At 38.9% G+C, this 72,089-nt stretch overlaps 1 non-coding gene across 1 annotated transcript; it reads left to right on the forward strand.

Annotated features, from left to right (window-relative positions):
- Nucleotides 1–26,570: 26,570 nt before the first annotated feature.
- LOC112793155 (small nucleolar RNA R71) lies at nucleotides 26,571–26,678 on the forward strand. Its single transcript, XR_003197862.1, has one exon. It is a non-coding gene; the product is annotated as a small nucleolar RNA R71 (small nucleolar RNA).
- Nucleotides 26,679–72,089: the final 45,411 nt, after the last annotated feature.

Here is a 72,089-nt window from a genome sequence, read left to right on the forward strand (position 1 = left end):
GAATCTTTCAATCTGAGATCTTTTGATCATGTTTTTATGATTGAACCCTCTTTGGGAGGCTGGCCATTCGGCCATGCCTAGACCTTGTTCTTATGTATTTTCAACGGTGGAGTTTCTACACACCATAGATTAAGGTGTGGAGCTCTGTTGTACCTCGAGTATTAATGCAATTACTATTGTTCTTCTATTCAATTCAGCTTATTCTTGTTCTAAGATATCACTTGTTCCTCAACTTGATGAATGTGATGATCCGTGACACTCATCATCATTCTCACCTATGAACGTGTGCCTGACAACCACCTCCGTTCTACCTTAGATTGAGTGGATATCTCTTGGATCCCTTAATCGGAATCTTCGTGGTATAAGCTAGAATTGATGGCGGCAATCAAGAGAATCCAGAAGGTCTAAACCTTGTCTGTGGTATTCTGAGTAGGATTCAAGGATTGAATGACTGTGACGAGTTTCAAACTCGCGATTGTGGGGCGTTAGTGACAGACGCAAAAGAATCACTGGATTCTATTCCGACATGATCGAGAACCGACAGCTGAATAGCCGTGCTGTGACAGAGCGCGTTGAACATTTTCACTGAGAGGACGGGACTGTAGCCACTGACAATGGTGATGCCCAACATACAGCTTGCCATGGAAAGGAGTAAGAGGATTGGATGAAGACAGTAGGAAAGCAGAGAGATGAAAGGGACAAAGCATCTCCATACGCTTATCTGAAATTCTCCCCAATGAATTATATAAGTATCTCTATCTTTATTTTATGCTTTATTCATAAATCATCTATAACCATTTGAATCTGTCTGACTGAGATTTACAAGATGACCATAGCTTGCTTCATACCAACAATCTCCGTGGGATCGACCCTTACTCGCGTAAGGTTTATTACATGGACGACCCAGTGCACTTGCTGGTTAGTTGTGCGAAGTTGTGATAAAGAGTTGAGATTGCAATTGAGCGTACCATGTTGATGGCGCCATTGATGTTCACAATTTCGTGCACCAAGTTTTTGGCGCCGTTGCCGGGGATTGTTTGAGTTTGGATAACTGACGGTTCATCTTGTTGCTTAGATTAGGTATTTTTCAGAATTTTTAAGAATGAATTCTAGTGTTTCAGGGTGATGTTCTTATCATCACCAAAGCTGATTGATCTTCATCAATTTAACTCTTGAATGCAATGTCCTGCTGAAGCTTAGCTAGCCATGTCAATTCCTTTAGACTAAAGCTTTAGACTAACATTGCATGATTCTTGGAATTCTTATTAAAAATTTTGAATTTCTTTATTTTCTTTTCCATATAATTTTCGAAAAATCCAAAAAAATTACAAAATCATAAAAACCAAAAATATTCTATGTTTCTTGTTGAGTCTAGTGTCTCATTTTAAGTTTGGTGTCTTGCATGCATTGTTTATTTGATTTTTAGTTGCATTTTGATTATTCCTCATCATTAAAAATCCAAAAAAATTTTAATTCGTGTCTTTTCAAGTCAATAATACAGAGAATTGAAGATTCAGAACATACAGCAGAGGAATTACATAGAAAAAGCTGGGCGTTCAAAATGCCCAGTGAGGAAGGAAAACTGGCATTTAAACGCCAGCCAGGATGCCTGGCTGGGCGTTTAACGCCTAGAAGGGTAGCATTTTGGGCGTTAAACGCCACAATGGTATCCATTCTGGCGTTTAACGCCAGGATGGCACAAGAGGGAAGATTTTGTTTTTAATGCAAATTTTTTTCAAGTTTTCATAATTTTTCAAAATCAAATCTTTTTCAAATCATATATTTTCAATCATATATTTCCAAAATCAATTTCTTTCCTTTTTCAAAAATACTTGCTAACAATTAATGATTTGATTCAACATTTCAAGTATGTTGCCTTTTCTGTTGAGAAATGTTTAATGTTTGAATCATATCTTTTCTTGTTAGCCAAGTCATTGATTTTAAAAATCAAATCTTTTTAAATTGTTTTTCAATCATATCTTTTCAATCATATCTTTTTAAAACCATAACTTTTCAATCATATCTTTTTTTTAATCACATCTTTTTCAAAATAGTTTTCAAATCATATCTTTTTGATTTCTAATTTCAAAATCTTTTTCAAAAATCACTTTATTTCTTTTTCAACTTTAATTTCGAAAATCATTCTTCAATTTTTCAAAATTTTTTTCAAAATCTTTTAATTTATTTTCGAAAATTTCTTCCCCTCTTCTCACATCCTTCTACTTATGGACTAACACTCCTCCTCAATGCACAATTCGAACTCTATCCTTCTTGATAAGTTCGAATTCTTCTACCTCTTCCTTCTATTTTTCTTTTCCTCTGACACTTCAAGGAATCTCTATACTGTGACATAGAGGATTCAATATTTTCTTGTTCTCTTCTCTTTCATATGAGCAGGAACAAAGACAAAAGCATTCTTGTTGAGGCTGACCCTGAACCTGAAAGGACCTTGAAGCGAAAGCTAAGAGAAGCTAAAGCACAACTCTCTGGAGGGGACCTAACAGAAATCTTCAAACTAGAAGAAGATATGGCAGCCGAAAACAACAACAATGCCAACAATGCAAGGAAGGTGCTGGGTGACTTTACTGCACCTACTCCCGACTTCTATGGGAGAAGCATCTCTATCCCTGCCATTGGAGCAAACAACTTTGAGCTTAAGCCTCAATTAGTTTCTTTAATGCAACAGAATTGCAAGTTCCATGGACTTCCATTGGAAGATCCTCATCAGTTTTTAGCTGAATTCTTGCAAATCTATGACACTGTCAAGACCAATGGGGTTGACCCTGAGGTCTATAGACTTATGCTATTCCCTTTTGCTGTAAGAGACAGAGCTAGAATATGGTTGGACTCACAACCTAAAGAAAGCCTGAACTCTTGGGAAAAGCTAGTCAATGCCTTCTTGGCAAAGTTCTTTCCACCTCAAAAATTGAGTAAGCTTAGAGTGGAAGTCCAAACCTTCAGATAGAAGGAAGGTGAATCCCTATATGAAGCTTGGAAAAGATACAAATAATTAATCAGAAAGTATCCTTCTGACATGCTTTCTGAATGGAGCATCATAGGTATCTTCTATGATGGTCTATCTGAACTGTCCAAGATGTCATTGGACAGCTCTGCTGGAGGATCTTTTCATCTGAAGAAGACGCCTGCAGAAGCTCAAGAACTCATTGAAATGGTTGCAAATAACCAATTCATGTACACTTCTGAAAGGAATCCTGTGAACAATGGGACGAATCAGAAGAAAGGAGTTCTTGAGATTGATACTCTGAATGCCATATTGGCTCAAAACAAAATATTGACTCAGTAAGTCAATATGATTTCTCAAAGTCTGTCTGGAATGCAAGCTACACCAGGCAGTACTAAGGATGCTTCATCTGAAGAAGAAGCTTATGATCCTGAGAACCCTTCAATGGAAGAGGAGAATTACATGGGAGAACCCTATAGAAACACCTATAATCCTTCATGGAGAAATCATCCAAATATCTCATGGACGGATCAACAGAGACCTTAACAAGGTTTCAACAACAATAATGGTGGAAGAAACAGGTTTAGCAATGGCAAGCCTTTTCCATCATCTTCTCAGTAACAGACAGAGAATTCTAAGCAGAGCCACTCTGACTTAGCAACCATGGTCTCTGATCTAATCAAAACCACTCAAAGTTTCATGACTGAAACAAGGTCCTCCATTAGAAACTTGGAGGCACAAGTGGGTCAGCTGAGTAAGAAAGTTACTGAACTCCCTCCTAGTACTCTTCCAAGCAATACAGAGGAGAATCCAAAAGGAGAGTGCAAGGCCATCAACATGGCCGAATTTGGAGAGGAGGAAGAGGCAGTGATCGCTACTGAGGAAGACCTCAATGGACGTCCACTGGCCTCCAATGAGTTCCCTAATGAGGAACCATGGGAATCTGAGGCTCACACTGATACCATAGAGATTCCATTGGATTTACTTCTGCCATTCATGAGCTCTGATGAGTATTCTTCCTCTGAAGAGGACAAAAATGTCACTGAAGAGCAAGTTGCTAAGTACCTTGGAGCAATCATGAAGCTAAATGATAAGTTATTTGGTAATGAGACTTGGGAGGATGAACCCCGTTTGCTCACCAAAGAACTGGATGACTTGTCTAGGCAAAAATTACCTCAAAAGAGACAGGACCCTGGGAAGTTCTCAATACCTTGTATAGTAGGCACCATGACCTTCAAGAAGGCTCTGTGTGACCTAGGGTCAAGCATAAACCTCATGCCTCTCTCTGTAATGGAGAAGCTAGGGATCTTTGAGGTACAAGCTGCAAGAATCTCACTAGAGATGGCAGACAATTCAAGAAAACAAGCTTATGGACTTGTAGAGGATGTTCTGGTAAAGATTGAAGACCATTACATTCCTGCTGATTTCATAGTCCTAGAGACTGGGAAGTGCATGGATGAATCCATCATCCTTGGCAGACCCTTCCTAGCCACAGCAAAGGCTGTGATTGATGTTGACAGAAGGGAATTGATCATTCAAGTGAATGAAGAATCCCTTGTGTTTAAGGCTCAAGGATATCCCTCTGTAACCATGGAGAGGAAGCATGAAGAGCTTCTCTCAAAACAGAGTCAAACAGAGCCCCCACAGTCAAACTCTAAGTTTGGTGTTGGGAGGCCACAACCAACTTCTAAGTTTGGTGTTGAACCCCCACATTCAAACTCTAAGTTTGGTGTTGGGAGGTTCCAACATTGCTCTGAGTATCTATGAGGCTCCATGAGAGCCCACTGTCAAGCTACTGACATTAAAGAAGTGCTTGTTGGGAGGCAACCCAATGTTATATTTATCTATTTTCCTTTGTTATTTTATGTTTTCTATAGGTTGATGATCATGGGAAGTCACAAAATCAATTGAAAAAGCAGAAACAGAATGAAAAATAGAAAGAAAAATAGCACACCCTGGAGGAAAACATGCTGGCATTTAAACGCCAGTAAGGGCAGCAAATGGGCGTTTAACGCCCAGTCTGGTACCATTCTGGGCATTTAACGCCAGAAAGGGGCACCAGACTGGCGTTAAACTTCAGGAAGGGGCAAGAAGCTGGCGTTAAACGCCAGAAATGGGCACCAGCCCGGCGTTTAACGCCAGAATTGGCAAAAAGAGCATTTTTTGCTCTCCTCTTGGTGCAGGGATGAATTTTCCTTGACATCTCAGGATCTGTGGACCCCACAGGATCCCCACCTACCCCACCACTCTCTCTCTTCTTCACCCATTCACCAATCACCTCAACACCTCTTCCCCAAAAACCCCTCACCTATCAAATCCAACTATTCTCTTCACCACTCACATCCATCCTTCATAAAACCACACCTACCTCACCATTCAAATTCAAACCACTTCCCCTCCCAAACCCACCCATAATGGCCGAACCATACACCCCCTTTCCACTCCTATATAAACACATCTTCACTCCTTCATTTTCACATAACCTAAACACTACTTCTCCCCCTTGGCCGAACCACAAAGCCACCTCCATCTCCTCTATTTCTTCTTCTTCTACTCTCTTCTTCCTTCTTTTGCTCGAGGACGAGCAAACCTTCTAAGTTTGGTGTGGTAAAAGCATTGCTTTTTGTTTTTCCATAACCATTTATGACATTTAAGGCCGAAGAAACCTCTAGAAAGAGGAAAGGGAAGGCAAAAGCTTCCACCTCCGAGTCATGGGAGATGGAGAGATTCATCTCAAGGGTGCATCAAGACCACTTCTATGAAGTCGTGGCCATGAAAAAGGTGATCCCCGAGGTCCCTTTCAAACTCAAAAAGAGTGAATATCCGGAGATCTGACATGAGATCCGAAGAAGAGGTTGGGAAGTTCTTACCAACCCCATTCAACAAGTCGGAATCTTAATGGTTCAAGAGTTCTATGCTAATGCATGGATCACCAAGAACCATGATCAAAGTGTGAAACCGGACCCAAAGAATTGGCTTACAATGGTTCGGGGGAAATGCTTAGATTTTAGTCCGGAAAATGTAAGGTTGGCATTCAACTTGCCCATGATGCAAGGAGATGAACACCCTTACACTAGAAGGGTCAACTTTGATCAAAGGTTAGACCGAGTCCTTATAGACATTTGTGAAGAGGGCACTCAATGGAAGAGAGATTCAAGAGGGAAGCCGGTTCAATTGAGAAGGCATGACCTCAAGCCCGTGGCTAGGGGATGGTTGGAGTTTATCCAACACTCAATCATTCCCACTAGCAACCGGTCCGAAGTTGCTATAGACCGGGCTATCATGATTCGTAGCATCATGAATGGAGAGGAAGTAGAAGTTCATGAGGTTATATCCCAAGAACTTTATAAGGTGGCGGACAAATCCTCTACCTTGGCAAGGTTAGCCTTCCCTCATCTCATTTGTCATCTCTGTTATTCAGTTGGAATTGACATAGAGGGAGACACCCTCATTGATGAGGACAAGCCCATCACTAAGAAAAGGATGGAGCAAACAAGAGATCCCACTCATCATGAAATCCCTGAGATGCCTCAAGGGATGCACTTTCCTCCTCAAAACTATTGGGAGCAAATCAACACCTCCCTAGGAGAATTGAGTTCCAACATGGGACAACTAAGGGTGGAGCATCAAGAACATTCCATCCTCCTTCATGAAATTAAAGAAGATCAAAGAATCATGAGAGAGGAGCAACAAAGGCAAGGAAGAGACATTGAGGAGCTCAAGCACTCCATAAAATCATCAAGAGGAAGAACAAGCCGCCATCACTAAGGTGGACCCGTTCTTTAATCTCCTTGTTCTTTATTTTTCTATTTTTTCAAATTTTTATGCTTATGTTTTATCTATGTTTGTGTCTTATGATCATTAGTATCTTAGTGTCTATGCCTTAAAGTTATGAATGTCCTATGAATCCATCACCTTTCTTAAATGAAAAATGTTCTTAATTGAAAAAGAAAAGAATTGCATGAATTTTGAATTTTATAACAGATTAATTATTTTGATGTGGTGGCAATACTTTGACTTCTGAATGTATGCTTGAACAGTGCATATGTCTTTTGAATTTGTTGTTCATAAGTGTTGGCTCTTGAAAGAATGATGAAAAAGGAGACATGTTACTGAGGATCTGAAAAATCATTAAAATGATTCTTGAAGCAAGAACAAGCAGTGAATACAAAAAAAATAAAAAAAAAAAGAAAGAAAGAAAAAAAAGAGAAAAAATAATAAAGTCATGATCCAAGGCAAAAAGAGTGTGCTTAAGAACCCTGGACACCTCTAATTGGGGACTCTAGCAAAGCTGAGTCACAATCTGAAAAGGTTCACCCAGTTATGTGTCTGTGGCATGTATGTATCTGGTGGTAATACTGGAAGACAGAGTGCTTTGGGCCACGGCCAAGACTCATAAAGTAGCTATGTTCAAGAATCATCATACCTAACTTGGAGAATCAATAACACTATCTGGATTCTGAATTCCTAGAGAAGCCAATCATTCTGAATTTTAAAGGATAAAGTGAGATGCCAAAACTGTTCAGAGGCAAAAAGCTAAAGCCCTGCTCATCTAATTAATACTGATCTTCATAGATGTTTTTGGAATTCATTGCATATTCTCTTCTTTTTATCTTATTTGATTTTCAGTTGCTTGGGGACAAGCAACAATTTAAGTTTGGTGTTGTGATGAGCGGATAATTTGTACGCTTTTTGGCATTATTTTTAGTATGTTTTTAGTATGTTTTAAGTTAGTTTTTATTATATTTTTATTAGTTTTTAGTTGAAATTCACTTTTCTGGACTTTACTATGAGTTTTTGTGTTTTTCTGGGATTTCAGGTTTTTTCTGGCTGAAATTGAGGGACCTGAGCAAAAATCTGATTCAGAGGCTGAAAAGGACTGCAGATGCTGTTGGATTCTGACCTCCCTGCACTCGAAGTAGATTTTCTGGAGCTACAGAAGCTCAATTGGCGTGCTCTTAAAGTCGTTGGAAAGTAGACATCCTGGGATTTCCAGGATTGTATAATAGTCCATACTTTGCCCGAGATTTGATGGCCCAAACAGGCGTTCCAAGTCAGCTCAAGAATTCTGGCGTTTAACGCCGGAACTGGCACAAGAATGAGAGTTAAACGCTCAAACTGGCACAAAAGCTGGCGTTTAACTCCAAGAAGAGTCTCTACACGAAAATGCTTCAATGCTCAGCCCAAGCACACACCAAGTGGGCCCGGAAGTGGATTTTTATGTCATTTACTCATCTTTGTAAACCCTAAGCTACTAGTTCTCTACAAATAGGACCTTTTGCTATTGTATTTGAATCTTTCAATCTGAGATCTTTTGATCATGTCTTTATGATTGAACCCTCTTTGGGAGGCTGGCCATTCGGCCATGCCTAGACCTTGTTCTTATGTATTTTCAACGGTGGAGTTTCTACACACCATAGATTAAGGTGTGGAGCTCTGTTGTACCTCGAGTATTAATGCAATTACTATTGTTCTTCTATTCAATTCAGCTTATTCTTGTTCTAAGATATCACTTGTTCCTCAACTTGATGAATGTGATGATCCGTGACACTCATCATCATTCTCACCTATGAACGTGTGCCTGACAACTACCTCCGTTCTACCTTAGATTGAGTGGATATCTCTTGGACCCCTTAATTGGAATCTTCGTGGTATAAGCTAGAATTGATGGCGGCATTCAAGAGAATCCAGAAGGTCTAAACCTTGTCTGTGGTATTCTGAGTAGGATTCAAGGATTGAATGACTGTGACGAGTTTCAAACTCGCGATTGTGGGGCGTTAGTGACAGACGCAAAAGAATCACTGGATTCTATTCCGACATGATCGAGAACCGACAGCTGAATAGCCGTGCTGTGACAGAGCGCGTTGAACATTTTCACTGAGAGGACGGGACTGTAGCCACTGACAATGGTGATGCCCAACATACAGCTTTCCATGGAAAGGAGTAAGAAGGATTGGATGAAGACAGTAGGAAAGCAGAGAGATGAAAGGGACAAAGCATCTCCATACGCTTATCTGAAATTCTCCCCAATGAATTATATAAGTATCTCTATCTTTATTTTATGCTTTATTCATAAATCATCTATAACCATTTGAATCTCCCTGACTGAGATTTACAAGATGACCATAGCTTGCTTCATACCAACAATCTCCGTGGGGTCGACCCTTACTCGCGTAAGGTTTATTACTTGGACGACCCAGTGCACTTGCTGGTTAGTTGTGCGAAGTTGTGATAAAGAGTTGAGATTGCAATTGAGCGTACCATGTTGATGGCGCCATTGATGTTCACAATTTCGTGCACCAAGTTTTTGGCACCGTTGCCGGGGATTGTTTGAGTTTGGATAACTGACGGTTCATCTTGTTGCTTAGATTAGGTATTTTTCAGAATTTTTAAGAATGAATTCTAGTGTTTCAGGGTGATGTTCTTATCATCACCAAAGCTGATTGATCTTCATCAATTTAACTCTTGAATGCAATGTCCTGCTGAAGCTTAGCTAGCCATGTCAATTCCTTTAGACTAAAGCTTTAGACTAACATTGCATGATATAGAACTACTTAAAGCAGATATAAAACTACTTAAAGGAATAGTTTCTAATTCATTAATTTTATCTTTATGTATGCATAAATCCTTTAGAAACTTTGCGTATTTAGGTACCTGTTGAATGACATCAAAAAGGAGAACAGTTACCTCAACCTTTTTGAAGATTTCTACCATTTTGGGATCAGGTTCCAACTGCTTCCTGGGCTTCCTTGCAAGTTGTGGAAATGGAATAGGAACGGCATCCTCTATAGTGTCTGCGCCCTTTGGTGCTTCTTTCTATGATTCGGCGTCTTCTCCTTCAGCCATGTCTTGCATGCTCTTCTCTTCTTCAACATCTTCTATTTCCACTACCTCTTCAGCTGAGGCATGTTCAGGTGGGTTTGGCTCTTCCTGATTCCTCTCTTGCAATGTGGTTTCGGACCTTAGGGTGATGGCATTAATGCCACCCTTTGGATTGGGTAATGGTTGAGAAGGGAGTCCACCAGAGCTTGAGGACTGGTTGTGGGAGTTGGTCAGTGATCCAACCTGTGAGACAAGGGCTTGCAAAGTAGAAGTCAAACCATTCAGAGTTGCATTAAAGTTATTTTCCATAGCCTGTTGTCTCCGATCAATGGCTTGTAGTAACTCATCATTAGGGGATGAAAATGGATAAGTGATTTGAGAGGTTTGCTGAGAATTTTGAGGCTTTCTGAGATGAGGTACTCTGTAGGCCTGATTCTGATTCTGCTGCCTGAAGTTGTTATTGTTATTCCACCTCTGATTTCCATTGTTATCTCTGTCTCCTCTATTATGATTGTCCCTCCAACCCTGGTTAGAATTGTCTCTCCAGCCTTGGTTAGAGTTATCCTGCCATCCTTGGTTATAGCCACCACCTTGATTGTACCCTTGATTGGGGCGGTCATGAAAGTTATGAGTGGCTGCTACAGTGTTGTCTTCCGGTTGGAGTTGCGGACACTCGTCGGTATAGTGACTGTAATCTGCACAAATTCCGCATACTCTTTGTGGAACCAACTGCTGGTTGTGCTGTGGTGTAGATGGCTGAACTTGCTGTGGTTGTTGTTGATTTAGCTGCATCTGCTTCAGCAAGTTAGTCATTTCATATAAGCTCTGAGCTATAGCAGCAGTCTCTTTACTAGTGGATACCTCTGCAATAGCTCTCGACCGGCCTTATTTCTGTCTGTGATTTCTGGTAGATTCGGCTAAGTCGCTGATCAATTGCCATGCCTCTTCTGTAGTCTTGTACTTTTTCATAGACCCATTGCTAGCACCTTCCAATGTGGTTCTATCTTGAGATCTCAAGCCTTATGTAAAGTAACCGAGCAACACTATCTTGTCAATCATATGGTGCGGACATGCTTCTAGAAGATTATTGAAGCGTTCCAAGTATTCATAGAGAGTTTCAGATTCATCCTGAACGATCATGGACATGTCTTTCCTTAGTTTATCGGCAACTTCAGCTGGAAAGGATTTCTCCAAAAATTCTCTTCTAGGTGTATCCCAGTTGGATACAGTTGTTCCAGGTTGAGTGTAGTACCACTCTCTTGCCTTTCCCTCAAGAGAGAACGGGAAGGCTTTTAACAGAATAGAGATTTCATCAGTGCCATTACGCTTGACAGTATAACAAGCAGACTGAAAATCCCTCAAGTGTTTGATAGGCTCTTGAGCAGGTAAGCCATGAAACTTGGGCATCAAGTTGAGTAGTGAAGACTTTATTTCGAAATCTATAGCTACTGCTGGGTGGTGTGCCTGCAATGGTTGAAGCGTAAAATCAGGGGCTCCTTCCTCCTGGATAGTGACTCTCCTAGGCGCTGCCATGTCGCCTGCATATAAATCAACTGGATCAGTAGAAAGGGAGCTTGTTTCTTCTTTAGATGACGGTTCAAGTTCGTCCTCAAAGAGGACTCGCCGACACCGAGCTTGCCTTATACGCAAAATAGTTCTCTCAATCTCAGGGTCAAATGCTGGCAAGCTTGGATCAGGAAGTGAACGCGTCATTTAACGAGAGAAACGTACAGCTCATGGTAACAAAATAAAAAGAAAAAAATTGCAATAAAATAAATACCAATCAATAAATTAGCACACTATTGCAACTCCCCGGCAACGGTGCCAAAAATTGACGTGGCGGAAATTGGCGAGTTAAGAATTTATTAATGTGGATACGTTGCAAGTACAGTCCTTAACCAGCCGAAAATTCACTTATAAATTTGAAAGGGGTTGTCACAATATTGAAAATTAAAATACTGGGAGTATGAATCCCAGGTCGTCTCCCAACGAGTTGCAAAGAGATGTGCTATTTTATCAATCGGGTGTTTTCAAAAATGGTTTAGTTGATAAGCAGGGAATTAATCTAGAGAATTTAACTAATTTTAAATAAAAGCCTTGACTGGGGATAGATTAGTTGGAAGCCCTATTCTTGATAAAATACTCTCAAGATTAATTAATAATTGGAAGTCGCTCTGCTTAGTTAACCCTTACTAGGTAAAGGAAAGTCAAGCAAGTTGAAAATCTGTTTCTAGTCATAAGTCCTAATCCTCTCCCTTGGGAAGGACTAGAGTTAATGATTAGAGGGTGATTCAACAATAAATCCAATTATAATTTCTCTCTTGAGTAATTCAACTCAAGGGTTCCTTTCAATCATCCCCCAATCAAGTCATGGAACTAATCACTCATCATAATTATAAATTTCATAAAATTAATGGTGAAAATAAAAAAAGACATGATAAATAATAATAAAAGGATTAATTAAAAATAAAAATAGTCTATATTAATAACTTGTAGAAATAATCCAATGTCAACTCTAGAGGGATTAAGAATATGGAAGAATAATTATAAAAAGTAAATAACAAAATAAGATGACTAGTACCGGAGGTAGACTCTTCTCAAAAGCTAAAGCCAAAATCTTCCAATCCTAATTATGAATGCTCAAGTGAGTGAAAAACCTAGGGGAGGAGTAAATCCAGATCTAAAACTAAAAATTATGCAGAATGAATTGTGTCTCTCGTTTCTGCATGTTCCCTGGCTCTAATCTATGATTCCGGGCCAAAAACTGGGTTGAAATCCAGCCCAGAAACTCTGCCAGCGACTTCTGAAATTCTGCAGATCGCGCACGTCATGCGGCCGCGTCATTCACGCGGATGCGTCACTCAGCATTTTGCTTTCCCACGCGGGTGCGTCGTCTATGCCTCCGCATTACTTATGCTTTTCCAATCCGCGCGGTCGCGTGAGCCATGCGGCCGCGTCACTTCTAGCTGGTCATCTCCTTAATTTCTTGTATTCCTTCCATTTTTGCAAACTTCCTTTCCAATCTCCAATTCATTCATGCCCTATAAAGGCTGAAACACTAAACACACATATCACGACATCAAATGGGATAAAAGAAAGAATTAAAATACCTAATTAAAAGTCTCTAGGAAGTAAGTTTTCAATCATGTAATAATTTTAGGAAGGAAATATAAATGCATGCTAATTATATGAATAAGTGGGCAAAGATCATGATAAAACCACACAATTAAACACATTATAAACCATAAAATAGTGGTTTATCAGTGTTGCCGATCTGAACTTCTTCAATCTTGCCCTCAGGTTGCGGATGAAGTTATTCCCGACCTCGAACTCCCCTGAGCTCAATAGTGTGGATTTCTTCTCCTTTGCCCCTGAGGTTCAGACTTTCGTTGTAACATTGTCGCGCTATTTTCTGGTCTTATTTTATCGTAACGATCCCCTCTGAAGTTGGGAACTTCATGCATAGATGTGGAGTCGAAACTACTACAGCGAGCTGATTCAGCGTTGTCCGACCTATCAGGGCATTGTAGGCTAAGCTTACGTCGACTACGATGTAGTCTATGTTGAGGGTCCTTGATCGAGTTCCCTTTCCAAAGGTTGTGTGTAGTGAGATATATCCAAGTGGTTGGATTGGAGTGTCTCCTAGTCCAAACAAGCTGTTCAGATATGCTCTGAGCTCTTTTTTCTTGTAGGCCAAATTTGTCGAATGAAGATTTAAACAAGATATCTGCCGAGCTTCCTTGGTCCACCAGTGTGTGATGGAGATTAGCGTTGGCCAATATGATAGTGATGACCATGGGATCATCATGTCCCGGAATGATGCATGCTGCATCTTCTTGGGTGAAAGTAATAGTAGGGAGGTCGGGCGATCCTTCTCCTCATCCTATGTGGTATACTTCCTTAAGGTGCCTTTTGCGAGATGATTTTGAGATCCCCCCCTCTTGCGAATCCTCCGTTTATCAAGTGGACGTGCCTCTCCGGGGTGTGAGGTGGTCGTTCAGTTCGTTCGACCTCTTCATCCCTTCTTCTTTTTCTAGGTTCATCTGCTTTGTTGGCTAAGTATCGATCTAGTCATCATTCTCTTACTAATTTTTCTATGACATTCTTTAGGTCAAAGCACTCGTTGGTGGGATGTCCATAGATTTGATGGTACTCACAGTATTCTGTCCGATTTCCCCCTCTTTTCTTACTTTTGAGTGGGCGAGGTGGCGGGATCTTCTCAATATGGCATACTTCTCGGTAAACATCCACAAGAGACACCCGAAAGGGGGTTCAGTTGTGGTATTTTTTAGGCTTCTCTCCGTGTTGATCTTCTTTTTTCTTGGATTCTTTATCCTTATCCCGGGAGGAGTAGGAAAATCCAAATTTTGAGGTCTCTCTTAGTCGAGAGTTTTTCTCTATGTTGATGTACTTTTCTGCTTGTTCTTGTACTTCATTCAGGGATGTGGGGTGTTTCTTTGATATAGAGTGACTCAAGGGTCCTTCTCGTAGGCCATTGATGAGACCCATGATAGCTGTTTTTGTTGGTAGGCTTTGTATATCTAGGCATGCTTTGTTAAATCTTTCCATATAGTTGTGAAGGCTCTTCTGATCTCCTTGATTGATCCCTAATAAGCTCAGGGCATGTTTGGCTTTGTCTCTTTGGATAGAGAAACTGGCAAAAAATTTCTTGGCTAAGTCGTCAAAGCTTGTGATGGATCTAGGAGGCAAACTGTCAAACCACTTAATTGCCATCTTTATTAGAGTAGTGGGGAAGGCTTTGCAACGAATGCCATCCGAGGCATCAGTGAGATACATTCTACTTCTGAAATTGCTGAGGTGATGACTTGGATTCGATGTGCCGTTGTACAGGGTCATCTCGGGAGCCTTGAAGTCCTTTGGGACTTTGGCTTTCATGATCTCTTTGGTGAATGGGTCTTGATCTTTGTGGGGGCTATCTTCATGATTGGACCGAGTAGTCTTGGTTTTGAGATCTACTTCGAGCTTTAAAAGCTTGTCCTCTAACTCTCGGCATCGCCTAGTTTCCCTTCGAAGGTCCTTCTCGGCTTTCCATTTATGTTCGGCTTTTTTTCGAGCTGTTTGAGGCGATCCTACTGAGCTTGTAGAGCCTCTAAAATTTCTGTACTTGGTAAATTTTTGTCTTTATTTGGTTGAGATGCATCTTTTGATGTGGTGTCTGCATTTTTATGCAGCGTCCTGTTCTCCAGATCCAAGTCATGGTCATTGTCAAGGTTGTCCGCCATGATGATGGGATGACTTCCAGGTCTCCATCAACGACGCCAATGTTTCGAGGGTTACTTGAAACTGTAGGTCGATCTCGGACGAGATCTACGGTGGTGGTCGGTACTGTTGTGTCTGACCTGTTTAGAGCTGGTGGTCGAAGCTGTCGTGTCTGACTTGTTGGATCTGGTGGAGCTGCTGATCCTTCGTCACCAGAGGGTGGTGGTACCTGCAAGAGACTCCGATGCTTAAGTTAGTACGTGATTTAGGCAGGTTTTTTGTAGAATCAAAGTATGAGTTATACATGGGTGCTTCAGTGTATTTATAATGGTGTAGACTGACCTTTCTGGAGATAAGATAGTTATCTTATCTTATCTTTGAGTGAAGTCATCATATCTTTTTAGGGGAACCGCATTATCTTTCTAGGCATTGGCGGCCTTTAGATTTAGGCCGTGTTCCTTTGTTTGGGCCTACTTGGGCCTTTGTAGCGATTTGGCCAAACTCTTTGGGAAGAAGTCGGGTGATCCTGACCTGAAGAGGTCGATTGACTTGCCGTCAATTAGCCCAAGTCATACAGCTCGACCCAGGGAATGAACAACAACCATACTAGATCTCTTGTGATTCTCATGGGTGACACTAAATGATCACAAAATTTTATGAAATCATCATCTAAACATGAATTTTGAATTCATATGAAATTCAAGAAATTTTCTCATAAGAGAATTTGATTATAGGAATTATGCCAGTTACAGGAATTTAATCAATAAGTTACATGAAATGTGCCAATATTACAAGACATTTTTCAGTCTCTTCAATTCCATAATGTTTAATAATCTAACTATACTAGATCCTTTGTGACACATCATGGGTGACACTAAATAGATGATACCAAATAGTCACAAACTTTATGAAATTTTCAGGTTGGTTTCGTTACTGAAATTATGCTAGAATTACATAGTCTTGATCAGAAGGTTATTAAAATTATGCTAGTATTACAAGACATTCTTCAAACTCTTCAATCTTACACTTTTCAATAATACAACTACATTAGATTCTTCATGAGGAATTCTAATTATAGGAATTATGCCATTGTAATTAATATCTTGATATGCATGCTATAGGAATTCGGATTGCATTATGCATATGGGACATTCTTCAGACCCTTTAATCTCATAATTTCTAATAATTCGACCATACTAGACCTTTATAGTTCATGTAAATGACACAAAATGGTCATAAAATTCCATAAAATTACTATACAAGTGTGAATTTTGAATTCATAAGAAACTCAAGAAATTTTCTCACAAATGTATCTAGTTATAGAAATTATGCTAAAGTTATAGAATCATGATTTGTAAATTACAAAAATTATGTAAAAGTTACAGAATATTTCCAAACTCTTCACTCTCACAATCTCCAACAATCTAACCACACTGGATCTCATGTGACTCATTATAGATGATACTAAATAGTCACAAACTTCCATAAAATCACCATTCAAGAATGAATTTTGAATTCATGAAAATTTAAAAATTTTCTCATAAGCAAATTTGTCAGGTTACAAAAATTATATCAGAATTACAGAATCTTGGTTGGAAGGATACAAAAATTATGTCAATATTACAAGACATTCTCCAAAACTTTGAATTTTACAATTTTCAATAATACAACCACACTAGATTTTTTATGACTCATCATGGATGACACCAAATGATCACAAAACTCCATAAAATCACTATCCAAGCATGAATTTTGAATTCATGTAAAATTCAAGTAATTTTCTTAGGAAAAATTTTTATTATAGGAATTATGTCACTATTGTGAGAAAATTCCTTGAATTTTTCATGAAATCAGAATCCATGTTTGGATTGTCATTTCATGGAGTTTGTAAATATTTGGTGTCATTTATGATGAGTCACAAGGAATATAATGAAGTATGATTGTTGAAAATTATGAGATTGAAAAGGTCAGAGAATGTCTTGTAATACAGATATAATTCTTGTAACCTGCTGATCAACATCCTATAACTCTAGCATAATTCCTGTAACGAATACTCTTGTAAAAAAATTTCTTAAATTTTTCTTGAAATCGAAAACTATGCTTGGATGGTGATTTCGTAGAGTTTTGTGACCATTTAATGACATTCATGACGAGTCACAAGGAATCTAGTATAGTTAGATTGTTAGAAATTGTGAGATTGTAGATATTGAAAAGTGTCTTTTAATACTAGGACAATTTTTGTAACATGTTGATCAAGATACTATAACTCTGGCATAATTTCTATAACCGGATTTACTTGAGATAATTCTTTAAATTTTTTATGAAATCACAATCCATGTTTGCATGATGATTTCATGGAGTTTTGTGAGTATTTAGTATCATCCATGATGAGTCTCAAGAGATCTTATAAGGTTGGATTGTTAAAAATTATGGAATTCAAGATGCTAAAAAATATATTGTAATGCTAACATAATTTCTATAACCTACTTATCAAGATCTTGTAACTGGCGTAATTCTTGTAATCGGATTCTCTTCTAAAAAAATTATTTGAATTTTTCATGAAATAAAAATCCATGCTTTGATTGTGATTTTATAGAGTTTTGTGACTATTTGGTGTCCTTCATAATGAGTCACAAAAAAATTTATATGATTGGTTTTTTGAAATTGTGATATTCAAGATGGTAAAAAATAATACTGGTAGAATTCTTATAACCTGATAGCAAGATTCTATAACTCTAGCATAATTTCTATAACTAGATTCTCATGTTAGGAAATTTCTTGAAATCACCATTTAAGCATTAATTTTTATTGCATTAATAATTCAAAAAATTTTCTCCCAAGAGAATTCGGTTGTAGAAATTATGCAAAAGTTATAGGATATTAGTCAGCTGGTTATAAGAATTATGCCAGTGTTACAAGCATTATTCAACCTCTTCAATCTAACGATTTCTAGCAATTTAATCATACTATATTCTTTGTAACTCATCATTGATGATACCAAATGGCTACAAAAATCATTGAAATCACCATCTACATAGGAATTTTGATATAAAACATTCAAGAAAATGCCTCATAAGAGAATTCAGTTACAAGAATTAGCTAGTGTTACAAAATCTTGATCTCCTAGTTATAAGAATTGTGCCAATATTACAAGATATTCTTCAACCTCTTCAATCTCAAAGTTATAGGATCTTGATCAGTATGTTACTTAAATTGTACTAGTATTACAAGACATTTTTCAGGTTTTTCAATCTCACAATTTTCAGCAATCCAACCACACTAGATCACTTATGATTCATCATCAATGATACCAAATGGTCACAAAACTTCATGAAATCACTATCCAAGTATGGATTTTGAATTCATGTCAAATTTATGTAATTTTCTTAGGAAGAATTCTAGTTATAGGAACTATGTCACTCTTACAAGATCTTGATCTGTAAGTTATAAGAATTTTTCCAGAATTATAGGACTTCTGCCAAAATTACAAGACATTCTCTAGACTTTTTAATCTCACAATTTTTAAAAGTCTAACCACATTATATTCCTTGTGACTTATCATGGACAACACCAAATGGTCACAAAATTCCATGAAATCCCATCTAAGCCTGGATTTCGGATTCAAGAAATTTTCTCATATGAAAATTCAGTTACAAGAATTATGTTAAAGTTATAGGATCTTGATCTGCTAATTATAAAAATTATGTCAGAGTTACAAGATATTTTTTAGTCTCTTTAATCCTATAATTCCCAGTACAAACCACACTGGATCTTTTATGGCTCATCTTGGATGACACCAAATGGTTATAAAACTCTATGAAATTATATCCAATGATAGATTTTTAATTCATAAGAAATTCAAGATTTTTTAAAATAAATAAAATAAATATTAAAATTACTGAAATACGTAATTTTCAGAGTTTTTACCATTTTGCGTAAAAACAAAACAAAACAAAGATGAAAAGAGAAATACTGACCACGGTTGGGTTACCTCCTAACAAGCACTTCTTTATCGTCACTAGCTTGACATTGATTTTCTTAGGTTGGGGTTCGGATTATTTCACAGTACTCCTTAGTGTTGTGTGGCTTAGCCAGTTCTTTATGGCTTTTCTTTCTCAGATTGTTGGTTGTAATCACTATTGCTACTAATACTTCTTCAGATGTCATCTTTGGTAATGAACCTGTTATTGATGAGTCAATTATTGTTCTCTCCCATACTTCATAGAATGATTCAATTTATTTTTTAGAAAAAAGAGGCGAGATCCTTCCTTAATTGGATTGCACTTTCATTATCAGCTGCATTCTGTCTAACACCAATAACAAGATTAAAACATATCTTGTGGAATAAAAAAATTACAGGAGAAGAAATTTAAGCTAACTAAAGAAATGCAAAGAACATAAACCAAGACTTTAGAAAAGGACTCGACAGGTGGTGCACGAAATTGTGATCAATACTTTTTCACAACACAAATAATCCCCGGTAATGAATCCAAAAACTTGGTGTTCAATACCATGGCATAAACACAACTTCGCACAACTAACCAGCAAGTGTACTGGGTCGTCCAAGTAATAAACCTTATGCGAGTAAGGGTCGATCCCACAGAGATTGTTGGTATGAAGCAAGCTATGGTCACCTTGTAAATCTTAGTCAGGCAAACTCAAATGGGTATGGTGATATACGAATAAAACATAAAGATAAAGATAGAGATACTTATGTAATTCATTGGTAGGAACTTCAGATAAGCGTATGAAGATGCCTTCCCTTCCGTCTCTCTGCTTTCCTACTGTCTTCATCCAATCCTTCTTACTCCTTTCCATGGCAAGCTTAAGCAAGGGTTTCACCGTTGTCAGTGGCTACCTCCCATCCTCTCAGTGAAAATGTTCAACGCACCCTGTCACGGCACGGCTATCCATCTGTCGGTTCTCGATCAGGCCGGAATAGAATCCAGTGATTCTTTTGCGTCTGTCACTAACGCCCCGCCCTCAGGAGTTTGAAGCACGTCACAGTCATTCAGTCATTGAATCCTACTCAGAATACCACAGACAAGGTTAGACCTTCCGGATTCTCTTGAATGCCGCCATCAGTTCTAGCCTATACCACGAAGACTCTGATCTCATGGAATGGCTGGCTCGGTTGTCAGGCGAGCGCTCGGTTGTCAGGCGATCAACCATGCATCGTGTATCAGGAATCCAAGAGATATTCACCCAATCGAAGGTAGAACGGAGGTGGTTGTCAGTCACACGTTCATAGGTGAGAATGATGATGAGTGTCACGGATCATCACATTCATCAAGTTGAAGAACAAGTGATATCTTAGAACAAGAACAAGCGAATTGAATAGAAGAACAATAGTAATTGCATTAATACTCGAGGTACAGCAGAGCTCCACACCTTCATCTATGGTGTGTAGAAACTCCACCGTTGAAATTACATAAGAATAAGGTCTAGGCATGGCCGAATGGCCAGCCTCCCAATGATCTAAGATAGCATCAGAACAAAGATAACTACCAAGATGAAAATACAATAGTAAAAGGTCCTACTTATAGAAAACTAGTAGCCTAAGGTTTACAGAGATGAGTAAATGACATAAAAATCCACTTCCGGGCCCACTTGGTGTGTGCTTGGGCTGAGCATTGAAGCATTTTCATGTAGAGACTCTTCTTGGAGTTAAACGCCAGCTTTTATGCCAGTTTGGGCGTTTAACTCCCATTTTGGTGCCAGTTCCGGCGTTTAACGCTGGAAATCTTGAGGGTGACTTTGAACGCCAGTTTGGGCCATCAAATCTTGGGCAAAGTATGGACTATCATATATTGCTGGAAAGCCCAGGATGTCTACTTTCCAACGCCGTTGAGAGCGCGCCAATTGGGCATCTGTAGCTCCAGAAAATCCACTTCGAGTGCAGGGAGGTCAGAATCCAACAGCATCTGCAGTCCTTTTCAGTCTCTGAATCAGATTTTTGCTCAGGTCCCTCAATTTCAGCCAGAAAATACCTGAAATCACAAAAAAACACACAAACTCATAGTAAAGTCTAGAAAAGTGAATTTTAACTAAAAACTAATAAAAATATACTAAAAACTAACTAAAACATACTAAAAACATATTAAAAACAATGCCAAAAAGCGATTCTTTTGTGTCTGTCACTAACGCCCCACAATCGCGAGTTTGAAGCTCGTCACATTCATTCAATCATTGAATCCTACTCAGAATACCACAGACAAGGTTTAGACCTTCCGGATTCTCTTGAATGCAGTCATCAATTCTAGCTTATACCACGAAGATTCCGGTTAAAGAATCCAAGAGATATCCACCCAATCTAAGGTAGAACGGAGGTGATTGACAGTCACACGTTCATAGGTGAGAATGATGATGAGTGTCACGGATCATCACATTCATCAAGTTGAAGAACAAGTGATATCTTAGAACAAGAACAAGTTGAATTGAATAGAAGAACAATAGTAATTGCATTAATACTCGAGGTACAGCAGAGCTCCACACCTTAATCTATGGTGTGTAGAAACTCCACCGTTGAAAATACATAAGAACAAGGTCTAGGCATGGCCGAATGGCCAGCCTCCCAATGATCTAAGATAGCATAAGAATAAACATAGCTACCCAGATGAAAATACAATAGTAAAAGGTCCTACTTATAGAGAACTAGTAGCCTAGGGTTTATAGAGATGAGTAAATGACATAAAAATCCACTTCCGGGCCCACTTGGTGTGTGCTTGGGCTGAGCATTGAAACATTTTCGTGTAGAGACTTTTCTTGGAGTTAAACACCAGCTTTTGTGCCAGTTTGGGCGTTTAACTCCCATTCTTGTGCCAGTTCCGGCGATTAACGCCGGGCAGTTTTTAGCTGATTTGGAACGCCGGTTTGGGCCAACAAATCTTGGGCAAAGTATGGACTATTATATATTGTTGGAAAGCCCAGGATGTCTACTTTCCAACGCCGTTGAGAGCGTGCCAATTGGGCTTCTGTAGCTCCAGAAAATCCACTTCGAGTGCAGGAAGGTCAGAATCCAACAGCATCTGCAGTCCTTTTCAGCCTCTGAATCAGATTTTTGCTCAAGTCCCTCAATTTCAGCCAGAAAATACCTGAAATCACAGAAAAACACACAAACTCATAGTAAAGTCCAGAAAAGTGAATTTTAACTAAAAACTAATAAAAATATACTAAAAACTAACTAGATCATACTAAAAACATACTAAAAACAATGCCAAAAAGCGTACAAATTATCCGCTCATCACAACACCAAACTTAAATTGTTGCTTGTCCTCAAGCAACTTAAGATCAAATAAGATAAAAAGAAGAGAATATGCAATGAATTCCAAAAACATCTATGAATATCAGTATTAATTAGATGAGCGGGGCTTTTAGCTTTTTGCCTCTGAATAGTTTTGGCATCTCACTCTATCCTTTGAAATTCAGAATGATTGGCTTCTTTAGGAACTCAGAATCCAGATAGTGTTATTGATTCTCCTAGTTAAGTATGATGATTCTTGAACACAGCTACTTATTGAGTCTTGGCTGTGGCCCAAAGCACTCTGTCTTCCAGTATTACCACCGGATACATACATGCCACAGACACATAATTGGGTGAACCTTTTCAGATTGTGACTCAGCTTTGCTAGAGTCCCCAATTAGAGGTGTCCAGGGTTCTTAAGCACACTCTTTTTGCCTTGGATCACAACTTTATTTCTTTCTTTTTCTTTCTTTTTCTTTTTCTCCCCTTTTTTTTCGTTTTTCTCCTTCTTTTTTTTGTATTCACTGCTTTTTCTTTTTTGCTTCAAGAATCATTTTAATGATTTTTCAAATCCTTAGTAACATGTCTCCTTTTTCATCATTCTTTCAAGAGCCAACATTCATGAACCACAAATTCAAAAGACATATGCACTGTTTAAGCATACATTCAGAAAACAAAAGTATTGCCACCACATCAAAATAATTAAACTGTTATAAAATTCAAAATTCATGCAATTCTTCTCTTTTTCAATTAAGAACATTTTTCATTTAAGAAAGGTGATGGATTCATAGGACATTCATAACTTTAAGGCATAGACACTAAGACACTAATGATCACAAGACACAAACATAGATAAACATAAGCACTAAATTTCGAAAAACAGAAAAATAAAGAACAAGGAAATTAAAGAACGGGTCCACCTTAGTGATGGCGGCTTGTTCTTCCTCTTGAAGACCCTATGGAGTGCTTGAGCTCCTCAATGTCTCTTCCTTGTCTTTGTTGCTCCTCTCTCATGATTCTTTGATCTTCTCTAATTTCATGGAGGAAAGTGCATCCCTTGAGGCATCTCAGGGATTTGATGATGAGAGGGGTCTCTTGTTTGCTCCATCCTCTTCTTAGTGATGGGCTTGTCCTCATCAATGGGAATGTCTCCCTCTATGTCAACTCCAACTGAATAACAGAGGTGACAAATGAGATGAGGAAAGGCTAACCTTGCCAAGGTAGAGGACTTGTCCGCCACCTTATAGAGTTCTTGAGCTATAACCTCATGAACTTCTATTTCTTCTCCAATCATGATGCTATGAATCATGATAGCCCGGTCTATAGTAACTTCGGACTGGTTGCTAGTGGGAATGATTGAGCGTTGTATAAACTCTAACCATCCTCTAGCCACGGGTTTGAGGTCATGCCTTCTCAATTGAACCGGCTTTCCTCTTGAATCTCTCTTCCATTGGGCGCCCTCTTCACAAATGACTGTGAGGACTTGGTCCAACCTTTGATCAAAGTTGACCCTTCTAGTGTAAGGATGTTCATCTCCTTGCATCATGGGCAAGTTGAATGCCAACCTTACATTTTCCGGACTAAAAACCAAGTATTTCCCCCGAACCATAGTAAGCCAATTCTTTGGATCCGGGTTCATACTTTGATCATGGTTCTTGGTGATCCATGCATTGGCATAGAACTCTTGAACCATTAAGATTCCGACTTGTTGAATGGGGTTGGTAAGAACTTCCCAACCTCTTCTTCGAATCTCATGTCGGATCTCCGGATATTCACTCTTTTTGAGTGAAAAAGGGACCTCGGGGATCACCTTCTTCAAGGCCACAACTTCATAGAAGTGGTCTTGATGCACCCTTGAGATGAATCTCTCCATCTCCCATGACTCGGAGATGGAAGCTTTTGCCTTCCCTTTCCTCTTTCTAGAGGTTTCTCCGGCCTTGGATGCCATAAATGGTTATGAAAAAACAAAAAGCAATGCTTTTGCCACACCAAACTTAAAAGGTTTGCTCGTCCTCGAGCAAAAGAAGAAAGAAAAGAGTAGAAGAAGAAGAAATGGAGGAGAAAGAGTGTTTATGTTGTGGGAAAATGAAGGAGTAAAGATGGGTTTATATAGGAGTGGGGGAGGGTGATGGTTCGGTCATGTATGGGAGGGTTTGGGTGAGAAAGTGGTTTGAATTTGAATGGTGAGGTAGGTGGGGATCCTGTGGGGTCCACAGATCCTGAGGTGTCAAGGAAAAGTCATCCCTGCACCAAATGGCATGCAAAAATGCGTTTTTAGCCAATTCTGGCATTAAACGCCGGGCTGGTGCCCAGCTTCTTGCCCTTTTCTGGCGTTTAACGCCAGTCTGGTGCCCCTTTCTGGCGTTAAACGCCCAGAATGGTGCCAGACTGGGCGTTAAACGCCCAACAGCTAGCCTTACTGGCGTTTAAACGCCAGCACGCTCTCCTCCAGGGTGTGCTGTTTTTCTTTCTGTTTTTCATTCTATTTTTGCTTTTTCAATTGATTTTGTGACTTCTCATGATCATCAACCTAAAAAAAAATAACAAAAGAAAATAGATAAAATATAACATTGGGTTGCCTCCCAACAAGCACTTCTTTAATGTCAGTAGCTTGAAAGTGGGCTCTCATGGAGCCTCAGAAATGCTCAGAGCAATGTTGGAACCTCCCAACACCAAACTTAGAGTTTGAATGTGGGGGTTCAACACCAAACTTAGAGTTTGGTTGTGGCTTCCCAACACCAAACTTAGAGTTTGACTGTGGGGGCTCTGTTTGACTCTGTTTTGAGAGAAGCTCTTCATGCTTCCTCTCCATGGTACAGAGGGATATCCTTGAGCCTTAAACACCAAGGATTCTTCATTCACTTGAATGATCAATTCTCCTCTATCAACATCAATCACAGCCTTTGCTGTGGCTAGGAAGGGTCTGCCAAGGATGATGGATTCATCCATGCACTTCTCAGTCTCTAGGACTATAAAATCAGTAGGGATGTAGTGGTCTTCAACTTTTACCAGAACATCCTCTACAAGTCCATAAGCTTGTTTTCTTGAGTTGTCTGCCATCTCTAGTGAGATTTTTACAGCTTGCACCTCAAAGATCCCTAACTTCTCCATTACAGAGAGAGGCATGAGGTTTACACTTGACCCTAGGTTACACAAAGCCTTCTTGAAGGTCATGGTGCCTATGGTACAAGGTAATGAAAACTTCCCAGGATCTTGTCTCTTTTGAGGCAGTTTCTGCCTAGACAAGTCATCCAGCTCTTTGGTGAGCAAAGGGGGTTCATCCTCCCAAGCCTCATTTCCAAATAACTTGTCATTTAGCTTCATGATTGCTCCAATGTATTTGGCAACTTGCTTTTCAGTGACATACTCATCCTCTTCAGAGGAAGAATACTCATCAGAGCTCATGAATGGCAGAAGTAAGTCCAATGGAATCTCTATGGTCTCATTTTGAGCCTCAGATTCCCATGGTTCCTCATGAGGGAACTCATTGGAGGCCAGTGGACATCCATTGAGGTCCTCCTCAGTGGCGTTCACTACCTCTCTTTCCTCCCAAAATTCGGCCATGTTGATGGCCTTGCACTCTTCTTTTGGATTTTCTTCTGTATTGCTTGGAAGAGTACTAGGAGGGAGTTCAGTAATTTTCTTGCTCAGCTGACCCACTTGTCCCTCCAAGTTTCTAATGGAGGATCTTGTTTCAGTCATGAAACTTTGAGTGGTTTTGATTAGATCAGAGACCATGGTTGCTAAATCAGAGTTGTTCTGCTTAGAACTTTCTGTCTGTTGCTGAGAAGATGATGGAAAAGGCTTGCTATTGCTAAACCTGTTTCTTCCACCATTATTATTGTTGAAACCTTGTTGAGGTCTCTGTTGATCCTTCAATGAGAGATTTGGATGATTTCTCCATGAAGGATTATAGGTGTTTCCATAGGGTTCTCCCATGTAATTCACCTCTTCTATTGAAGGGTTCTCAGGATCATAAGCTTCTTCTTCAGATGAAGCTTCCTTAGTACTGCTTGGTGCATTTTGCATTCCAGACAGACTTTGAGAAATCATATTGACTTGTTGAGTCAATATTTTGTTCTGAGCCAATATGGCATTCAGAGTGTCAATCTCAAGAACTCCTTTCTTCTGACTAGTCCCATTGTTCACAGGATTCCTTTCAGAAGTGTACATGAATTGGTTATTTGCAACCATTTTAATTAGTTCTTGAGCTTCTGTAGGCGTCTTCTTCAGATGAAGAGATCCTCCAGCAGAGCTATCCAAAGACATCTTGGATAGTTCAGAGAGACCATCATAGAAAATACCTATGATGCTCCATTCAGAAAGCATATCAGAGGGACACTTTCTGATTAATTGTTTGTATCTTTCCCAAGCTTCATAGAGGGATTCTCCTTCCTTCTGTCTGAAGGTTTGGACTTCCACTCTAAGCTTACTCAATTTTTGAGGTGGAAAGAACTTTGCCAAGAAGTTGACTAGCTTTTCCCAAGAGTTCAGGCTTTCTTTAGGTTGTGAGTCCAACCATGTCCTAGCTCTGTCTCTTACAGCAAAAGGGAATAGCATAAGTCTGTAGACCTCAGGGTCAACCCCATTGGTCTTGACAGTGTCACAGATTTGCAAGAATTCAGCTAAAAACTGATGAGGATCTTCCAGTGGAAGTCCATGAAACTTGCAATTCTGTTGCATTAGAGAAACTAATTGAGGCTTAAGCTCAAAGTTGTTTGCTCCAATGGCAGGGATAGAGATGCTTCTCCCATAGAAATCGGGAGTAGGTGCAGTAAAGTCACCCAGCACCTTCCTTGCATTGTTGTTGTTGTTGTTTTCGACTGCCATGTGTTCTTCTTCTTTGAAGAATTCGGTTAGGTCCTCTACAGAGAGTTATGCCTTAGCTTCTCTTAGCTTTTGCTTCAAGGTCCTTTCAGGTTCAGGATCAGCCTCAACAAGAATGCTTTTGTCCTTGCTCCTGCTCATAAGAAAGAGAAGAGAACAAGAAAATGTGGAATCCTCTATGTCACAGTATAGAGATTCCTTGAGGTGTCAGAGGAAAAGAAAAATAGAAGGCAGAAGTAGAAAGTTCGAACTTATCAAAGAAGATGGAGTTCGAATTTTGCATCAAGGAATAGTGTTAGTCCATAAATAGAAGGATGTGAGAAGAATGGAAGCAATTTTCGAAAATTAAGTAAAAGATTTTGAAAACATTTTGAAAAACACTAATTGATTTTCGAAAACCAAGAGTGGAAAAGAAATCAAGTGATTTTTGAAAAAGATTTTGAAATTAGAAATCAGAAAGATTTGATTGAAAACTATTTTGAAAAAGATGTGGTTAAGAAGATATGATTGATTTTAAAAAGATGTGATTGAGAAGATATGATTTGAAAAGCATTTTAAAAGATTTGATTTTGAAAATTAATGACTTGGCTATCAAGAAAAGATATGATTCAAACATTAAACCTTTCTCAACAGAAAAGGCAACATACTTGAAATGTTGAATCAAATCATTAATTGATAGCAAGTATCTTTGAAAAAGGAAAGAAATTGATTTTGAAAGCATATGATTGAAAAGATATGATTTGAAAAAGATTTGATTTTGAAAAACTTTGAAAACCTGAAAAAAATTGCATAAAAAAAAACAGAATCTTCCCTCTTGTGCCATCCTGGCGTTAAACGCCCAGAATGGTGCACATTTTGGCGTTTAACGCCCAAAAATCTACCCTTTTGGGCGTTAAACGCCCAACCAGGCACCCTGGCTGGCGTTTAAACGCCAGTCTGTCTTCCTTACTGGGCGTTTTGAACGCCCAGCTTTTTCTGTGTAATTCCTCTGCAGTATGTTCTGAATCCTCAATTCTCTATATTATTGACTTGAAAAGACACAAATTAAAAATATTTTTGGATTTTTAATAATGAGGAATAATCAAAATGCAACTAAAATCAAATAACAATGCATGCAAGACACCAAACTTAGCAGTTTGTATACTGCTGACACTAATGAGAATGCATATGAGACACATAAACACTCAAGTCAAAAGAATTCAAAGATCAGAGTAAGAAATCATCAAGAATTACTTGAAGATCCTTAAGACACATGAATGAATGTATGCAATTGACACCAAACTTAAAATGAAACACTAGACTCAAAAATATTTTTGGATTTTATGATTTTGTAAATTTTTTTGTGCTTTTTTCGAAAATAAAGTGGAAAAAGGTATCAAAATTCTTAATGAGAATTCCAGGAATCATGCAATGTTAGTCTAAAGCTTCAGTTTAAAGGAATTAGACATGGTCAGCCAAGCTTCAGCAGAACATTGCATTCAAGAGCTAAATTGATGAAGATCAATCAGCTTTGGTGATGATAAGAACATCACCTTGAAACACTAGAATTCATTCTTAAGAACTCTGAAGAAAAAAATACCTAATCTAAGCAACAAGATGAACTGTTAGTTGTCCAAACTCAACAATCCCCGGCAACGGCGCCAAAAACTTGGTGCTGTTGCCGGATCAGAAATTTGGCACTGATGTTACCGGACCAAAAGCTTGCCGAAAACTCGAACAATCCCCGGCAACGGCGCCAAAAACTTGGTGCACGAAATTGTGATCAATACTTTTTCACAACACAAATAATCCCCGGTAATGAATCCAAAAACTTGGTGTTCAATACCATGGCATAAACACAACTTCGCACAACTAACCAGCAAGTGTACTGGGTCGTCCAAGTAATAAACCTTACGCGAGTAAGGGTCGATCCCACAGAGATTGTTGGTATGAAGCAAGCTATGGTCACCTTGTAAATCTTAGTTAGGCAAACTCAAATGGGTATGGTGATATACGAATAAAACATAAAGATAAAGATAGAGATACTTATGTAATTCATTGGTAGGAACTTCAGATAAGCGTATGAAGATGCCTTCCCTTCCGTCTCTCTGCTTTCCTACTGTCTTCATCCAATCCTTCTTACTCCTTTCCATGGCAAGCTTAAGCAAGGGTTTCACCGTTGTCAGTGGCTACCTCCCATCCTCTCAGTGGAAATGTTCAACGCACCCTGTCACGGCACGGCTATCCATCTGTCGGTTCTCGATCAGGCCGGAATAGAATCCAGTGATTCTTTTGCGTCTGTCACTAACGCCCCGCCCTCAGGAGTTTGAAGCACGTCACAGTCATTTAGTCATTGAATCCTACTCAGAATACCACAGACAAGGTTAGACCTTCCGGATTCTCTTGAATGCCGCCATCAGTTCTAGCCTATACCACGAAGACTCTGATCTCACGGAATGGCTGGCTCGGTTGTCAGGCGAGCGCTCGGTTGTCAGGCGATCAACCATGCATCGTGTATCAGGAATCCAAGAGATATTCACCCAATCGAAGGTAGAACGGAGGTGGTTGTCAGTCACACGTTCATAGGTGAGAATGATGATGAGTGTCACGGATCATCACATTCATCAAGTTGAAGAACAAGTGATATCTTAGAACAAGAACAAGCGAATTGAATAGAAGAACAATAGTAATTGCATTAATACTCGAGGTACAGCAGAGCTCCACACCATAATCTATGGTGTGTAGAAACTCCACCGTTGAAAATACATAAGAATAAGGTCTAGGCATGGCCGAATGGCCAGCCTCCCAATGATCTAAGATAGCATCAGAACAAAGATAACTACCAAGATGAAAATACAATAGTAAAAGGTCCTACTTATAGAAAACTAGTAGCCTAAGGTTTACAGAGATGAGTAAATGACATAAAAATCCACTTCCGGGCCCACTTGGTGTGTGCTTGGGCTGAGCATTGAAGCATTTTCGTGTAGAGACTCTTCTTGGAGTTAAACGCCAGCTTTTATGCTAGTTTGGGCGTTTAACTCCCATTTTGGTGCCAGTTCCGTCGTTTAACGCTGGAAATCTTGAGGGTGACTTTGAAAACCGGTTTGGGCCATCAAATCTTGGACAAAGTATGGACTATCATATATTGCTGGAAAGCCCAGGATGTCTACTTTCCAACGCCGTTGAGAGCGCGCCAATTGGGCTTCTGTAGCTCCAGAAAATCTACTTCGAGTGCAGGGAGGTCAGAATCCAACAGCATCTGCAGTCCTTTTCAGTCTCTGAATCAGATTTTTGCTCAGGTCCCTCAATTTCAGCCAGAAAATACCTGAATTCACAGAAAAACACACAAACTCATAGTAAAGTCCAGAAAAGTGAATTTTAACTAAAAACTAATAAAAATATACTAAAAACTAACTAGATCATACTAAAAACATACTAAAAACAATGCCAAAAAGCGTACAAATTATCCGCTCATCAACAGGAAAAAGAAAATAAAAGGGAAGAAAAACTCAAAAAGAAGAAACAAGAATGTGGAATAGAATATTAAAGAAACTAATAAGGTAAACACATTTTTTAATATAAAATAAACATACGTAAAAAAATGAATGGAAGAAAGAAAAACAAAAAGATGTGAAAGAGAAAACAAGAATAAAGAAAATAAAGAGAAAGAAAAAGAACGTGAAAGAAAAAGAAAAGACAGAAAGAACATAGAAGAGAGATAAAAAAAAATTAAAACAAAATAAATGAAAAAAAGTAAACAAGATCTAAATTAGGATTTAATCGGACGTTATGTTGTCAATCTCAATTAATCCTCGGCAACAGCGCCAAAAATTTGATGAGCGAAAATCAAAGCTCATGGATACCAGCAAGTGCACCAGATAGCATAAGTAATACCACGGTGAGTGGATATCGTTCCCACGAGGATTAAAGAATTGAACAACCAAATATCTTATTAAAAATCCTAATTAGATTAATAAAATAAACCTGATTATGATTGATTATCGGAGAGAGCAAAAGGGTATCTTGCTGAGAGTCTTGAGAATCTTGAATGTTGAATGCTAGAATGCCACGGACAGTGAGTCTTGAATGATGAGAGTCAAAGGCTTTGGAGATGTTTATGCTCTTAAGATAACCAATCTTGCTTATTTATCTTGAAGTTTATAAAGATCATTCACGACAAAACCTTTAGTAACTGATTTCCAATTTCTTGGTTCCTCAGTTTCTCAAGCATCAATTAGGCATCACTTTAATTAATCAAGAGATTAAGCACAAAAAATGGTTTTAAATTCAAATAAGATTTAAAAGTAGTCTTTAGGTTGAGTTATATGTCACGTATTCAAGCTAGTCCTGTGCAGTAAAATCTTAAAAGAAACATAATTTTAAAAAGTTGTTCTAATCCTAATTATATTGCACTTATTCAAATTAGAGTAATTGAAAATCATGTGTATCGCATACTAATTGAACCACTATTCCTAGCTGGTGCACGAAATTGCAATCACACTTTTGCAATTCCGCACAACTAACCAACAAGTGCACTGGGTCGTCCAAGTAATACCTTACGTGAGTAAGGGTCGATCCCACGGAGATTGTCGGCTTGAAGCAAGCTATGGTTATCTTGTAACTCTTAGTCAGGATATCAATAATTATCAGGGTTGAGTGTGAAAAGTAAAAGAACATGAAATAAGTACTTGTTTTGCAGTAATAGAGAACAGGTTGAGGTTTTGGAGATGCTCTATCTTCTGAATCTCTGCTTTCCTACTGTCTTCTTCTTCAAGCACGCAAGGCTCCTTCCATGGCAAGCTGTATGCAGGGTTTCACCGTTGTCAATGGTACCTCCCATTCTCTCAGTGAAAATGTTCAACGCGCTCTGTCACAACACGGCTAATCATCTGTCGGTTCTCAATCAGGTTGGAATAGAATCCAGTGATTCTTTTGCGTTTGTCACTAACGCCTAGCCTTCAGGAGTTCGAAGCTCGTCACAGTCATTCAATCCTTGAATCCTACTCAGAATACCACAGACAAGGTTTAGACCTTCCGGATTCTCTTGAATGCCGCCATCAATTCTAGCTTATACCACGAAGATTCTGATTAAGGAATCTAAGAGATATCTACTCAATCTAAGGTAGAACGGAGGTGGTTGTCAGGCACACGTTCATAGTTGAGAATGATGATGAGTGTCACGGATCATCACATTCATCAGGTTTAAGAACAAGTGATATCTTAGAATAGAAGCAAGCATGATTGAATGAAAAACAGTAGTAATTGCATTAATCCATCAAGACACAGCAGAGCTCCTCACCCCCAACCATGGGGTTTAGAGACTCATGCCGTAGAAGATGCCATGAGAAACGTGTAAAGTGTCATGAGGTACAGATACAATGTCAAAAGGTCCTATTAATAGTGAACTAGTAACCTAGGGTATACAGAAATGAGTAAATGACGTAAAAATCCACTTCTGGGTCCACTTAGTGTGTGCTTGGGCTGAGCATTGAAGCTTTCATGTGTAGAGACTTTTTCTGGAGTAAAACGCCAGCTTTTATGCCAGTTTGGGCGTTTAACTCCAATTTTTATGCCAATTCCAGCGTTAAACGCTGGGAATTCTGAAGCTGATTTGCAACGCCGGTTTGGGCCATCAAATCTCGGGCAAAGTATAGACTATTATACATTGCTGAAAAGCCCAGGATGTCTACTTTCCAACGCCGTTAAGAACGCGCCAATTGGGCTTCTGTAGCTCCAGAAAATCCACTTCGAGTGCAGGGAGGTCAGAATCCAACAGCATCTGCAGTCCTTTTAAGCCTTTGCATCAGATTTTTGCTCAGGACCCTCAATTTCAGCCAGAAAATACCTGAAATCACAGAAAAACACACAAACTCATAGTAAAGTCCAAAAAAGTGAATTTTAACTAAAAACTAATAAAATTATACTAAAAAATAACTAAAATATACTAAAAACATACTAAAAACAATGCCAAAAAGCGTATAAATTATCCGCTCATCACAACACCAAACTTAAATTGTTGCTTGTCCCCAAGCAACTGAAAATCAAAATAGAATAAAAAGAAGAGAATATACTATAGACTCCAAAATATCAAAGAAACTTAGCCCCAATTAGATGAGTGGGACTAGTAGCTTTTTGCTTCTGAACAGTTTCGGCATCTCACTTTATCCTTTGAAGTCTAGAATGATTGGCATCCATAGGAACTCAGAATTCAGATAATGTTATTGATTCTCCTAGTTAAGAATTATGATTCTTGAACATAGCCACTTTATGAGTCTTGGCTGTGGCCCAAAGCACTCTGTTTTCCAGTATTACCACCGGATACATACATGCCACAGACACATAATTGGGTGAACCCTTTCAGATTGTGACTCAGCTTTGCTAGAGTCCCCAATCAGAGGTGTCCAGGGTTCTTAAGCACACTCTTTTTGCTTTGGATCACAACTTTATTTCTTTCTTTTTTTTAAATTTTTTTTTCATTTTTTTTGAATCACTGCTTTTTCTTGCTTCAAGAATCAATTTGATGATTTTTCATATCCTCAATAACAGTTCTCCTTTTCTCTCATTCTTTCAAGAGCCAACAATTTTAACATTCTTAAATCAACAAATTCAAAAGACATATGCACTGTTCAAGCATTCATTCAGAAAACAAAAAGTATTGTCACCACATCAAACTAATTCAACTAGTTTCAAAGATGAATTTGAAATCCTGTACTTCTTGTTCTTTTGTGATTAAAGCACTTTTCATTTAAGAGAGGTGATGGATTCATAGGACATTCATAGCTTTAAGACATGAACTTTAATTTTTATTAATCATGAATTAAGAACAATACTCAAAAATAGATATAAGATGAGACTAGTAAGAATAGAAAACAAAAATTTAAATAGGCTCCTAATGATAGAGGTTATCACAGAGTTAGGACTCAACAACCTTGATTTTGAGAAGTGGACGCTCCCTCAAATTGAGGGGAGAACTTTTGGCGTTTCAACTCTTGAAGTTCACACCCCTGCTTCTCTTGTTCCTTCAGCAATTTGTAGAGCATGCAGTTCTGATTCTGCTGTTCTTCCTTAAGTTGCTCCATAGTTTCTTGCAACTTGGTGATAGATGCTTCTAGGCTGGCCCAGTAGTCAATTTCAGGAAATTCAGGGAGGAACTCCTGTGCCCTCTTTTTGATAGAGTTGTCTTGCATTTGTCCTTCCATTGACTTCTTGGTGATTGGATGTTCAATGGGTATGAATTCATCTACTCCCATCTTTACCCCAGCCTCTTTACAGAGCAAAGAGATCAAGCTTGGGTAAGCCAGTTTGGCTTCAGTGGAATTCTTATTTGCAATTGTGTAGATCTCACAAGCAATCAGATAATGAACCTCCACTTCTTTTCCAAGCATAATGCAATGAATCATCACTGCTCTCTTGATAGTGACCTCAGAACGGTTGCTAGTGGGCAATATGGATTGCCCAATAAAGTCTAGCCAACCTCTTGCAATTGGTTTGAGGTCTCCCCTCTTGAGTTGGTTTGGGACACCTTTTGAATTGGTTATCCACTTAGTTCCAGGGAGGCATATGTCCTCTAGAACTTGATCCAACCCTTTATCTGCTCTCACCATTCTCCTATTAAAGGATTCAGGATCATCTTGCAGTTGAGGCAATTTGAAGATCTCTCTTATTTTATCCAGATGGAAGTAGATAACTTTCCCTCTGACCATGGTTCTGTAAGTATGGAAAGCAGTTCCAGTCATTCTCTGCTTATCTATCAGCCACAGATTTGAGTAGAATTCCTGAACCATATTTCTTCCAACCTTTATCTCAGGATTGGTTAGAACTTCCCATCCTCTGTTTCGAATTTGCTCTTGGATCCCCGGATATTCATCTTCTTTCAGATCGAATTTGACTTCCGGGATCACTGACCTCAGACCCATTATTTTGTGATAATGGTCTTCATGTTCTTTGGTTAAGAACTTCTCTTGATTCTAAAGATTCTTTGGATTATTCTCTTTCTTTCCTCTTAAATTGGTTTGTTTTCCCTTAGGAGCCATGATCTTGATGAATCTTGGCTTAGTGATCACGGAAAAGCACACCAAACTTAGAGGTTTGCTTGTCCTCAAGCAAAAGAAAGGAAAGAGGGGAGAGAAGAGGAGAGAAAATTCGAATGGTGTGGGGAGAGGGGGGTGGCCGAACGTGTTTAAATAGGGGAGGAGGAGAGATTTTTTGAAAATTGGAGGAAGATTTGAGAAGATACGGAAAAAAATTCAGGAGAGAATAGAGTTTTTGAAAGAGCCTAGGAAAGGATTTGAGATAGATTTGAAGAAGATTTGATTTTTGAAATTGGAAGGTGAATGATGAAAGTTTGTAATGTGTTTATGCAGAAAAATATGGATCAAAACAAGAAAGTTTGAAAAAATTTGAAGTGGGAAACAAAATCTCCTCCCCTTGCCTTTCTGGCGTTAAACGCCCAGAATGGTATCCATTCTGGCGTTTAACGCCCATTTGTTGGCCAATTTGGGCGTTTAACGCCCAGCCAGGTACCCTGGCTGGCGTTAAACGCCAGAAATCCCTTTATCACTGGGCGTTTTGCTAAACACCCAGGTTGCTGCACACCTGGCATTAAACGCCCAGAATGGTGCCCATTCTGGCGTTTAACGCCCAAAATGGCACCTTTACTGGCGTTAAACGCCCAGAATGGCGCCCATTCTGGCGTTTAACGCCCAAAGTACCCCTTACTGGCGTTTTTTCGCCAGTAAGCTCTTTTTCTCCGCTTTTTGCACTGAATCCTTCTGTAACTCTGTGAATTCCTTAAATTTTGATAATTGCCCTTGTAGAAACAAAACATATGACCTGCTAATGACTGGGTTGCCTCCCAGCAAGCGTTCTTTAATGTCTTTAGCTGGACCTTCATTGAGGATCATTCCAGCCTCAATTTTGAGCAGTCCTGCTCAAAGTTGCTTTCAAGATAATGCTTGATCCTCTGTCCATTAACAATGAACTTCTTGTCCGAATCAGTATCCTGAAGCTCAACATATCCATATGGTGATACTCCTGTAATCACATACGGACCCCTCCAGCGGGATTTTAGTTTTCCTGGGAACAATCTGAGCCTAGAGTTGAAGAGCAGAACTTTTTGACCTGGCTCAAAGACTCTGGATGACAACTTCTTGTCATGCCACTTCTTTGCCTTTTCCTTATAAATCTTTGCATTTTCAAAGGCACTGATTCTAAATTCATCTAGCTCATTTAGCTGGAGTAATCTCATTTCACCAGTTAACTTAGCATCCAGGTTTAGGAATCTGGTTGCCCAGTATGCTTTATGTTCCAGTTCCACGGGCAGATGACAGGACTTCCCATACACAAGTTGGTATGGTGAGGTTCCTATTGGAGTCTTGAATGCTGTTCTGTATGCCCACAGAGCATCATCCAAGCTCCTTGCCCAATCCTTCCTTCGGGCTATTACAGTCTGTTCTAGGATTCTTTTTAGCTCTCTGTTAGAGACTTCAGCTTGCCCATTTGTCTGTGGATGATACGGGGTAGCCACTTTGTGGCTAATTCCATATCGGACCATAGCGAAGTAAAGCTGTTTATTGGAGAAATGAGTACCCCCATCACTGATTATGACTCTGGGAACACCAAATCTGCTGAAGATGTGTTTCTGGAGGAATTTCAGCACGGTTTTAGTATCATTAGTGGGTGTAGCAATTGCTTCTACCCATTTAGATACATAGTCCACTGCCACCAGAATGTAAGTGTTTGAGTATGATGGTGGGAATGGACCCATAAAGTCAATTCCCCATACATCAAACAACTCAATCTCTAAGATCCCTTGTTGAGGCATGGCGTATCCATGAGGTAAGTTACCAGCTCTTTGGCAGCTGTCACAGTTACGCACAAACTCTCGGGCATCTCTATAGAGAGTAGGCCAGTAGAAGCCACATTGAAGGACCTTAGTGGCTGTTCGCTCACTTCCAAAATGTCCCCCATACTGTGATCCATGGCAATGCCACAGGATCCTCTGTGCTTCTTCTCTGGGTACACATCTGCGGATCATTCCGTCTGCACATCTCTTAAAGAGATATGGCTCATCCCATAGGTAGTACTTGGCATCTGAAATTAATTTCTTTCTTTGCACTCTGCTATACTCCTGTGGTATGAACCTCACAGCTTTATAATTTGCAATATCTGCAAACCATGTAGCTTCCTGGATGGCAAAGAGTTGCTCATCTGGGGAAGTCTCAGAAATCTCAGTAGAAGGGAGGGACGCCTCAGCTACTGGTTCTATTCGGGACAGATGATCAGCTACTTGGTTCTCTGTCCCTTTTCTGTCGCTTATTTCTATATCAAATTCTTGCAAAAGCAACACCCATCTTATAAGCCTGGGTTTTGAATCCTGCTTTGTGAGTAAGTATTTAAGAGCAGCATGGTCAGTGTACACAATCACCTTGGATCCCACTAGATAGGATCTAAACTTGTCAATGGCATAGACCACTGCAAGTAACTCTTTTTCTGTGGTTGTGTAATTCTTTTGTGCATCATTTAGAACGCGGCTGGCATAATAAATGATGTGCAGAAGCTTGTTATGCCTCTGTCCCAACACTGCACCAATGGCATGGTCACTGGCATCACACATTAGTTCAAATGGCAATGTCCAGTCTGGTGTCGAGATGACTAGTGCTGTTACCAGCTTGGCTTTCAGGGTCTCAAATGCCTGCAGACACTGTGTGTCAAACACAAATGGTGTGTTAGCAGCTAGTAGGTTGCTCAAAGGTTTTGCAATTTTCGAAAAATCTTTTATAAACCTCCGGTAGAATCCTGCATGCCCCAGAAAGCTTCTGATTGCCTTAACATTGGCATGTGGTGGTAATTTTTCAATTACCTCTACCTTTGCCTTATCCACCTCTATTCCCCTGCTTGAAATTTTGTGTCCAAGGACAATTCCTTCAGTCACCATAAAGTGACATTTCTCCCAGTTTAAAACCAGGTTAGTCTCTTGGCACCTTTTCAGGACAAGTGCTAGGTGGTCAAGACAGGAGCTGAATGAGTCTCCATATACTGAGAAGTCATCCATGAAGACTTCTAGGAATTTCTCCACCATATTAGAGAAGATGGATAGCATGCATCTCTGAAAGGTTGCAGGAGCATTACACAGACCAAAAGGCATCCTTCTGTAAGCAAACACGCCAGAAGGGCAAGTAAATGCTATTTTTTCTTGGTCTTGAGGATCTACTGCAATTTGGCTGTAACCTGAATTGCCATCCAAAAAGTAGTAATAATCATGACCAGCTAGTCTTTCTAGCATTTGGTCTATGAATGGTAAAGGAAAATGATCCTTTCTGGTGGCTGTATTGAGCCTTCTATAGTCAATACACATACGCCACCCTGTGACTGTTCTTGTAGGAACCAGTTCATTTTTTTCATTATGAACCACTATCATGCCTCCCTTTTTGGGGACAACTTGGACCGGGCTCACCCAGGGGCTATCAGAAATAGGATAAATAATCCCAGCCTCTAGTAATTTAGTGACCTCTTTCTGTACCACCTCCTTCATGGCTGGATTTAGCCTCCTTTGTGGTTGGACCACTAGTTTGGCATTATCCTCCAACAGGATCTTGTGCATGCATCTAGCTGGGCTAATGCCCTTAAGATCACTTATGGACCACCCAAGAGCTGTCTTGTGTGTCCTTAGCACTTGAATCAGTGCTTCCTCTTCCTGTGGATTTAAAGCAGAGCTTATAATCACTGGAAAAGTGTCACCCTCTCCCAGAAATGCATACTTCAGGGATGGTGGTAGTGGTTTGAGTTCAGGTTTGGGAGGCTTATCCTCCTCCTGAGCAATTTTCAAAAATTCCTTTGTTTCCTCTGGTTCTTCTTGATCAGGCTGAGCATCCTTGAAGATGTCCTCAAGCTCTAATTCTAGACTTTCAGTCATATTGATCTCTTCCACCAAAGAGTCAATAATGTCAGCGCCCATGCAGTCATTTGGTGTGTCTGGATGCTGCATAGCTTTTACAGCATTCAACTTGAACTAATCCTCATTGACTCTCAGGGTCACTTCCCCTTTTTGTACATCAATGAGAGTTCGTCCAGTTGCTAGGAAAGGTCTTCCTAGAATGAGAGTTGCACTCTTGTGCTCCTCTATTTCTAGCACCACAAAGTCAGTTGGAAAGGTGAATGGCCCAACCTTGACAATTATGTCCTCTATTATGCCTGATGGATATTTAATGGAGCCATCAGCAAGTTAGAGGCATATCCGGGTTGGATTGACTTCTTCAGTCAACCCAAGCTTTCTGATAGTGGATGCAGGTATTAGATTGATGCTTGCTCCAAGATCACACAAGGCTGTCTTGGTGCAAGCACCTTCTAATGTGCATGGTATCATAAAGCTTCCTGGATCTTGAAGCTTTTCTGGTAAGCTTTTTAGAATGACTGCACTGCATTCTTCAGTGAGAAATACTTTTTCAGTCTCTCTCCAATCCTTCTTATGGCTTAAGATCTCTTTCATGAACTTAGCATAAGAAGGTATTTGCTCAAGTGCCTCTGCAAACGGAATCTTTATTTCAAGAGTCCTTAGATAGTCTGCAAAGCGGGCAAATTGCTTATCTTGTTTCGCTTGGCGGAGTTTCTGAGGATAAGGCATCTTGGCTTTATATTCTTCAACCTTAGTTGCTGCAGGTTTATTCCTTACAGAAGTGGTTGAAGAAGCCTTTTTAGAGGGATTACTGTCAGCACTCTCAGGTGTCTGATCCTCCCTTGGCGTCTGAACGCCAGGATTGGGTGAAGATTGGGCGTTTAACGCCAACTTCTCTCCCTTTTCTGGCATTTGAATGCCAGAACTGGGCAGGGAATGGGCGTTTAACGCCAGCTTTCCCCCCTTTTCTGGCGTTTGAACGCCAAAAGTATTCCTCTCTGGGCTCTTACTGTCCTCAGAGGGGTTTTGGACAGTGGTTTGGTTATCCTCTGTCAATTGTTCCTTATTTGGCTTTTTGCTACTTTGAGCAGTGTTATTCAATGTCTTCCCACTCCTCAGTTGAACTGCTTGACATTCTTATGTTATCTGTTTAGATATCTGCTGTTTTGCCTGATTCAACTGCAGTTCTATGTTCTTGTTAGCAATTTTAGTTTCATGGAGCATCTCTTTAAATTCTGCTAACTGTTTTGTCATCAGGTGTAATTGTTGATTAAGCTCAATCATCTGTTCTTGAGGATTAGGATCAGTGGCTACTGCCATGACTTCCTCTTTTGTAGAGAACTCATTGCTAGAGTACAAATGTTGATTTCTAGCAACAGTGTCTATAAGCTCTTGAACCTCTTCAATTATCTTCCTCATGTGTATAGATCCACCAGCTGAGTGGTCTAAAGACATCTGAGCTTTTTCTGTAAGCCCATAGTAGAAGATGTCTAACTGTACCCACTCTGAAAACATTTCAGAGGGGCATTTTCTTAGCATACCTCTATACCTCTCCCAGGCATTATAAAGGGATTCATTATCCTCTTGTTTAAAGCCTTGGATGTCCAGCCTTAGCTGTGTCATCCTCTTTGGAGGGTAAAATTGATTCAAGAATTTGTTTGATAGCTGTTTCCATGTCTTTATGCTTGCTGTAGGTTGGTTATTCAACCACCTCTTAGCTTGATCTTTTACAGCAAATGGAAACAGTAATAGTCTGTAGACATCCTGATCCACCTCTTTATCACGTACTGTGTCAGCAATTTGTAAGAACTGTGCCAGAAACTCAGTAGGTTCTTCCTGTGGAAGACCGGAATACTGGCAATTTTGCTGCACCATGATAATGAGTTGAGGATTTAGCTCAAAGCTGCTTGCTTTGATGGGAGGTATACAGATGCTACTCCCATATGCAGCTGTAATGGGGTTAGCATATGACCCCAGAGTCCTTCTGGACTGCTCAATTCCACTTGAGTCCGTGATGGAGAAATGGAATATGATATGAATTCACAAGTAAAATATATATATATATATATATTTTGAAATGAGGAAAGAGAAAAACAACAAAATGACACCAAACTTAAAAATTTTAGAAAATCAAACACTAATTTTCGAAAATTTTAAGGGAAAAACACAAAGAGGACACCAAACTTAGAATTTTTAAGGATCAAAAAGGGACTAAGGACATGCAAATTCGAAAATTAAAAGAAAAATAAAAACATGCAATTGACACCAAACTTAAAATATGAAACTAGACTCAACTAAAAGACTCTAAACCAACAAAAATAAAAAGATAGAGAAAAGGCCGACCTATAGAGGATGGTTGTGAAGGGAAGAACTTGAATTGAGAATTTTAAATGAAGTTGAATATGGTATGAATGATGATGAAACTAATGTTGATTGATTGAAAAAGTGCAGAATGTTGAAATTTTATGAATGAAGGCTGTATTGATGATGATTGATTGATATTAAATGATTAATGGCATATGCATTTCTATTATCTGAGATACAAGTTTTTTTGGGTTGACGCAGTGGCTTGCCACCACTTTCTCTATGTTGAAACTCGACACTCTGTTGACCATACATTACAAGATATGACTGGAAACTTTAACTCCTCGGATTTCCCCTAATGAGATGATAAATGAATGATTGTGATTATATGCATAGACTCTTGGGATATGTGCATGGAGGGATTGTCCAAGGTTAGTTATCGGACATGTCGGGTGATGAGCGGATAATTTATATGCTTTTTGGCATTGTTTTTAGGTAGTTTTTAGTATGATTTAGCTATTTTTAGTATATTTTATTAGTTTTTAAGCAAAATTCACATTTCTGGACTTTACTATGAGTTTGTGTATTTTTCTATGATTTCAGGTATTTTCTGGTTGAAATTGAGGGATCTGAGCAAAAATCTGATTCAGAGGCTGAAAAAGGACTGCTTATGCTGTTAGATTCTGACCTTACTGCACTCAAAATATATTTTTTGGAGTTATAGAAATCTAAATAGCGCGCTCTCAATTGCGTTGGAAATTAGACATCCAGGGCTTTCCATCAATATATAATAGTCTATAATTTGCTCGAGTTTTGACGACGCAAACTGGCGTTCAAACGCCAACTTCCTACCCTATTCTGGCGTTAAACGCCAGAAACAGGTTACAAGCTAGAGTTAAATGCCCAAAATAGGCTGTAAACTGGCGTTTAACTCCAAGAAAAGTCTCTATACATGAAAGCTTCAATGCTCAGCCTAAGCACACACCAAGTGGGCATCAGAAGTGGATTTCTGAATTTAGACTTATTTTCTGTAAACCTAGGCAACTAGTTTAGTATAAATAGAACTTTTTACTATTGTATAAGGGTCTTTTTCCCTATTTTTGAATTCATATGCCATTTAGGGAGGCTGGCCATTTGGCCATGCCTAGACCTTGTTCTTATGTATTTTCAACGGTGGAGTTTCTACACACCATAGATTAAGGTGTGGAGCTCTACTGTTCCTCGAGTATTAATACAAAGTACTATTGTTCTTCTATTCAATTCAAGCTTATTCTTATTCTAAGATATTCACTCGCACTTCAATCTGATGAATGTGACGATCCGTGACACTCATCACCATTCTCACTTATGAACGCGTGCCTGACAAACACTTTCGTTCTACCTGCGAAAGCTAGAGTGTGTATCTCTTGGATTCCTGGTCCACAACGCATGGTTGCCTCTCCTGACAACAGAGCCTTCCATTCAATTAGATCAGAGTCTTCGTCGTATAAGCTAGAATCAATTGGCAGCATTCTTGAGATCCAAAAAGTCTAAACCTTGTCTGTGGTATTCCGAGTAGGATCTGGGATGGGATGATTGTGACGAGCTTCAAACTCATGACTGTTGGGCGTAGTGACAGATGCAAAAGGATCATTTGATCTTATTCTGACACAAGTGAGAACCGACAGATGATTAGCCCTACGTAACCCGTAGCTGGACCATTTTCACTAAGAGGATGGACGGTAGCCATTGACAACGGTGATCCCCCCTACACACAGCTTGCCATGAAAGGAGTATGAATGATTGAGTGAAGATAGTAGAAAAGCAAAGATTCAGAAGGAATAACGCATCTCCATACGCTTATCTGAAATTCCCACCAATGAATTACATAAGTATCTATATCTTTATTTTATGTTTATTTATCTTTTAATTATCAAAGCTTTATAACTATTTGAATCCGCCTGACTGAGATTTACAAGATGACCATAGCTTGCTTCAAGCCGACAATCTCCGTGGGATCGACGCAGTGCACTTGCTGGTTAGTTGTGCGAAGTTGTGAAAAAGAGTTGAGATTACAATTGTGCGTACCAAGTTGTTGGCGCCATTGAGATCACAATTTCGTGCACCAAGTTTTTGGCGCCGTTGCTGGGGATTGTTCGAGTTTGGACAACTGACGGTTCATCTTGTTGCTCAGATTAGGTAATTTTCTTCTTGTTTTAACTATTATTTTATTTTCAAAATCTTTCAAAATTTTTCTTCTTTTTTGTTTTTCTAAAAATAATTTTCGAAAAATCCAAGAAAACAAAAAAATTTTATAAATTCATAAAAAACCAAAAAAAAATTTGTGTTTCTTGCTTAGAAACTCTCGAAAAAGGAGACATGGCCGAACCCAACAACAATGCAAAGAAGATGCTTGGTGACTTCACTGTACCAAATTCCAACTTCCATGGAAGAAGCATCTCAATCCCTGCCATTGGAGCAAATAACTTTGAGCTAAAGCCTCAATTAGTTTCTCTGATGCAGCAAAATTGCAAGTTTTATGGACTTCCATCAGAAGATCCTTTTCAGTTCTTAATTGAATTCTTGTAGATCTGTGATACTGTTAAGACCACTAGAGTTGATCCTGAGGTCTACTAGCTTATGTTTTTCCCTTTTGCTGTAAGAGACAGAGCTAGAATATGGTTGGACTCTCAACCTAGAGATAAGCTGAACTCTTGGGATAAGCTGGTCACGGCTTTCTTAGCCAAATTCTTTCCACCTCAAAAGCTGAGCAAGCTTAGAGTGGATGTTCAAATATTCAGGAAAAAAGAAGGTGAATCCCTCTATGAAGCTTGGGAAAGATCAAAGCAACTGACCAAAAAGTGTCATTCTGACATGCTCTCAGAATGGACCATCCTGGATATATTCTATGATGGTCTGTTTGAATTGTCTAAGATGTCAATGGACCATTCTGTAGGTGGATCTATTCACCTAAAGAAAATGCCTGTAGAAGCTCAGGAACTTATTGAAATGGTTGCAAATAACCAGTTCATGTACACCTCTGAAAGGAATCCTGTGAGTAATGGGACACCTCAAAGGAACGGAGTTCTTGAAATTCATGCTCTGAATGCCATATTGGCTCAGAACAAAATGTTGACTCAACAAGTCAATATGATTTCTCAGAGTCTGAATGGATTGCAAAATGCATCCAACAGTACTAAAGAAGCATCTTTTGAAGAAGAAGCTTATGATCCTGAGAACCCTGCAATGGCAGAGGTGAATTACATAGGTGAAGCCTATGGAAACACCTAAAATCCTTCATGGAAAAATCATCTAAATTTCTCATGGAAGAATCAACAAAAGTCTCAACAAGGCTTTAATAATGGTGGAAGAAATAGGTTAAGCAATAGCAAGCCTTTTCCATCATCCTCTCAGCAACAGATAGAGAATTCTGAGCAGAGCCCCTCTAGCTTAGCAAACATAGTCTCTGATCTATCTAAGGCCACTCTAAGTTTCATGAATGAAACAAGGTCCTCCATTAGAAATTTGGAGGCACAAGTGGGCCAGCTGAGTAAAAGAGTCACTGAAACTCCTACTAGTACTCTCCCAAGCAATACAGAAGAGAATCCAAAAAGAGAGTGCAAGGCCATAACCTTACTTAGTGTGGCTGAACCTAGAGAGGAGGAGGAGGACGTGAATCCCAGTAAGGAATATCTCATGGGACGTCCTCTGGACAAAAAGGAGTTCCCATTTGAGGAACCTAAGGAATCTGAGGCTCATCTAGAGACCATATAGATTCATTGAACCTACTTCTGCCATTCATGAGATCTGATGACTATTCTTCCTCTCAAGAGGATGGAGATATTACTAAAGAGCAAGTTACTAAGTACCTTAGAGCAATCATGAAGCTGAATGCCAAGTTATTTGGTAATGAGACTTGGGTGGATGAACCCCCTCTTGCTATACAATGAACTGAATGACTTGGTTAGGCAGACATTACCTCAAAAGAAACAGGATCCTGGTAAATTCTTAATTCCCTATACCATAGGCACCATGACCTTTGAGAAGGCTCTGTGTGACCTGGGGTCATGCATAAACTTAATGCCACTCTCTGTAATAGAGAAACTGAGAATCTTTGAGGTACAGGCTGCCAAATTCTCATTAGATATGGCAAACAAATCCATGAAATAGGCTTATGGATTAGTGGAGAATGTGCTAGTGAAGGTTGAAGGCCTTTACATCCCTGCTGATTTCATAATCCTAGATATTGGGAAAGATGAGGATGAATCCATCATCCTTGGCAGACCTTTCCTAGCCACAGCAAAAGCTGTGATTGATGTTGACAGAGGAGAATTGGTCCTTCAATTGAATGAGGACTACCTTGTATTCAAAACTCAAGGTTCTCTTTCAGTTCACATGGAGAGGAAGCATGAAAAGCTTATCTCAATACAGAGTCAAACAAAGCCCCCACATTCAAACTCTAAGTTTGGTGTTGGGAGGCCACAACCAAACTCCAAGTTTGGTATTGAGAGGCCACAACCAAACTCTAAGTTTGTTGTTGAGAGGCCCCAACCATGCTCTGATTATCTGTGAGGCTCCATAAGAGCCCACTGTCAAGCTATTGACATTAAAGAAGTGCTTGTTGGGAGGCAACCAAATTTTTATTTATCTATGTTATTTCATGTTTTCTTTAGGTTGATGATAATGTGGAGTCCCAAAAACAACTGCAAAAATTAAAGTAAATTCAAAAATAGCATTAAAAGCAGCACACCCTGGAGGAGGAACTTACTGGCGTTTAAACGCCAGTAAGAGTAGCAGAATGGGCGTTAAACGCCCAGTTTGGCACCATTCTGGGCATTTACCCAAAACACCACTCACTTATCAAATCCTATCTTATTCCCTATATTCTCTTCACCAATCACCTTCTATATCTTCTCCCCAAAAACCCCACCTACCTCACTTTCAAATTCAAACACTTTTCCCTCCCAAACCCACCCAATTCCATTTGGCCACTCTCCCTCTCTTTCCCTATAAATACCCCTCTTCACTCCTTCATTTTCACACATCACCACCACTCACTACCCCTTGGCCGAACCTATATATCCCTCCATCTCCTCCATTTTTTTCTTCTTCCCCTTCTTTCTTTCTTCTTTTGCTCGAGGACGAGCAAACCTTTTAAGTTTGGTGTGGTAAAAGCATTACTTTTTTTTCCATAACCATTTATGGCACCTAAGGTAGGAGAAACCTCTATTAAGAGGAAATGGAAGGCAATTGCTTCCAACTCTGAGTCATGGAAGATGGAGAGATTCATCTCAAAAGCCCATCACTAAGAAAAGGATGTAGCAAACAAGAGAGCCCACTCATGGACCTCAACAAGAGCATGAGAAAATTCCTCATAAAATCCCTGAGATGCCTCAAGGGATGCATCTTTCTCCACACAACTATTGGGAGCAACTCAACACCTCTTTGGAAGGCTTGAGTTACAATATGGACCAAATAAGGGTGGAGCACCAAGAGCACTCCATCATTCTCCATGAGATTAGAGAAGCTCAAAGAGCTATGAGGGAAGAGCAACAAAGGCAAGGAAGAGATATAGAGAAGCTCAGGCATTCCATTGGATCTTCAAGAGGAAGAACTAGCCGCCATCACTAAGGTGGACCCGTTCTTTAATTTCCTTATTCTTATTTCTCTATTTTTCAAATTTGATGCTTTATGTTTGTCTATGTTTGTGTCTTCATTACATGATCATTAGTATCTAGTGTTTATGTCTTAAAGCTATGAATAATTCCATGAATCCTTCACCTCTCTTAAATGAAAAATGTGCTTAATTACAAAAGAACAAGAAGTACTTGGATTTCAAATTTTATCTTGAAATTAGTTTAATTATTTTGATGTGGTGGCAATACTTTTTATTTTCTGAATGAATGCTTGAACAGTGCATATTTTTTATAGTGAAGTTTATGAATGTTAAAATTGTTGGCTCTTGAAAAGAATGATGAACAAAGAGAAATGTTATTGATAATCTAAAAAATCATGAAATTGATCTTTGAAGCAAGAAAAAACTGTGAAAAAAATTGGCAAAAAAAAGAAAGAAAAAGAAAAAGAAAGCAGAAAAAGCCAATAGCCCTTTAAACCAAAAGGCAAGGGTGAAGAGAATCAAAGGCTTTGAGCATTAATGGATAGAAGGGCCCAAGGAAATAAAGTCCAGGCCTAAGCGGCTAAATCAAGCTATCCCTAACCATGTGCTTGTGTCATAAAGGTCCAAGTGAAAAGCATGAGACTGAGTGGTTAAAGTCATGATCCAAAGCAAAAAGAATGTGCTTAAGAACTCTGGACACCTCTAACTGGGGACTTTAGCAAAGCTGAGTCACAATCTGAAAAGGTTCACCCAGTTATGTGTCTGAGTCATAATACTGGAAAACAAAGTGCTTAGGGCCACGGCCAAGACTCATAAAGTAGCTGTGTTCAAGAATCAACATACTAAACTAGGAGAATCAATAACACTATCTGAAATTCTAAGTTCCTATAGATGCCAATCATTCTGAATTTCAAAGGATAAAGTGAGATGCCAAAACTGTTCAGAAGCAAAAAGCTACTAGCGCCGCTCATCTAATTGGGACTAAGTTTCATTGATATTGTGAGATTCATTGTATATTATCTTATTTTTATCCTATTTTATTTTCAGTTGCTTGGGAACAAGCAACAATTTAAGTTTGGTGTTGTGATGAGCGGATAATTTATACGCTTTTTGGCATTGTTTTTAGGTAGTTTTTAGTAGGATCTAGCTACTTTTTAGTATATTTTTATTAGTTTTTAAGCAAAATTCACATTTCTAGACTTTACTATGAGTTTTTGTGTTTTTCTATGATTTCAAATATTTTTTGGCTGAAATTGAGGGACCTGAGCAAAAATCTGATTCAGAGGCTGAAAAGGACTGCTGATGCTGTTGGATTCTGACCTCTCTGCACCCAAAATAGATTTTTTGGAGCTACAGAAACCCAAATAGCACGCTCTTGATTGCGTTAGAAAGTAGACATCCAGGGCTTTCCAGTAATATATAATAGTTCATACTTTTCTCGAGTTTTAACGACGCAAACTGGCGTTCAAACGCCAACTTCCTGCCCTATTCTGGCGTTAAACGCCAGAAACAGGTTACAAGCTAGAGTTAAACGCCCAAAACAGGTTGCAAACTGGCATTTAACTCCAAGAAAATTCTCTACACATGAAAGCTTCAATGCTCAGCCCAAGCACACACCAAGTGGGCCCCGGAAGCGGATTTCTGCACTTAGACTTATTTTCTGTAAACCTAGGCAACTAGTTTAGTATAAATAGAACTTTTTACTATTGTATAAGGGTCTTTTTCCCTATTTCCAAATTCATATGCCATTTAGGGAGGCTGGCCATTCGGCCATGCCTAGATCTTGTTCTTATGTATTTTCAACGGTGGAGTTTCTACACACCATAGATTAAGGTGTGGAGCTCTGCTGTTCCTCAAGTATTAATACAAAGTACTATTGTTCTTCTATTCAATTCAAGCTTATTCTTATTCTAAGATATTCACTCGCACTTCAACCTGATGAATGTGATGATCCGTGACACTCATCACCATTCTCACTTATGAACGCGTGCCTGACAAACACTTCCGTTCTACCTGCGAAAGCTAGAGTGTGTATCTCTTGGATTCCTGGTCCATAACACATGGTTGCCTCTCCTGACAATAGAGCCTTCCATTCAATGAGATCAGAGTCTTCGTGGTATAAGCTAAAATCAATTGGCAGCATTCTTGAGATCCAAAAAGTCTAAACCTTTTTTGTGGTATTCCGAGTAGGATCTGGGATGGGATGACTGTGACAAGGTTTAAACTCATGACTGTTGGGTGTAGTGACAGACACAAAAGGATCATTGGATCTTATTCCGACACAAGTGAGAACCGACAGACGATTAGTCCTACGTAACCCGTAGCTGGACCATTTTTACTGAGAGGATGGACGGTAGCCATTGACAACGGTGATCCCCCTACACACAGCTTGCCATGGAAATGAGTATGAATGATTGAGTGAAGATAGTAGAAAAGCAAAGATTCAGAAGGAATAATGCACCTCCATACGCTTATCTGAAATTTCCTCCAATGAATTACATAAGTATCTCTATCTTTATTTTATGTTTATTTATCTTTTAATTATCAAAGCTTCATAATCATTTGAATCCGCCTGACTGAGATTTACAAGATGACCATAGCTTGCTTCAAGCCGACAATCTCCGTGGGATCGACCCTTACTCACGTAAGATTTATTACTTGGACGACGCAGTGCACTTGCTGGTTAGTTGTGCGAAGTTGTGAAAAAGAGTTGAGATTACAATTGTGCGTACCAAGTTGTTGGCGCCATTGAGATCACAATTTCGTGCACCATCGGGTTTGGCTATATAACTGACAAATGAGATTCATCAGTCACAGGGAAGCCATACATCATATGCATTTGTATATTTTTCTTGAGTAGGCATTACTTTCGTTTGTCTAATTGATTAGCCATGCTTATCTGCTATTTGTTCTACTTGCTGTAATTGCATCCTATCTGTGTTTTCTTTGCCTGTCTTGTATGTTTTTGCAACTGAGAGATTCCTCATACTGGCAGAGGTGACTTTGAGGGTAGTTCCACTAGTGATTAGGAGATTTGGGTTGACAGAAGGTAAAGAGTTAGGTTAGAACTAGAATCCATAAATAGATTCCCGAATTTCTGGTTTAATATACTTCTTTAAGTTTAAATCTGAGAGTCAAAGTTCTATGAATGCCTCTAGCTTTCCCAAGACCTTATATATTACCTATGTTGGCACCTTTACCATGTTGAGAACCCCCGGTTCTCATTCCATACATATATGATTATTTTTTAGATGCATGTCAAGAGGCAACTTCCTAAGCATCTGGAGTTTCCTGTGCAAGCAAAGTTTGGTTTATGGGATGCTGTATTTTGTACTTATGCTATGTATATATGTATATAGATTCTCCTCTGTATATATTTTATGTTTGTCCCTCCTAGAGGTTATTTTGGATAAACAATTGTTTATCTTGTCTTTTGGGTTAGACTTTTGGGATGTGTATCGATGAATCCATACTTGATGGTAATGTTTTACTTGAATTGAGCTGATTTCATTACATAAACCCACGCTTATTTACTAAAATAGCATACTTTTGTATTTTCTCTCTAAATTGTACCTAAATGTGAAAATATGCATTTTGTGCTTAAATTGATCAATTTTATTCTATTTTTATTCCATTCGATGCAATGATATATTTTGTTGAGTGTTTTCAAGTCAATTAGGCAAGAATGGCTTGGAAGAAGTGGAAAGAAAGCATGCAAATTAGGATAACACAAGAAGAAACAAAGGAAAAGAACATTCCAATGTGTGCGTACGCACAAGTGAAGAATTCAGCAAGTGTATGTACGTATAGACCTATGCGTACGCACAAGTCTAGGCACGTGAATTCATTAATGAAGCAAGTGACTCACGATTTTAGGGGCCTCTTGGCCCAATTTTGGAAGTTCTGAAGCTGAATCGGAGGCTATACCAAAGGGGCAATATACCACAAGACATAAACATTTTTTTTTAGTTAGTTTTTAGGTTATACTTCTAGAGAGAGAGGCTCTCTCTCTCTTCTCTCTAGAATTTAGGGTTTTAGCTTAGTTTCACTTTCATTTTGGTCTTTGATTTTGTTTTAGTATAGTTTCATTTATATTTTCAAGCTCTCTTTCCTTGATCCTCTTAGTTTTTTTTTTGTAATTTTCTCAATTTGTCCACTTTTAATTTATGAACACTTGTCAATTTTGATTTTTTTAAATGCAATTTTGATGTTTTATATTTCTTTGATGTTTGTTTGAGTTGTTATTATTAGTTTCTTGTAATTAATAGTTATATATTTTTTTAATATTTATAATTTACCATGTTTTTTCTTTTATGCATGCCAAGTGTTAATGAAATGTTTCTTCTAGTTTTTGTATAGTTTTTCACACGCTTGGCTTGGAATTGGGTAATTAGGTGACCTTGAATCATAGATGTCTATTCTAGATTGTGTTTAGGATTGTTAGTTGGTTTGGTGTCCATTAACACTAGTCTTTCACTAAGCTAATTAGTGAGTTTACTAGGATTTGTGGATTGAGATCAATTATGCCCTTTTGACTTATTCTCGATGTTAAGATTGACTAATTGGGATTAATTCTTCACAATTACCATGTTTGTGGTCGATGACTAGGATAGAAATTCTTGATTCCCAACCCTTTCCAAGAGTTTCTTTTGCCACTTGAATTCCATTTTCATTGTTTCAATTGCCTTGAGTTAATTCTTTGCATGCCTCTTTATTTTCTTATCATTTATATTTTTTGTTCATTGTTATCTCAACCCCCATTCCCTCAGAGCCAATAATTGAGCACTTAATTGCAATTCCTATGAAAAATGACCCGAGGTTTAATACTCTCGGTTTTTTATATTGGTTTGCATTGTGACAATACTTTTAATTAAACTTTGATATGGAGATTTGATTTCCAGTTTGGCCTATGCTTGCAACTATGTATATATATGTATTTATACTCTGGCCGGCCTTTCCTTCGCAGGTCGAGTTTGAAGCTTGATATTGTATATTTTTGAAACTCTGATCTTTAGGTGTATAAGCTTTATCCTTGCTTTTTTTGTTATCCTTTTACGTGTGCGATGTGCTTTTCTTTTTTGGTTTTTGCTTAAACTTTTGTTCAAGGCTCCTCGTTATGATTTTATTTCAATTATATATATATATATATATATATATATATATATATATATGTATGTCTTTTCTTTTAGAGGTTATAATACCTTGCCACCTCTGCTTTACGACTTAAGCGTGAGGCTCTGCGTGGTAGGATATTATATTATGGTATCAGAGCAATTCGTTTCTGTAGAGTCTAAAGGACGGACTGACTATGCTTCTGGGCATACTCTAGGTGTCTGTATATGCTAGTTAGGATATCCAATTGATATATGTGGCATATCTGTTCATGACATTCATTTGGGACTTTAAAGCACTATACTTGAGATATTGAGACTGATCACCTTGCTATCACTTGTTTGGTGTGAATAAGAACCAAATGAAAACTCATAGAGGTGGATGCAGTCAAGGTAGAGGCTATAATAGTAATCCATAACCTGAAACAAGTGCTTTAGAAAATATGGCAGCTCCTATATGCATGCAACGATTGAGGTCCTTGGTCAGCAGATTAACAATGGAAATCGGGGTATTGGCGGAGACGGGTCGATGACATTGTCAACTTTCCTGAAGATAAATCTGCCAACTTTTAGAGGAGCCACAAATCCCACTTAGGTGGACAATTGATTTCAGGCGATGGAATGAGCATTACAAGCGCAGCAAGTGCCTGAAGACCGATGTGTTGAGTTCACCAGTTACCAATCTGAATTTTACAAAAAGTATTTTCTCAACTCAGTTAGGATGGCTAAGGATCTTGAATTGCTGCAATTGAAGCAGGGTCCAATGTTGGTAGCTGAATACACAAGTAAATTTGAGGAAAGGTATCGATTTTTCAAGATTTGTTAGGGTACTCCGAGGGACTTTGAGGAGTGGAAGTGTATAAAGTACGAATGTGGACTCTGAAGTGATATTTTGAGCACAGTAGGACCAATGGAGATCAGGACCTTCTCTAAACTGGTAAATAAGAGCAGAGTTACTGAGGATTGTGTGAGGAGAGCAGCATTAGATAAAAGAGATCATAGAGTACCATTTCAGCAAAATTAAGGAAGCAATTTCGCACCTAGAAGTTGAACTTTTAAGCGAGGAGGCTATGTTCCTCAATAACCTCATGGTCAGAATAACTTTTAGAAATTTAATAACAACAATCATCAAGGAAGAAGGTTGGGGAAGCAACCTCAAAATGAGTTGAGTTGCAAGAGGTGTGGAAGCTACCATCCGAGAACTCCGTGTGCAGCCGGATTGGGTTTATGCTATTTATGTGGTGGAGCCGGGCATATGTCTTGGAATTGTCTAGAAAAGAAGAAGCAAGATGCCGGGAGAGCTCAGTAGCAAGGACAAGTGTTTACTATATCGGCTGATGGTGCTGAGAGGTTTGACACACTGATCCGAGGTAATAGTAAAATTAATGGTAAAATTTTAATTGCTTTATTTGTTACTGGAAAATCACATTCATTATATTGTTTGAGAAAGCCTATGATTTTCAAGTCCATACTCATGCCTCTGAGGCTGTCATAACTAGATTAGGCTGTCAACAAGTCCCGTTTCGAATTAAACATTGAACTTTTGTCCATGATCTGATTTGCTTGCTGATGAGTGGACTTGATCTGATTTGGTTCTGGGTTTAGATTGGTTGTCAACGCATCAGGTACTGCTCGATTATTCTGAACGGTTAGTGTAATTCATGTCTAAAGGGTCTGAAGGACCGGTGGTGGCGAAGAAATACTATCTGAATTCTGTTATGGTGAGATGTAGTGGAAGTGAATGTCAGGGTTTTATGCTATTAGCTGCAAGTGTGTCGGGCAATAAATAGAGTTTCAATCAGATTTTGATTGTGAACGAATTTCCAAAAGTATTCCCAGAAGACATACTTGAATTTCCTCCTTCTCGAGAAATCGAGTTTGCGATTGAGCTGGTACCTAGAGCAGGACCAATTTCAATTGCGCCTACCGAATGTTGCCTTTGGAGTTGGCTGAACTTAAGGCTTAGCTGGAGGAATTAATGTGTAAGAAATTCATTCGTCTAAGCGTATCTCTGTGGGGGAGCACCGATGTTGTTGGTGAAAAAGAAGGATGAAAGCATGCGGCTATGCATAGATTACAGACAACTAAACAAAGTAACTGTGAAGAACAAGTGCCCACTACCAAGAATTGATGATCTGATGGACCAATTGCATGGAACTAGTGTCTTTTCCAAGATTGATTTGAGGTCTAGTTACACCAAACAAGGGGTGAGAGATGAAGATATGCCAAAAACAGCTTTCAAAACTCGTTACGGCCTATATTAGTGTACTGTAATGTCCTTTGGGTTAACCAATACTCCAACGGTGTTTATGGATTATATGAACCGGATATTCCGTCCTTTCCTGGACAAATTTGTTGTTGTCTTCATTGATGACATTCTAATCTACTCTAAGACTAAGGAGGAACACGCAGAACATTTACAGATCGTTCAGGCTTGGCAGGATATTATCGAAATTTTATCAAGGGCTTTTCACAAATTGTGTTGCCTTTGAAAAAGTCAACCCAGAAAGATGTGCCGTTTGTTTGGATATCAGAATGTGAGGAGGGCTTTCAAGCCTTGAAGTAGAAACTGACTACAATGCCCGTGCTTTTGTTAATCAAACCTAATGAACCTTTTGAGGTGTATTATGATGCTTCGTTGAAAGGATTGGAGTGTGTGCTAATGAAACACCGTAATGTCGTGGCATAAGCTTCTTGACAATTAAGACCTCACAAAGTAAATTATCCAACTCATGACCTGAAACTCGTTGTGGTTGTGATTGTGCTAAAGGTCTAGAGACATTACCTGTACGGGGTTAAATTCCAAGTTTTCTCTGATTACAAGAGCTTGAGATATCTCTTTTATCAGAAGGAACTTAATATGCACCAGAGAAGGTAGATGGAGCTGTTGAAGGACTATGACTTCAAACAAAATTACCATCCAGGAAAAGCTAATGTCGTGGTAGATGTGTTGAGCCAAAAATCATTATATGTTGCTTGGATGATAGTTAAGGAAGAAGAGCTATTAAGAGAGTTTAAGAACTTCAACTTGGGAGTCAGAGAAGTAGCAGACAATATGTGTTTGAACCAGTTGCATGTCTCTAGTGATTTCAAGGCTGAGATTCAGAAGGCTCAATAGAATGATTAGAAACTGCGGAAAATACTACAAGTAACTGAACAGGAAAAGCAAGGAGAGGTTATTCAAGACAGAGAGAGTTTAGAGGTACAAGGTAAGGATCTGTATACCGAATGTGGGAGACTTGAGGCAAGATGTGTTAACTGAAGCTCACTAGAGTAATTTTTCGATTTATCCAAGGAGTACTAAGATGTATTGTGACCTAAAAGCAATATTCTGGTAGGCAAGAATGAAGAACGATGTGGCGTTTCATGTTTTAAAGTGTTTAACCTATTAGAAAGTAAAAATTGAGCATCAGAGACTGTATAGGACCCTACAACCTTTGAAAATTTCATAATAAAAATGGAAAAGTATCACAATGGACTTCGTGTCTGGATTGCCGAGGACTTGGGCAGAATTTGATGTAGTCTGAGTGATTGTGGATCGGTTGACGAAGTGAGCTCACTTTTTGCCCGTCTGGATGAACTATACCTTAGAGGAGTTAGCCCGTTTGTATTTCAAAGATATTGTGAGGCTGCATGGTGTGCTTACAACCATAATTTCTAACAGGGATCCTCGTTTCACTTCAAGGTTCTGGGGTGCCTTTCAAAAGGTGTTTGGGACATGATTATGTTTAAGCACTGCCTATCACCCATAAACAGATGGACAATCTGATAGAACAATTCAAAACCTGGAAGATATGTTGAGGGCTTGTGTGCTAGACCAATCGGCGAGCTGGGATTGTTATATGTCACTAGTGGAGTTTGCATACAATAACAGTTATCATGCGAGCATAGGAATGACTCTGTATGAGGCTCTGTATAGAAAGAAGTGCCAATCTCCATTGTGTTGGTATGAAGCTAGAGAGTCAAGTGTCTTGGGGACTGAGTTAGTAGCTGAAACCACCGAACAGATTTAAAAAAAAAATTGAAATAGAATGCTTACCGCTCAAAGTCGCTAGAAATGTTATGCCGATTAGAGGCAAAAACCGTTAGAATTTGATGAAGGTGATCATGTATTTCTAAGAGTTACTCCAACAATAGGAGTGGCTAGAGCGATCAAGGCAAAGAAGCTGAATCCTCGTTATATCGGTCCGTTTCAAATTCTGAAGAGAATTGGGCCGGTGGCATATCAGATAGCTCTACCACCACATCTTTTGAACTTACACGACGTATTTCATGTTTTGCAGCTTTGGAAGTACACTTTATATGCCAGCCATGTTTTAGAATTTGAATCAGTTCAGTTGAGAGAGGATTTGGCGCTTCAAGTGGGGCCGGTCAGAATTGACGATGCTAGTATTAAGTGACTGGGCGAAAAAGAGGTTTTATTAGTTAAAATTGCTTGCTGTCAAGCTGGAATTGAGGAACACACTTGGAAACTTGAATTAGAAATGAGAAATGACTATCCGCACCTATTTTCAGGTAACTAAGTTTGAATTTTGGGGACAAAATTTCTCATTAGGTGGGTAGGATGTAAATCCCGCGAAATTAATAAATAATTATCAAATTAATTAATTATTATTTAAAGAAATTAGAAAATTAAATTTGATAGTTTAAAGATGTCAAAATAATTAAAATACGAATTTTTAACACTAATTCTAAAAAATCTATCTGAACAAAGTGGTGAAAATTTTTCATTTCCTGCCCAGTTATTCACCCTCTTCAATTTTGAAATTTTGAAATATTAGTATTGAGATATTATGAAATCGTGATATTTATGATCAAATTAGCTTTGGGAACTTGCAAGATGGTTTCCAAACATCTGTCGGTAAGGTGAGTGATGGAAACCAAAAGCATGGGTTTGGATTTTCGCACTAAAAATAGGATTGACATTGCAAGTATAGTCCAAACCCAACAATTGATCATCAATCAAATGTTATCACAATTCAAACCAAATATAAGCTGAGAGTATTTAGACTCTCGGGTCGTCTTCTCTAGGAACTAATGCCAAAGAGTGCATACAATTTTGGTTGTGAGAGGCAAAAGGGTTTTTCAATGATTGAAGTAAACAAATAAAGGGATAAAAGAACGAGACAAATTTGCAATTAATAAAGTAATAAAGGAATAAACGAACTATGTGTGTAATATAAACAAGTAAAGTTATAAAGTGATGAAAAAGGCAATTCAAAACATAAATGAAACCTTGACTTGGGATGAGTTATGGAATCCCTTCCTTACCATAACCACACCTATGATAATTATGATGGATTAATCTCAATAAGTCAACCCTTAACATCGAAGGATAAGTCAAGTGAGCATAATTGTTGTTAATCCACAAATCCTAACTAACTTACCAAACTAGTTGGTAAAAAGCTAGCGTTAGTGGAAACAATAACAACTAACAACCCAAGAATTATCACTAAATGTTGGACATTATGGCTCTAGTAATCTATAAACTCATTTTTCCCAAGTCAAAGGGTGAAAATCTACCCCATAACTAAAATTGGCATTTCATCAAACACATGGAGGGCATAATCATAAAAGATGGCAAGATTGAGAAAATGATAAAATTTATAAATCATAAATGATCAAAATCAATAAAAGCAACTCAATAAATATAAAATAAGCATCAAACATCAAATTTAACAACTGGAAATCCAAAATTGCAAACTATGCATAAATCAACAAAAAAGAGAAAAATATATGAAAGTGTAGAACAAGTAGTGTAATTAAAAGAGGAATTAAAGAAATATTTACAATGCAATTGCTAGAATCCAAAATCAACTTGAAGTATAAAATTCTACAAACCCTAATGTAAAACTATGGAAAATTATGCCTAAGTCTTAATGCTTTCATATGGCTTCATTTTCCCTTGATATAGCACTTCCCATTCAGCATCAAGCCTTCCAAAACTGGGCCAAAGGCCCCCAAAATCGTGCAATACGTGTTTCATTAATGAATCCATGTGTAGGGACCTGTGCGTACGCACAGGTGCTTATGCGCACGCACACATGCTAATTTCCTTCTTGTGCATATGCACGCTTGCTTGTGCGCACGCACACGCGGCTGTCTGCTTCCTCCTTATTTTCTTCATATTTTCTCCTTTTGTACATGCTTCCTTCCACTTTTGCACATCCATTCTTGCCTCTTTGACCTGAAATCACTCAATAAACATGTCATGGCATCAAATAGAATAAAAGTGGAATTTAATTGCTCAATTTAAGCACAGAAATGTATGTTTTCACATTTACGTTCAATTTAGGGATCAGACACAAAAGTATGCTATTTTGGTGCTTAAGTGTAGGTTTATGTGATGAAATCCACTCAAATCGAGGCAAAATATCTCATAAAATATGGACTCATCAGTGAAGAATCACTAACTCTTGCAAAATTATTGAAATAGCAAACCCTTATGTTAATTATAGTGACATTGTGTGGAATTAGATAAAATTTTGTGCTCCGGAGCAAAATTGGTGAAATTAGATGCTTAGGAATGAACCTTGGAAGCTGAATTTTCATTTGATGAGAAATTGGAGCTTTGAAACTTGAGGAACGGTGGATATTTGAGGTGTTCTGGGCTCAGCGAGAAATTGGCCAAGGTATGGTTTTGGTTTCTCGTAGATAATATGTAATCACTATTACGTGAAAACTTAGGCTGGTTGACAGTAGGATAAGTTAAACTATGTGAACTTGTTAAGGATTGATAATTTTGGTGAAAATGTTGAGTTCATTATGAGAATGTATTGATTATTGATGATTATGATGATTGAGGATGATAATGACTTGTGATGATGATAGATTGATAAATAATAAATTGTGTTATTTTGATTTTGGATCGTTTGGGATGAAAGGGATAAAAATTGAGTATTGGTATGTTGTGGAAGAGATGGAATGGATATGGAATTGCTTTGAATACAATTGGTGTTGTTTTGGGACGTGAAACATTGGTTTTGAATTGAGGTTTTGGTAAAAATAGAGGTTTGGTACTTTTAGTAAAAACTTGATTTTTGACCAACTTTAGTAGGCCATAACTTAGCTTCTAGACCATCAAATTTTGTCAAACTTATTTCAAATGAAAATTGGGTCCGTGAAGTTTATGACGTTCAAAGAACAAACAAAAAATGATTATTAACAAAAAAAGTTATGCACATTCGAAGTTTGGTATAAAAATATGATTTCTGCAAACTTGGCAGCTTTTTGAGAAAATTGGAACCTTGTAGACGCAAACATGCACACGACGTGGATCCTAAGCTCTGCCCAGACGTCCTGGTACGTGGTCATGGTCTGCGTACTGATGAGCGGATAATTTGTACGCTTTTTGGCATTGTTTTTAGTATGTTTTTAGTATAATCTAGTTAGCTTTTAGTATATTTTTATTAGTTTTTAGTTAAAATTCACTTTTCTGGACTTTACTATGAGTTTGTGTGTTTTTCTGTGATTTCAGGTATTTTCTAGCTGAAATTGAGGGACCTGAGCAAAAATCTGATTCAGAGACTGAAAAGGACTGCAGATGCTGTTGGATTCTGACCTCCCTGCACTCGAAGTGGATTTTCTGGAGCTACAGAAGCCCAATTGGCGCGCTCTCAACGGCGTTGGAAAGTAGACATCCTGGGCTTTCCAGCAATATATGATAGTCCATATTTTGCCCAAGATTTGATGGCCCAAACCGGCGTTTAAAGTCACTCTCAGAAATTCCAGCGTTAAACGCCGGAACTGGCACCAAAATGGGAGTTAAACGCCCAAACTGGCATAAAAGTTGGCATTTAACTCCAAGAAGAGTCTCTACACGAAAATGCTTCAATGCTCAGCCCAAGCACACACCAAGTGGGCCCGGAAGTGGATTTTTATGTCATTTACTCATCTCTGTACACCCTAGGCTACTAGTTTTCTATAAGTAAGACATTATACCATTGTATTTTCATCTTGGTTCTTCTGGTTCCCTCTCTGGGACCGAAGCCAATGATCACTCTTGTTCTTATATATTTTCAACGGTGGAGTTTCTACACACCATAGATTAAGGTGTGGAGCTCTGCTGTACCTCGAGTATTAATGCAATTACTATTGTTCTTCTATTCAATTCCGCTCGTTCTTGTTCCAAGATATCACTTGTTCTTCAACTTGATGAATGTGATGATCCGTGACACTCATCATCATTCTCACCTATGAACGTGTGCCTGACAACCACCTCCGTTCTACCTTAGATTGGGTGAATATCTCTTGGATTCCTGATACACGATGCATGGTTGATCGCCTGACAACCGAGCCAGCCATTCTGTGAGATCAGAGTCTTCGTGGTATAGGCTAGAACTGATGGTGGCATTCAAGAGAATCCAGAAGGTCTAACCTTGTCTGTGGTATTCTGAGTAGGATTCAATGATTGAATGACTGTGACGTGCTTCAAACTCCTGAAGGCGGGGCGTTAGTGACAGACGCAAAAGAATCACTGGATTCTATTCCGGCCTGATCGAGAACCGACAGATGGATAGCCGTGCCGTGACAGGGTGCGTTGAACATTTCCACTGAGAGGATGGGAGGTAGCCACTGACAACGGTGAAACCCTTGCTTAAGCTTGCCATGGAAAGGAGTAAGAATGATTGGAAGAAGACAGTAGGAAAGCAGAGAGACGGAAGGGACAAGCATCTTCATACGCTTATCTGAAATTCCCACCAATGAATTACATAAGTATCTCTATCCTTATCTTTATGTTTTATTCGTATATCACCCATATCCATTTGAGTTTGCCTGACTAAGATTTACAAGGTGACCATAGCTTGCTTCATACCAACAATCTCTGTGGGATCGACCCTTACTCGCGTAAGGTTTATTACTTGGACGACCCAGTACACTTGCTGGTTAGTTGTGCGAAGTTGTGTTTATGCCATGGTATTGAACACCAAGTTTTTGGGTTCATCACCGGGGATTAATTGATTTGTGAAAAGTAGTGATCACAATTTCGTGCACCAAGTTTTTGGCGCCGTTGCCGGGGATTGTTGAGTTTGGACAACTGACGGTTCATCTTGTTGCTTAGATTAGGTATTTTTCTTCAGAGTTCTTAAGAATGAATTCTAGTGTTTCAAGGTGATGTTTTTATCATCACCAAAGCTGATTGATCCTCATCAATTTAGCTCTTGAATGCAATGTTCTGCTGAAGCTTGGCTAGCCATGTCTAATTCCTTTAGACTGAAGCTTTAGACTAACATTGCATGATTCCTAGAATTCTCATTAAGAATTTTGATATTTTTATTTTATTTTCCACTTAATTTTCGAAAAAGCACAAAAAATTTACAAAATCATAAAATCCAAAAATATTTCTTGTTTGAGTCTAGTGTCTCATTTTAAGTTTGGTGTCAATTGCATGCATTCATTCATGTGTCTTAAGGATCTTCAAGTAATTCTTGATGATTTCTTACTCTGATCTTTAAATTCTCTTGACTTGAGTGTTTATGTGTCTCATATGCATTCTCATTGTTAGTGTCAGTAGTATACAAACTGCTAAGTTTGGTGTTTTGCATGCATTGTTATTTGATTTTAGTTGCATTTTGATTATTCCTCACTATTAAAAAAATCCAAAAATATTTTTAATTTGTGTCTTTTCAAGTCAATAATACAGAGGATTGAAGATTCAGAACATTCAGCAGAGGAATTGCACAGAAAAAGCTGGGCGTTCAAAACGCCCAGTGAAGAAGACAGACTGGCGTTTAAACGCCAGCCAGGGTGCCTGGCTGGGCGTTTAACGCCCAAAAGGGTAGTAGTTTGGGCGTTAAACGCCAGAATGTGCACCATTCTGGGCGTTTAACGCCAGGATGGCACAAGAGGGAAGATTCTGTTTTCAATGCAAATTTTTTTCAGGTTTTCAATATTTTTCAAAATCAAATCTTTTTCAAATCATATCTTTTCAATCAAATCTTTTTCAAATTCAATTTCTTTCCTTTTTCAAAGATACTTGCTATCAATTAATGATTTGATTCAACATTTCAAGTATGTTGCCTTTTCTGTTGAGAAGGGTTTAATGTTTGAATCATATCTTTTCTTGATAGCCAAGTCATTAATTTTCAAAATCAAATCCTCTTAAAATGTTTTTTTTTAAAATCATATCTTCTCAATCACATCTTCTTAAAACCAATCATATCTTCTTAACCACATCTTTTTCAAAATAACTTTCAATCAAATCTTTTTGATTTCTAATTTCAAAATCTTTTTCAAAAGTCACTTTACTTCTTTCCCACTCTTATTTTCGAAAATCAATTAGTGTTTTTCAAAATGTTTTCAAAATCTTTTACTTAATTTTCGAAAATTGCTTCCCTTCTTCTCACAACCTTCTATTTATGGACTAACACTATTCCTTAATGCAAAATTCGAACTCCATCTTCTTTGATAAGTTCGAATTTTCTACTTCTGTCTTCTATTTTTTCTTTTTCTCTGACACCTCAAGGAATCTCTATACTGTGACATAGAGGATTCCATAGTTTCTTGTTCTCTTCTCTTTCTTATGAGCAGAAGCAAGGACAAAAGCATTCTTGTTGAGGCTGATCCTGAACCTGAAAGGACCTTGAAGCGAAAGCTAAGAGAAGCTAAGGCACAACTCTCTGTAGAGGACCTAACAGAAATCTTCAAAGAAGAAGAACACATGGCAGCCGAAAACAACAACAATGCCAACAATGCAAGGAAGGTGCTGGGTGACTTTACTGCACCTACTCCCGACTTCTATGGGAGAAGCATCTCTATCCCTGCCATTGGAGCAAATAACTTTGAGCTTAAGCCTCAATTAGTTTCTCTAATGCAACAGAATTGCAAGTTCCATGGACTTCCATTGGAAGATCCTCATCAGTTCTTAGCTGAGTTCTTGCAAATCTGTGACACTGTCAAGACTAATGGGGTTGACCCTGAGGTCTACAGACTTATGCTATTCCCTTTTGCTGTAAGAGACAGAGTTAGGACATGGTTGGACTCACAACCTAAAGAAAGCCTGGACTCTTGGGAAAAGCTAGTCAATGCCTTCTTGGCAAAGTTCTTTCCACCTCAAAATTTGAGTAAGCTTAGAGTGGAAGTCCAAACCTTCAGACAGAAGGAAGGAGAATCCCTCTATGAAGCTTGGGAAAGATACAAACAATTAATCAGAAAGTGTCCCTCTGACATGCTTTCTGAATGGAGCAACATAGGTATTTTCTATGATGGTCTCTCTGAACTATCCAAGATGTCTTTGGATAGCTCTGCTGGAGGATCTCTTCATCTGAAGAAGACACCTACAGAAGCTCAAGAGCTGATTGAAATGGTTGCAAATAACCAATTCATGTACACTTCTGAAAGGAATCCTATGAACAATGGGACTAGTCAGAAGAAAGGAGTTCTTGAGATTGACACTCTGAACGCCATATTGGCTCAGAACAAAATATTGACTCAACAAGTCAATATGATTTCTCAAAGTCTGTCTGGAATGCAAAATGCACCAAGAAGTACTAAGGAAGCTTCATCTGAGGAAGAAGCTTATGATCCTGAGAACCCTTCAATGGAAGAGGTGAATTACATGGGAGAACCCTATGGAAACACCTACAATCCTTCATGGAGAAATCATCCAAATTTTTCATGGAAGGATCAACAGAGACCTCAACAAGGTTTCAATAATAATAATGGTGGAAGAAACAGGTTTAGCAATAGCAAACCTTTTCCATCATCTTCTCAGCAACAGACAGGGAGTTCTAAGCAGAATAACTCTGACTTAGCAACCATGGTCTCTGATCTGATCAAAACCACTCAAAGTTTCATGACTGAAACAAGATCCTCCATTAGAAATTTGGAGGCACAAGTGGGTCAGCTGAGCAAGAGAATTACTGAACTCCCTCCTAGTACTCTTCCAAGCAATACAGAAGAAAATCCAAAAGGAGAGTGCAAAGCCATCAACATGGCCGAATTTTGGGAGGGAGAAGAGACAGTGAACGCCACTGAGGAAGACCTCAATGGACGTCCACTAGCCTCCAATGAGTTCCCCAATAAGGAACCATGGGAATCTAAGGCTCAAAATGAGACCATAGAGATTCCATTGGACTTACTTCTGCCATTCATGAGCTCTTATGAGTATTCTTCCTCTGAAGAGGATGAGTATGTCACTGAAGAGCAAGTTGCTAAATACCTTGGAGCAATCATGAAGCTAAATGACAAGTTATTTGGAAATGAGACTTGGGAGGATGAACCCCCTTTGCTCACCAAAGAACTGGATGACTTGTCTAGGCAGAAATTACCTCAAAAGAGACAAGACCCTGGGAAGTTTTTAATACCTTGTACCATTGGCACCATGACCTTCAAGAAGGCCTTGTGTGACCTAGGGTCAAGTGTAAACCTCATGCCTCTCTTTATAATGGAGAAGCTAGGGATCTTTGAGGTGCAAGCTACAAAAATCTCACTAGAGATGGCAGACAACTCAAGGAAACAAGCTTATGGACTTGTAGAGGATGTTCTGGTAAAGGTTGAAGACCATTACATCCCTACTGATTTCATAGTCCTAGAGACTGGGAAGTGCATGGATGAATCCATCATCCTTGGCAGACCCTTCCTAGCCACAGCAAAGGCTGTGATTGATGTTGATAGAGGATAATTGATCATTCAAGTGAATGAAGAATCCCTTGTGTTTAAGGCTCAAGGATATCCCTTTGTCACCATGGAGAGGAAGCATGAAGAGCTTCTCTCAAAACAGAGCCAAACAGAGCCCCCACAGTCAAACTCTAAGTTTGGTGTTGGGAGGCCACAACCAACTTCTAAGTTTGGTGTTGAACCCCCACATTCAAACTCTAAGTTTGGTGTTGGGAGGTTCCAACATAGCTCTGAGCATTTCTGAGGCTCCATGAGAGTCCTCTGTCAAGCTAATGACATTAAAGAAGCGCTTGTTGGGAGGCAACCCAATGTTATATTTTATCTATTATCTTTTGTTATTTTATGTCTTTTGTAGGTTGATGATCATGAGAAGTCACAAAATCAATGAAAAAAGTAAAAACAGAATGAAAAGCAGAAGGAAAAATAGCACACCCTGGAGGAGAGCATACTGGCGTTTAAACGCCAGTAAGGCAAGCTGTTGGGCGTTTAACGCCTAGTCTGGCACCATTTTGGGCGTTTAACGCCAGAAAGGGGCACCAGACTGGCGTTAAACGCCAGAAAAGGACAAGAAGCTGGCGTTAAACACCAAAAATGGGCACCAGCCCGGCGTCTAACGCCAGAATTGGCTAAAAACGCATTTTTGCTTGCCATTTGGTGCAGGGATGACTTTTCCTTGACACCTCAGGATCTGTGGACCCCACAGGATCCCCACCTACCCCACCACTCTCTCTCTTCTTCACCCATTCACCAATCACCTCAACACCTCTTCCCCAAAAACCCTTCACCTATCAAATCCCATCTTTCTCTTCACCACTCACATCCATCCTTCATAAAACCCCACCTACCTCACCATTCAAATTCAAACCACTTTCCCACCCAAACCCACCCTCACTTGACCGAACCTTACCCCTCTCCCCACTCCTATATAAACCCCTCTTCACTCCTTCATTTTCACACAACCTAAACACCACTTCTCCCCCTTTTTGGCCGAACCACAAAGCCATTCCCCTTCTTCCTCATTTCTTCTTCTTCTACTCTCTTCTTTCCTCTTTTGCTCGAGGACGAGCAAACCTTTTAAGTTTGGTGTGGTAAAAGCATTGCTTTTTGTTTTTCCATAACCATTTATGGCATCCAAGACCGGAGAAACCTCTAGAAAGAGGAAAGGGAAGGCAAAAACTTCTACCTCCGAGTCATGGGAGATGGAGAGATTCATCTCAAGGGTGCATCAAGACCACTTCTATGAAGTTGTGGCCTTGAAGAAGGTGATCCCCGAGGTCCCTTTTTCACTCAAAAAGAGTGAATATCCGGAGATCCGACATGAGATCCGAAGAAGAGGTTGGGAAGTTCTTACCAACCCCATTCAACAAGTCGGAATCTTGATGGTTCAAGAGTTCTATGCCAATGCATGGATCACCAAGAACCATGACCAAAGTATGAACCCGGATCCAAAGAATTGGCTTACTATGGTTCGGGGGAAATACTTGGTTTTTAGTCCGAAAAATGTAAGGTTGGCATTCAACTTGCCCATGATGCAAGGAGATGAACACCCTTACACTAGAAGGGTCAACTTTGATCAAAGGTTGGACCAAGTCCTCACAGTCATATGTGAAGAGGGCGCCCAATGGAAGAGAGATTCAAGAGGGAAGCTGGTTCAATTGAGAAGGCATGACCTCAAGCCCGTGGCTAGAGGATGGTTGGAGTTTATTCAACGCTCAATCATTCCCACTAGCAACCGGTCCGAAGTTACCATAGACCGGGCTATCATGATTCATAGCATCATGATTGGAGAAGAAATAGAAGTTCATGAGGTTATAGCTCAAGAACTCTATAAGGTGGCGGACAAGTCCTCTACCTTGGCAAGGTTAGCCTTTCCTCATCTCATTTGTCACCTCTGTTATTCAGTTGGAGTTGACATAGAGGGAGACATCCCCATTGATGAGGACAAGCCCATCACTAAGAAGAGGATGGAGCACACAAGAGACCCCACTCATCATGAGATCCCTGAGATTCCTCAAGGGATGCACTTTCCTCCACAAAACTATTGGGAGCAACTAAACACCTCCCTAGGAAAATTGAGTTCCAACATGGGACAACTAAGGGTGGAGCACCAAGAACACTCCATCATCCTCCATGAAATTAGAGAAGATCAAAGAATCATGAGAGAGGAGCAACAAAGACAAGGAAGAGACATTAAGGAGCTCAAGCACTCCATAGGATCTTCAAGAGGAAGAACAAGCCGCCATCACTAAGGTGGACCCTTCTTTAATTTCCTTGTTCTTTATTTTCCTGTTTTTCGAAAATTATGCTTATGTTTATCTATGTTTGTGTCTTGTGATCATTAGTGTCTTAGTGTCTATGCCTTAAAGTTATGAATGTCCTATGAATCCATCACCTTTCTTGAATGAAAAATGTTCTTAATTGAAAAAGAAAAGAATTGCATGAATTTTGAATTTTATAACAGTTTAATTATTTTGATGTGGTGGCAATACTTTTGTTTTCTGAATGTATGCTTAAACAGTGCATATGTCTTTTGAATTTGTACGCTTTTTGGCATTGTTTTTAGTATGTTTTTAGTATAATCTAGTTAGTTTTTAGTATATTTTTATTAGTTTTTAGTTAAAATTCACTTTTCTGGATTTTACTATGAGCTTGTGTGTTTTTCTGTGATTTCAGGTATTTTCTGGCTGAAATTGAGGGACCTGAGCAAAAATCTGATTCAGAGACTGAAAAGGACTGCAGATGCTATTGGATTCTGACCTCCCTGCACTCGAAGTGGATTTTCTGGAGCTACAGAAGCCCAATTGGCGCGCTCTCAACGGCGTTGGAAAGTAGACATCCTGGGCTTTCCAGCAATATATGATAGTCCATACTTTGCCCAAGATTTGATGGCCCAAACCTGCGTTCAAAGTCACTCTCAGAAATTCCAGCGTTAAACGCCGGAACTGGCACCAAAATGGGAGTTAAACGCCCAAACTGGCATAAAAGCTGGCGTTTAACTCCAAGAAGAGTCTCTACACGAAAATGCTTCAATGCTCAGCCCAAGCACACACCAAGTGGGCCCGGAAGTGGATTTTTATGTCATTTACTCATCTCTGTACACCCTAGGCTACTAGTTTTCTATAAGTAAGACATTATACCATTGTATTTTCATCTTGGTTCTTCTGGTTCCCTCTCTGGGACCGAAGCCAATGATCACTCTTGTTCTTATATATTTTCAACGGTGGAGTTTCTACACACCATAGATTAAGGTGTGGAGCTCTGCTGTACCTCGAGTATTAATGCAATTACTATTGTTCTTCTATTCAATTCCGCTCGTTCTTGTTCCAAGATATCACTTGTTCTTCAACTTGATGAATGTGATGATCCGTGACACTCATCATCATTCTCACCTATGAACGTGTGCCTGACAACCACCTCCGTTCTACCTTAGATTGGGTGAATATCTCTTGGATTCCTGATACACGATGCATGGTTGATCGCCTGACAACCGAGTGCTCGCCTGACAACCGAGCCAGCCATTCCGTGAGATCAGAGTCTTCGTGGTATAGGCTAGAACTGATGGCGGCATTCAAGAGAATCTGGAAGGTCTAACCTTGTCTGTGGTATTCTGAGTAGGATTCAATGATTGAATGACTGTGACGTGCTTCAAACTCCTGAAGGCGGGGCGTTAGTGACAGACGCAAAAGAATCACTTGATTCTATTCCGGCCTGATCGAGAACCGACAGATGGATAGCCGTACCGTGACAGGGTGCGTTGAACATTTCCACTGAGAGGATGGGAGGTAGCCACTGACAACGGTGAAACCCTTGCTTAAGCTTGCCATGGAAAGGAGTAAGAAGGATTGGAAGAAGACAGTAGGAAAGCAGAGAGACGGAAGGGACAAGCATCTTCATACGCTTATCTGAAATTCCCACCAATGAATTACATAAGTATCTCTATCCTTATCTTTATGTTTTATTCGTATATCACCCATATCCATTTGAGTTTGCCTGACTAAGATTTACAAGGTGACCATAGCTTGCTTCATACCAACAATCTCTGTGGGATCGACCCTTACTCGCGTAAGGTTTATTACTTGGACGACCCAGTACACTTGCTGGTTAGTTGTGAGAAGTTGTGTTTATGCCATGGTATTGAACACCAAGTTTTTGGGTTCATCACCGGGGATTAATTGATTTGTGAAAAGTAGTGATCACAATTTCGTGCACCACGTACGCGAATATATCAAAATTTCACTCATGCGCACGCGAGGACGCATGTGTACACAAAAATGCTATATTTACACTCACCTATACAAGACTAAAGGTCTGCGTATGCGGGACCCCCTTCTGCTTCATGAGTTCACATACGCGGACAATGCTCGCGTACACGACTTTGGCATTTTTACATCCATGCATACGCGAGCGTGGGCATGCGTAAGCATGACCCCTGTTTTTCTGAAAAATGTGTTTTTGAGTTTTTAAACTATCCTCTGACTTTTCAAACCTCTATGACTATCATCTAAGATCTAATCCCTTGTTTCTAAGCATAGAGAGAAGAGTGGACCTATAGAGGAAGGTTGTAAAGGGAAGAACTTGAATTGAGAATTTTAAATGAAGTTGAATATGGCATGAATGATGATGAAGCTAATATTGATTGATTGAGGAAGTGTGGAATGCCAAAATTATTATGAATGAAGGTTGTATTGATGATGATTGATTGATATTGAATTTTTAATGGCATATGCACTTCTATTATCTGAGATACGAGTTTTTCTGGGTAGACGTAGTGGCTTGCCACCACATGCTCCAGGTTGAAACTCAATACTCTGTTGATCCTACATTGCAAGATGTGGCTGGACACTTTAACTCCCTAAATTCCCCCCAATGAGATGCTAAATGAATGATTGTGATTAGGCTATATAACCGGACAGATGAGACTCATCAGCCATAGAGTAGACATACATCATATACATTTTTATGTTTTGCTTGAGTGTACATTACTTTGGTTTGCTTAATTGATTAGCCATGCTTATCTGCTATTTGTTCTACTTGCTGTAATTGCTTCCTATTAGTGTTTTCTTTACCTGTCTTGTATGTCTTTGCAACTAAGAGATCTCTCATGCTGGCGAAGGTGATGCTGAGGGTAGTTCCACCGGTGATTAGGAGGTTTGGTTGGCAGAAGGTGAAGAGTTAGGTTAGAACTAGAATCCACAAATATATTCCCGAATTTCTGGTTTAATATACTTCTTTAAGTTTAAATATGAGTGTTGAAGTTCTAGGAATGCCTTTGACTTTCCTGGGACCTTATATATTAACTATGTTTGCACTTTTACCATGCTGAGAACCCTTGGTTCTCATTCTATACATATATTATTGTTTTTCAAATGCAGGTCGAGAGGTACCTCGCTGACCGTCTGGAGTTTCCTGTGCAAGCGAAATTTGGTTTTTGGGATATCGTATTTTGTACTTATGCTATGTATAGATGTATATAAAATTCTCCTCTGCATATATCTTATGTTTGTCCCTCCTAGAGACTATTTTGGATAAACAGGTGTTTATCTTGTCTTTTAGGTTAGACTTTTGGAATGTGTATATATATGTATTTATACTCTGGCAGGTCTTTGTTTTGCAGGTCGAGTCTGGAGTTTGATATTGTGTAATTTTTGAAACTCTAATCTTTATGTCTTTAAGCTTCATCCTTCCTTTTTATTTGGTTATCCTTTTACGTGTGCGATGTGCTTTTTTTGCGATTTTTGCTTAAGCTTTTCTTCAAGACTCCTCATTATGATTTTCTTTCAACTAATGGAGCGGCGTGGAGAGGAGAGGGTGAGAGAGAGAGTGGGAGAAGAGCGGTTAGAGAGAGAAAGAGAGGGGATTTTAAAATGAAGGGGGAGAGGGTTCGCGCTTCGAATTTTAGGACTCATTACCGTCGGATCTACTGACGGATAAATCTGACGGTAACTCATTACGTGTCACCAAATCGCAGAGTTCCACTAATTTGGTTTATCGGCAAAAATATCCGCTGGTAATTTCATGCTACATTTCGCGCCTATTTTTTCTATTTTTCCTCTAATTATTACCGACGAATTTACCGTTGGAAACAAAAATTTGTCAGTAATGATTTGACCTAATAAATTTTACACCAAAAGCGTCACTAAATTCGTTAGTAAAATTGACACTAAATTCAACGATAAATCTGACGGTATTTAACGTATTTTTTGTAGTGATATATAGTGAATGTATTTGAATTTTGAGAGTGAATTGAAGAGAAAAAGAAAAATGAAGTGAAACTAGAGACTTAGGAGAATTACGCGCGTTTTCGAAGAAGTGAAAGAAAAAGGGTAAATTGGACCTTGAATATTAGCGTATGTATGCGTATTGTAGTTTACATTTGATAAAAGCTATATTTCATTGGTGAAATATCATTTCTCTTTTAGAAGACAACATCTTAACCATATTAATTACGTGTGTCCAATTTAAATAATAAAAATGGAATGTTAACAAGTTATTACAATTTGTTTTTTTTTTTTTTGTGATCATATTTATGTATTTTGGTCCAAGGTATGATTACCGTGCAAAACATGGTTGGCTTCAATAAAAGAGTCTAAGATGGTAGAAAGAAATCAGAAAGAATAAATGGTTAAATTTTATTCTAAAAGATTATTTGTTCTGTAAATTAGTCTCTGAAAATTTTCTTAATTAAATTTATTCTTAAAAAATTTTAACTTAATCATATTAGTCATTCTATCAACTCTTTTAGTGATGATGTCAAAATTTGCTAATGTGGCATATCAAGTGACACCATAATATACACTTAATGGTCTTAATTGACTATTAATATAATAAGTTTACGAAATTAGATTAAATCAAAACCTAATTGAGAAGAGAACTTAAGGTATTGAAATTCTTCCATTTAGGGCAATTTACCCAAATAAATAAATTTGGTGAAAGCTTTACCCAAAAACACAAAACAGAAATCTGTTACGTGCATATGCATTTTGACATTTCTATGTAATCCGTGCGAAGTAACCACGGTTTCACATTTGAACGTAAACCGTGGCTGCTAGCAACGGATTAGGAAGGAAGAAAGCAAGGCATAAACCGTGGCAGGCTACCACGGTTTATGTAGAGGGCGCAGTAAAACCCCTGTAGGTTACCACGGTTTACGTGTTAGGGGCTATAAATACATAATCCGCTGAAGCTCCTCACAGATCATTTGTGTCACAAACAAAATTTTGAGGGTTGTTGGTTTGAGAGAATTTGTGGAAAGCTTTGAAGGTTTGAGAGGTTTGGGTGGTGGAGCATGGAGGATGAGGATCGCTTGTACCGACTAAATAGCGTCGCTCACGTGGCTGGATATATCGACGCAGAGGTTAGTTATTATTATTATTATTATTATTATTATTATTATTATTATTATTATTATTATTATTATTATTATTATTATTATTATTATTATTTTTTGTATAAATATTGATATTATTTTGGTTATTGTTAGTAAAATAATTTTTTTACATTTAATTTTTATTGTT

The sequence above is a fragment of the Arachis hypogaea genome, chromosome 3 (assembly GCF_003086295.3).
Source record: "Arachis hypogaea cultivar Tifrunner chromosome 3, arahy.Tifrunner.gnm2.J5K5, whole genome shotgun sequence".
Classification (NCBI taxonomy): domain Eukaryota; kingdom Viridiplantae; phylum Streptophyta; class Magnoliopsida; order Fabales; family Fabaceae; genus Arachis; species Arachis hypogaea.